The 72,089-nt window shown below is 38.2% G+C and overlaps 1 protein-coding gene across 1 annotated transcript; it reads left to right on the top strand.

Moving 5' to 3' along the window:
- The first annotated feature begins 36,160 nt into the window (after positions 1-36,160).
- On the top strand, positions 36,161-62,919 carry PI15 (peptidase inhibitor 15). Its single transcript, XM_009689465.2, has 6 exons — positions 36,161-36,377; positions 36,934-37,271; positions 54,933-55,051; positions 55,337-55,469; positions 55,626-55,741; positions 58,858-62,919. Exons 2-6 carry the CDS (start codon positions 36,999-37,001, stop codon positions 58,991-58,993), a joined length of 777 nt encoding a protein of 258 aa, XP_009687760.1. The 5' UTR covers positions 36,161-36,377; positions 36,934-36,998; the 3' UTR covers positions 58,994-62,919.
- The last annotated feature ends 9,170 nt before the right edge of the window (positions 62,920-72,089 follow it).

Below are 72,089 nucleotides of genomic sequence, written 5' to 3'. Positions count from 1 at the left end.
CAGCCAAAGGTGTGGGCACAAGGAACTGCCGTGGTCCTGCTGTATTTCTGGATGGAAGATGTCGTGACCTAGGTACTGTCTTTGGCTATCAGATGTGCTCACAGCATAGCTAACGGAGTGAGTTTCCTTCTCAGAAGCCTTAGGTAGAGTTTAGAAGTGGTTTAAGTTCATCCATCTTCAGCTGTCTATCATGTAGGCATCAGCCTGTGAGGTAGTTGTCTTAGTTTCCATTATAGTGACTGGAGAACAGATAATGGGATCTAAAGAACAACTCCTCTGACTAACAGTAGGCATCCAATTCAGAATGAGAGGAATTGCTGTCTCGACTCCATTTACAGTATTTAGAAGTAGACATTGATTGATGATTAGGAAGCCTAATATTGGCTCTCATTCAGATGTAGACAGCTATAGGTACCTAAAGCAAGATGAGATGAAACCCCCACCCGAGATGTTTTACTTGTGAATCTTTGCATCAAACCAGAACCTGCCTGGATGTCAATGTCTACCTCCTTAATTTAAGGTAGAGATATAAGGACAACTTATATCCAAGATAAGAAGTGACAGGTGCCACTCCCAAACTTCCAATGGAAGCTCTGCCCCTAATGGCCATAACATGTCCCGCTTGTTCTGGAAATCCCACCCCTTCTCCAGTTACTCGGTCTGGGGACTCCAAGTCTTTTTGCCCCTGGGGATCACCATTTTGTAAAAGGTCACTTTGCTCTCACCTTCCTCCTTTGAGTCAGGCTCCTTCTGCTTCATTGTGGACACCATGAAGGTCAACCGTGAGCCCTCCGGAAAACCCCTGCCCTACTGTATTATCTTCCTGGTTTATCCTCTAGGCATTCCTAGAGAGAAGTGGGGTAAGAGAAGTGGGGTAAGAGTGAGCTTCCAGCCCAGGACCAAGACCCCTGAGGCATGGGGACCCACTCCTCCCTCAGCTGCCCCAGGTAAGCCCTTTCCTCCCTTACCCTGGGGCTCTCCAAGCCTCAGACAAAGGCTGTTGGTCTCCATATCTCCCTCACAGGTAGGTCAGGTGAGCGGAGGGAGTTGATGGCCCTTGAGCTCAGCAGGGCTAAAGTGATGTCCAGGTGCCCAGCCCTCTGCAGAGCAGTGGCACCCCCTCCCTCCCTTGGAGGCGCTGCCTCCAAACTACTGCCTGCACAAGCCCTGCAGCCCATTTTATACCTGTCTAGGCCAGCTGTGTCACAGACTGTCACTGTGACACAACGCTGCTGCCAGGGTGTCACAGACGACCACTGTGACACACCACCACTGCCAAGGTCTGTGTGAGGGCAGCATCGAAAGCCTTGGTGTCCACTGTGGCATGGCCACCACATCCCACGGCTGGTGCCAGAAGCTAACGTGGAACCCACTCCTTGCTGCCCATTAAGCAGGGCTGCTGCCCCTGAGACTTGCTCTAGCACAGCAGGTGAACAGGTCCCGTTGCTCCTGCCCGTGGGAGCAAGCCCTGGCTCCCCCTTGTGCAGGGAAAGCCCCTGCTGGGGGCTGCTGGCTCTGCAGCCCCTCACCCCCAGCCCTGTTCCCTTGCCTCCAACTCCTCCTTGCTGGCAGGGGCCAGGGCAGGGGTTGCTGGACTTACAGAGCCTGTGACTGGGCATTTGTGAGGGCTGGAACATGTTGATGCGCAGAGCTGGACCCCGATATCTGAAAGCAGGCTCTGCTCTGCCACCTCAGGGTTTCCCCTGACCTGTAGCTGCTAGGCCAGAGTGGTGCAGGCCTCACAGAAATGCTGTGCTGTGCCTTTCTCCTGTGCCTGGATGGCTCAGATACCCCACGAACTTTCAAATGACACTGGGTGTTCATCCGTAGATGTCTGAAAGTGCTCTATTCGGAGTAATTGAAGTGCTTAGAGTTAGGTGTCTAGTGGCATCTTAGATATTCTAGGGTATCCTGCCTGATCTCAAGATGCCACTTGACAGGTCTCATTGATCCTGTGTCATATATGCCAACTCTGTGTGGCTGTCTCAGGCATGCTAGGACATCTAAAAAGGCTCTACTTGTATACGTTTAGGCATTTTAGTTTTTTTCCTACATTTAGACATCTAAATTCAGTTGTATACAACCTGGTACTAAGAGATACTATGAGGCATTCAGCTCTGTGCTCTAGTGGTTCCTAGGCTTAGGTGGCTACATTAGAACATATTAGGTGCCAAAAAGGCATTGAGTCTGCATCTTATCCAGTACCCCTACAGCCCAAATGAATGATGTGTTAACCTAGGTTTAGGATTGATTTTTGCTATCAAAGAACAAACTAAACCTTGGTTAATTAGAGCAAAACACTTCAAACTAAACATGCACAATAGAAGGAAGTACATCCAGTTGACAGCCATTCAGTCTTGGAGTTTATCTTTCTCAAATGTTAAATAACAGCAGAAATGGAGCCTTTTATTTTTTTTTTCAGAAGCATCTGTGTTCAGTTTTTTCATATTTCTATGAAGGAAAAGGGGGAAAAAAGTATTATTGTTCCCGACAATCTTTTTGATTTTCACATAGCTTTGTGTGGAGTACTGTGTCTTCAATACTTAGCAATCTATTTCTTGTTTATTGATTTTCCTCTTGCCGCTGGATCCCTAAATGCTTCTACACTAGAATTAATTAGATTTTTTTTTTGTATTTGCATATATATGTATTGATCCACCCCAATGGCATACAGCTGATGATATAGGTGGAAATCATTTTTATTTATAGTAAACTCTTTTCTTGAGAATATCCGAATTTGATATCGAATTCTTGAGAACATTTGACCTGAATATTTGTTCTGAAACTACAGTAGTTAATCCAAGCATCTAGTATAACACCATTGTTACAGCAGCCGTGTGGCCATCCTAGACAGAAAGGCTGACTTTCAAGGCTAATCAAAATTGGTTCCGTTCAAGTTAGCCAAGGGTAAGACACAACTGTAACATAAACACTCTTTTGGCACTAAAGACCTGATGTATAACTATCAGAATGTTTTCAAATGAATTAAAAAAAACAAAAAACTTTACATTTCCTGTCTGGGAAACTTTCTAGTTACACCTTGAATCTGACACAAATTCAAATTTTCGGTTTCAGAATTTGTAAACTCTTGTACTTTCCAGCCCTGAAAATCAGAACAGAGAACACATGAGGTATGTGGTTTCATTTGGCAATGCCTTTTGGGAATTCTGCAGGTTTCTTTCCTTCTACAACTTCCATTCATGTACCATTTCAAGTCTGATAGAGGGTAGCCAAATCAGAAGCTCCTAGCAAATTTTATTAGAACGTATTTTCTCTTTAAGTACTTTTAAAAAACTTAAAATATTTCAAGTATTCTTGCATAATAAATGTTTTATTTTAGATTGGGTACCCCTTACTGATTTAGAGACCAACTATCTAGCACCGAGAGCTGAATAGTGAATGAATAGCTGGTCTGAATTCATTGTTCCTAGAGATTGGGCTGAAAAGAAATCTTGCCACATACTTTTTTTTGTTTTCCCCTTGTGCTCTTTTCTTAATTTTTTCTGAGCTGAGATGCTATTGTGGAACTTCTCTCCTTTCACACAACACCATGAAAAATGGAGATGCAGAAAGATGAAATTACTGGTAGGAGTATTACAATATCTGGAAAAGAAAAAAAACCCCAAATCCTCTGCTCTGAGTTAGTTTTATTAAGAAATCCATGTAAAGAACTGCCTGAAGAAAAAAAAAGGACTTTTTTAAACAATAAAACAGGAAAGGAGTATTAATTCTTCAAAACTAAGAAGACTCAGATAGTCCTAAATGCAAGTCTCACAGTTCTTTACATAAAACCACAGCCCTCTTTTTCTTCCTGTCCTCGTCTCACCATTTGTATCTGGAATTGGTCACATTAGGTGAGTCATAGTTCTTAACCTCTTCTACTTTAACTTGGTATGGTTCCAGGTCTCTGGTTAGTAAGATCAATGCGTACTTCTAGTGAAAATGAGGGACAGCGTCATCAGCCTGAAATCTGCTTCAAAACCTTCTTCAAATGATTTTGTGAGTTTAGGGCCACTCTAAGAGTCCTTAGTTAATTAAAAAGCATCAACTGTTTTGATCAAGATCTTTCTTTTGATTAGTGAACATTTTACCATATTTATCTCTGGATACAGAGGACTAAAAGGGATTCAGATCATCATAATGTTGATAATGAAGCTGTCATCAAACGAACTGCTTGGAGAACAGTCAAATTATAGACTCATAGAATGACAGAAACATTTGTAGGAAGTGATCTAGCCCAAACCTCTGCTTGAAACAGGACTGTTGCCGACATTAGACCAGAGCTGCCATATCCTTTGTGTCTAGAAAACCTCCAATAATAAGTCCTCCATAACCTCCCTGAGCAACCTGTTCCATTGCTGCACTACCCCCGGTGAATATTTTTCCTGGACATTTTGGATATTGGACATTGGACATTGGACATTTTCCAAATGTCCAACCTGAACCTTCTAAGGTGCAGTTTGTGGCCGCTGTGTCTTGCTCTAGCTGGCCATAATGAGGATAATTTGGTTTCTTCGTCTCTGTAACTGCACTTCAAGTAGTTGTCAGCTGTTATTAGATCAGCCTGTAGCCTTCTTTTCTCTAGACTAAACAAGCCCAGCTCTCAGCCTCTCAGGATCGCAGGCTCCAGGTTGCCGATGAATAAGTTGAATGATATGGGACCTTATATCACCTGCCAGGCTCTGTGCTTGTTGCTGGCCAGTTGGATGTTGAGGCATTGCTCCAGTGAATTTTCAGTCCACACAACAATATGCTCTTCTGTCCTACACCTCCTTAGCTTCTGGATGAGATTGGTGTGGGAGGTAATGTTAAAAGCCTTACTAGAGGCCTTGCTCTCCAGTGCATCTGTAATCTACTCATTTCCTTTTCAGGAGGACAGGCAAAACCTAAGGATATATTTTATCTTGAGGGAACTGAAGAAATTGATTTGTTGCACTTTAGGCGATGAACATGAATTCTCCTGAAAATGTTTACATTTTATTTTAAAGAAAATTATGTGCTTTCACTACTGCAGTCCATTCCTTTGCTTTTCCACTGCTATCTCCTTCAACTTTATATATGTTGCACTGGATAAAACCATATGCCAATATCTGGTGATGAATATGCAATAATGTTCCTTTTTCAGTACTGGATAGAAGTTTTCACATTAATTGCAGTTAAAATGACTAACAACCAAATAGTAACTTCAGCACTGTGAAAACTGAAAAATAATAAGCTCTCCAGCTTTATGTAGAACTATGTTAGCAGATAGCCTGCTTATTTCCCAGAAGTTTCTAGGCTGAAAAAAAGTAAGACCAATTAATGGTTTTCAGCTCCACTCCCTCTCCTCTTTTTCACATGCAGTAACATTTGATTTCTCTCAACAAGATACATCTGTCTTTTTAATCACTAGTAGCTCCACCCTTTAGTTCCACTAAGACAGTCTGACTAATTTTGTAATTTCCTTGTTGCTTCCTAGTTAGCATAATAAATCCCTGCTCTTATCACTTGCCTTTTAGCTGCAAAAAACAGGTTTAATACCTCAGGCTGAATGAGAGAATAAAGTCCTGGATTCTGAATTACTCTGAGCCCTTTTATTTTGCTGTGTGAGAATGACTTTTGTAACATTAAGCTGTGATTCTCTAATCTTCTGGAGTTATTAAGAAGGAGCTGGAAAAATACTCAGTATTTTGGGCTTTTAAAAAAGTTTCTCACATGTGCTTCTAAAAGCAAATTTTGAAGAGTTATGTAGTCCAAGTGGGGGAGATGTAAGTGCTTAACAGACTACCTCTATAGCAGACAATAAAATGAGCCAAAGTCCATTCTCTGGTGCAAAAGACAAGCAGCACCGCACAGCTTCCATCCATGTGCCTAACCTCTTTTCCCTGAAAAGAGGGTGGCCTCATCTGTGCTGCAGTTGGCAGCAGTCCTGGGTTTGTGCTGCCTGCTAAATCATGTCTGTGCTTTGTCTGCTTGAGATCTACTTGACACAAGCCAAACTGTGCCAGGGAGTATACAAACAGCTAAACTGTGTGGATGGATGTTGGTCAGTAATCAAGTCTGTGCCCTAGTCTTCTTTAATATATTAGTATAGATGTAATCAGACCGACTTTACAGCTGCAGGATATTAATGATTAGACAGATACTGTTACTAAGACTGATGGTCAGTGCATTTATGTAATCTGGAAATAGGCACCAGATATTCATGTGGGGAAAAAGCTCTGTTACTTAGATTACAAGCGTGGGATAGATTGTTATGAATTCCAGATAAAAAAAAAAATCTTGAAGCCAGTCATGGAAAATTAAATTAATCATCGATCAGCACTAATAAATAATGAAAGTAAAGTCATAGGGCTCAGTCCTACAAAGTGTAAACATTTTTGGGAGGAATAAGCACCTGCCAGGATCTGGCCTTACTCTTTGCTGAACTCTGGTTTTATGAGTTTAATAAACTTTGTAGGATTAAATACATGACGACAAAACAGAAGTAAAAGATGTATCAGTTTCATTAGTGCTTTCAATTTGTTTCAGCCAACACTTTTCCTATTATTTATTTATTTATTTCTCTGCATGATTAATGAAGTCCTGTGGCTGAAACAATTCAATGTTATTTGCAGTCATGGGAAAACGTAAGCTCTCACTCGTTTAATCACATTCCTGCCCAGGTTTCTGGTTGTGAGACTGCAAGCTCAATATCATAGTCAATGGAACACCATGCATGAAAGGTACTTCCGAAAGACGTAGCATGAAAACACTGTATCTTGTGGCACACTGAACAAGAAGTGAGGGAAGTTCAACTGCTATAATCTAAAGTGAGAATTAGAACACATACCACGAAGGTATATCAATACCTAACATAAAATCACCATTCCCTAAAGATATGATCCATAATTCAGATTTTTTAACAGAAGGATCTTCCATATAAGAAAAGAGGAAAAGTATGTTAATACTTGATACAAATCCATATCAAACAATCCACTTTTAAAATATATAATTTTGGGGAGAGCAATTATACTCACTCCAGTGATTAGATATGGTTTGTAGAGGAAGTGATAACCTACCACTAAAATAAGAACAGGACACAAGAGAATCCAGACCTTAAGGCTCCATCAATCACATATAGCTTGTTTAGTTATGGTTATTTACTGCAATACCCCAATGTCATTTACAGAATTGTAGATTTAGAAGCCAATTGCACTGCTATAATGTATTTTAGGTGAGAATGTAACTCAATTAGAGACAGCTGAATTCTACTCCAGTCTTTGATATGTTTAAGATGTAGCACCAAAGAAGGCATGGTTCTGAAAACAAACTGACAAATGCATACATGAAGTCTAGATTCAAAAGAAGTGTTTTTAGCATTCTGGTTATAAAAGACGAAAAAATGCAGTCCTCTTGGATATAGTTGCTCCCTGATTCCCTAAAACAGTTGGGAACAGAATTGGACCCTAATTATTCAAAATTGAATATCATCATATCTTCTGGTAGATTCTTCCCATCAGTTTATTGTTATTTCAATCTTATTTAAATCAAGTGCTATGTAATAAACTCCATCAAATATGAAAACCAAAACCAACCAAACAAAAAACCTCCAAGACCTCCAGACACTGGGGATGACATTTATCATTTTGAATGAGTTATACTAAAGAACATTTAATACAATCTGTACCATGATATTGTTCATTGTCTTTTTTCTAAGTACTTCATTTCTACGTGGATATTTATTTCTTACAGGGAAAGTGTAAATAATTAATGCTGATTCAATCTTTGAGATTGCTAGGTAAAGGGTGACTAAGAACTGTGAAACGTTATGGTTATTACAGCTCATTTTATTTTTCTCTACAAGCTCAGTGCAGCAGACATTTAAAAACATAAACAGAAAGCTTTGTTGCATGTAGTTCTACCCTAGGAAAGATCCAGCTCAAATTCCCTCTACTACAGCCTTGGGGTGAAAGTCCAAGTCATTTGTTGTTTTGTCTGAATATGACTGTCTGTCTCTAGTTAGCTACCACAGATGCTGCCAGCAAATTCTGCATAAAGTAGGAAGCAGCAGAAGAAAAAGATCTGTAGAACTAGTATGGAAGAGCCTAAGAAGAATAGGTACCCCATAAGAGGTAATATAGTTGGTAAGAAAACCAGCCAGTCAATTTTTAATATGAATCTTTTAACTTCATGCCAGTTAGAAAGGCTGGGGGCAACAGAAACGAACTATTCTCAAATCAAGACAACTAGCTAGGTCTACACCCTTTTTTGTACTACTGCAATGGCAATAGTAAAGTTCAATGCAGGGGATAATGACAAAAAGCTAAATGCAGTAGTCTGCAGCATCTTAATGGTAAACTACATGATTATTACAGTTGTGGTCACAACCAATGTGAATAATATAGCATTTATTAAATTAATATCAATTTATAATAATTACTGGCAACCACTTTGCACAAGTGACTTTACCCTTGCTATTAACAGGATATTCAAACAGTCAAGCTCTTATGCAAGAGTGGGAGATTAAAAGAAATGCAGATGAGGCCTTAGCAGGTTCACTTCAACTGTGGTTATGCTAAGTTTCTCTGGGTAACACTTACCTAGCTGTGTAATGCTCTTAGCTTCAATGATTCTTAACATTAAAGTCTTAAAGTATGATAACATAAGAGATTTATACAATACTGCATTTTTGCAGAACTTTGTATAAATTGGTAGCTAAGATGTGGCAGAACTTGGCTATGGGTTTTGAAATATCACTTTTAGGTTTAAGACACACCCAAATGTAGACTTATAGTTTGATCCTTTGAGGAGTAGTGAAAGGTTTAGCTTTGGTCTGATGGCTTTGCATAATTTTTACCACCTTCTCAGCTGAATAATTATCACAAAAATCAACAAGAGTCTGGATAGCTTGTGTCAAAAAAGACAGATTGGAAGGAAACAGTTATGGAATTTCTCATCCTCTCATTTGTACTTTTTTCATTATTTCTGGCTTATGAATATAGGCTTTGTACACTTCTTGCTACTAAGAGGACAGGTTGTAGAAATCTTTAACATCGTGCTTATTTATATAAGGTTTCTTTCGCTGCCAGATGATTATCAATCATTTACAGGGAATATTACTTCATCTTAATTTATTTTGAAGCTTTTTTTCACATGCATAGTAAGAATTACTAAGACAGAAGCGTAAATGGTTATAAGACTTTTTAAAGTCTTCAGCAAAACTATGAAGGCTACAGGAAAGCTTTTTTCTCTCTTTATTTTGGCAGAAAAGGAGCTAGGCTTAGTTTAGTGTAAGTTGCTCTCACTCAACAGCTCAACGCTTTGGGGTCAGAAGTTTGCAGATTTTGTGTATGGTATCCTGATAATAGTTTTTAATACTTGCATATTTAATTTCTTTATAAAATAAGCAAGAACTATGGAATCGTGGAGCCTATAAATTGCGTTTGCAGCAGATGGCTAATCCAGAAGCTTTTGTGAGTAGAGAGGGGAGCGTCACAAAAATACCTTAGATGTGGAATTAATCTAGCAGTGATTTTAGAAGCAGACAGAATTTCTATTAGTCTAAACAGGAAAAAAGACCAGTTAGAGCCTTATCGTAAAACTAATGTAAATGTATTGATTAAGAAAAATTCTTATAAAATCAATGAATGTTCTTCATAATTCTCTTCTATTCTGTATAGAAATCTTTTTAAAAAGACAGCTTCTCATCGGCACTAAAAAACTTCCCCTTCATAGTGTGCTTTCAGTCAGTCCAGATTAGTCATATCCAGTTTTGGAAAGATTCCATCTTCTATTCTCTCTACTGGCTTTCTGTTGCTACTGAATACACCACTACGCTCAAAGTCTGGAGTTGAAACCTGATAGTAAAAACACTCCATAGATGAGGCAAGGAATCCCATTTCTGCCTAAGATTTTGGCTTTCCAAGACAACAGCCACCCTCAAAACCAGAAACGAACAGTCAACCGCTGTACTGAAATTAGGCAATATAGGAGTAATGATGGGATTTCCAGAAGCATCTTCATGATTTAAGAGCAAAGTCTTTGCAGTTCAGCAGAAATGACCCAAAGTTACTTGTTCATTCAGTAAATCCTACCTAAAACAAAAACTGATTGCATTTAAGATAAAATACTTCTTCAGTGGGTTCAAACATGAGGGTGGGACTCAGGAAAGAAAAAAATCAGAGATTTTCACTCATAAACTCACATGACAACCAGACGACAGGCTGAAATAGATAACAAATTATTTTATGAGTCTATAACTGATAATCAAAGTTTCTACCACTAATTTTGCTAGGCATAAACAAGCCAAATTATTTTATTCTCCTTTCTCAGGATAAGCTTTTTATTCCATCCACTTTTTGCCTTGCTTCTGAATTTAATTCATTTTTTGTGGATGTAGATGACTAAAATTGTTTGTGTCATTCCATAAAAGACCACTGTACATATCATTAGTGTTTTCCTGCTGTCTGTTGAGTACTTATTTCATATATCTTTCTCATAGCCATGTCTGAATGGAGTTCCTCCTTTCCACTCTTTTCAATAACTTATTGCTAGAAGTGTTGTTATTAATCCTGAAATGCTCTCACTTTGGACTATTGAATTTCATCTTCTTTTCACTTTCTCCTGTCCTCAAAGCCATCCAATTTGAGATCAGGAATAGCAATGCATTACCACACGCTTTTTTTTTTTTTTCTGTTAAGAGCATGAATGAAGCAGTCTTGTCCCAAAAGCATTCTTTGAGAAAGTCTGTACACATTCTTCATGATCTAATATAGATACTTTAAATACTATTAAATGTTTTCAGTATGTATTTTCAGTAACTATTTACAACCCTCAGTAATACGCATGTTGTCTTCCCTTTAACCACGTCCTTACCTTCTCCAGTGGTTCAGCAATTTCATTTTAGCTCACTATTTCCCATAGGACTTTATATTATCTGCCTTATGAGAACATAGGTATGTTTCAACACCACATTTGATTCATTCAGTACATCACTTACATCAGCAAAGGAAGACAGTAGGATGGCTTGTCAAAATATAACTTTCATAAGCTCAGATTTAGTTCTTGACTCCATTATTTTATTTCATTTTGCTTTCCTCTAAATGACGTATCTAATTCATTACATAATACTAAGATCCGACTGATCTGTAGTTGCCTGGATAACTTCCTTTCTCCTATCTTTCATATAGCTGCAACATCTCCTATTTGACAATCTTATGCTTCCATACATAAACCTATTCTATTCCTAATCCTCCCGCTAATTATCTCAGAATTTTGGAATGAATAATCATTCAATTATCTAATCTTGACTCCATTAAGATGTTTGAATTCTGTGTCAGGTTCTATTTTAATAATTTTTGCATCTTAATTTCTGCTATTCAGCTTACCTTTCCCTTTTCAAATTGAAATCACAGAATCACAGAATCACAGAATCGTTTAGGTTGGAAGGGACCTCTGGAGATCATCTAGTCCAACCTCCCTGTTCAAGCAGGGTCCCCTAGAGCATATTGCCCAGGATCACATCCAGATGGCTTTTGAATATCTCCAGCGAAGGAGACTCCACTACCTCTCTGGGCAACCTGTTCCAATGCTCTGTCACCCTCACAGGGAAGAAGTTTTTTCTCAGGTTCAGATGGAACTTCCTGTGGTTCAGTTTCTGCCCATTGCCTCTTGTCCTGTTGCTGGGCACCACGGAGAAGAGGCTGGCCTCATCCTCTTGACACTCCCCCTTCAGATACTTGTACACGTTGATGAGATCGCCTCTCAATCTTCTCTTCTCCAGGCTGAACAGGCCCAGCTCTTGCAGTCTTTCTTCATAGGAGAGATGCTCCAGCCCTCTAATCATCTTGGTAGCCCTCCGCTGGACTCTCTCCAGGAGTGCCATGTCTCTCTTGTCCTGGGGAGCCCAGAACTGGACACAGTACTCCAGGTGAAGCCTCACCAGGGCTGAGGAGAGGGGCAGGATCACCTCCCTCCACCTGCTGGCAACACTCTGCCTAATGCACCCCAGGAGACCATTGGCCTTCTTGGCCACAAGGGCACACTGCTGGCTCATGTTTAACTTGTTGTCCACCAGCACTCCCAGGTCCTTCTCGGCAGAGCTACTTTCCAACAGGTCAACCCCCAGCCTGTACTGGTGCATGGGATTATTCCTGCCTAGGTGCAGGACCTTGCACTTGCCTTTGTTGAACTTCATGAGGTTCCTCTCAGCCCAGCTCTCCAGCCTGTCCAGGTCCCTCTGAATGGCAGCACAGTGCATCTTCTGGTGTGTCAGCCACTCCTCCCAGTTTAGTATCATCAGCAAACTTGCTGAGGGTGCACTCTGTCCCTTCCTCCAGGTCATTGATGAATACATTGAACAAGACTGGACCCAGGACTGACCCCTGGGGGACACCACTAGCTACAGGCCTCCAACTTGACTCTGCGCCACTGACCACAACCCTCTGAGCTCGGCCATCCAGCCAGTTCTCAAGCCACCTCACCGTCCACTCGTCTAGCCCACACTTCCTGAGCTTACCTACAAGGATGTGATGGGAGACAGTGTCAAAAGCCTTGCTGAAGTCCAGGGAGACAACATCCACTGCTCTGCCCTCATCTACCCAGCCAGTCATTCCATCATAGAAGGCTATCAGATTGGTCAAGCATGATTTCCCCTTGGTGAATCCATGCTGACTACTCCTGATCACCTTCTTGTCCTCCACATGCTTAGTGATGACCTCCAGGAGGAGCTGTTCCATCACCTTTCCAGGGCTGGAGGTGAGGCTGACAGGCCTGGAGTTTCCTGGCTCCTCCTTCTTGCCCTTTTTGAAGACTGGCGTGACATTGGCTTTCTTCCAGTCCTCAGGCACCTCTCCTGATCTCCAGGACCTTTCCAAGATGATGGAGAGTGGCCTAGCGATAACATCCGCCAGCTCCCTCAGCACTCGTGGGTGCATCCCATTGGGGCCCACGGATTTATGGGTGTCAAGTTTGGACAAAAGATCTCTAACCTGAGAAATCTTTGTCCTTATTTAAAGCTGAGGCAAATTATTCATTTAGTATGGAGGCCATACCTAGACTATCTTTAATCTCTACCCCGGACCACGTTTTTTTAATTTATTTTGTTTTTATTTATTTTCCTGACGTGCCTTTCTTTCCTGTTTGTTTTAATATCCTTTAAAGGACTAACTCAGCTTGACTTTTGGCTATTCTCATTTTATCCCTAGACTTCTTGACCTCTAAGAGGTGATTTCTTGGCTGATCAGTTCTTTTTTTCCATTCCTTGCAGCTCTTTGCTTACTCCTAATACTCTTTTTGTTTATTCATCCAGTTAGATCTGAAGCCCTTCCTCGTACTTTTTTTTTTTAATGGAAGTGTGTTCTAGATAGTTTTTGAATCTCTGCTTAAAGGCCTTCCTTTGTATACAAGTCTTGAGTTCAGTCCAGATGATTTCATTAACTAGAATTTCCCTTTGTTTATCGGGTTTCTGCCATTGAAATAGAGACTCTCTGAGATTTTTTGTTCATCATTTAATTTAATTTAAACCGAATAATTTAATGAACCCTCCTTACCTAATCAACTCTCTATAGCGTCTTCAGGCTAGGTCAGCAACATGATTCTTAGTTGTTTCAGTGTCTATGTGTAAACTATTGCATTTTTAAGGTCTCATCATTATTAATATCTATATCTATCTGGAAGCCTCTCACATTCATACAGCACATAAAGCCATTTCTTCGTAATAATATTGTAGTGATTCCTCTCCATATCCACACTTAGTGTTGTCTTCTAAAATTCTGTTAGGATGACGTTAGTAAAACTCCTTCTCCTATTCTTTTTTTTTTTCTTTTTGCAATCCATCATATCAGTAATTCCCAGTGATGGGTCACCTCTTTCATCTTTGTTCTTATCTTTTCTGAACAACTTAGTATATGTATGTATAACTGATATGTTTCTGTTAGTCCCATAATATCTACTTTTCAGTTGCATCCTATAATTCTGCTCCCTTTATTTTGTTTCCAAAGTTGTATATCTTTAATAAAACTTTGTGTATAGATTTCATAAATCTCTCAATACATCCACCCTCATCTTAAATTAAAGATCTTTTTGTTGTCACAATTTCTACCTAAAAAAGGCTCTATCCGTATATCCTTGGAAATTTCCTTTTCCTTCCTCCAGCTTTTCTTTCTTTTTTTCCCTTGTTCCCTTCTGCTAAGCACCTTTCTGGTCTACTCTATCCATTCTTACTTATTTCATGATCCATATTTCATGCCCCACAGTCCGTTTCTCCAAATCCGTCATTCCTTTTCTCAAACATATGGAAATGATTCTGCCTTAGCTGTGGACCTGAACCAAGTACAACCACCTAAAGCTGCTTAATTCTCTTTACTGTCTCTTTGAAAAAAAATTCTAGTTGTCAGGCATCAATGTGGCAACTTATGTCATTTTGGCAGGTTTTCTGATTTTTGTCATGCTGATGTCCTTGTTGTAGGTCCTGGCATTAGTACCACTGATGGTACTTAACTGGGTACCAAAGCAAAGATGCCGCTTGGCTTTGGACCTCCTCCAAGGTGTTAGAGCAGGCAAGTGTATATAAAACTTAGAGGCCAATACAGCCCACAGAGCTACTCATCTGACTTTCCAGAGCTAGAAGGCAGGATGAGCTGTTTTTTCCTGGTGACTTTGTCCTTTCAAGGCAGTAACTGAACAGTCAAAACATTCAAAACCTTGCCTGTGCATGTTCTGTCAGAAGACATATGCTGACAGGCCTGGAAGTACTTGATCCTTATGCTAGTTCACTGCAATGGTTCACCCAAAAAGGAAAAACAAGCAGATGATAGAGTGTGCATATATGCATATACATAATCCTTAGCTATAGAAGTTGTCTAGTTTTAACATAACAAGGATCAAAACCTGCAAGTACAGCCTCATGAGCAGTCTATGCACTACTAGTAAGAACTCTCAAGTCACGTTTTGTGCCACATTTGCAGGTGTCTTCCAAAAGAAACCATTTAGTTCTCTGTCCCAAGAAACAGCGTGTAACATGTGGCCCTGAGTCACAGGAGTTGCCTCAAACAATCCTTGTTTGTTTAGGGAGGATTCCTTCTTGAAAAATATTTCTTCCACAAAGGGGGGTGATGTGTATTTTTATAAACTTAAACCAAAAGATGTGTTCTGAAAATACATTTTCAGGAAAAATAGTTTATTTTGGATTGATATGGGATTCATGTTTTTTGGCTATTAACAAAGTGATCTAGTATTTCTGAGTCTTTGGGCATCCAACTGTTGTTGTTTTTTTTCCATTGCTAGAGAACATATTAAGACAAGACCATTAAGAAAAGGCTTTCAAGTGATCTGAATGTGGTTAAAAGAAAGTCACTTCCATGCCTTTATTCCCTCTCCCAACTCCAATTTCTTTGCCCTCTTCAAACCAGCACCCTGGGTCTATGTACTTGCCAATCCGATAAGCCCTGGCTTCGTCTTCCCTTGCTCAGCCCCCTATGGCGCACTTTTCCAGTCCTAAGCTAAAAGTTGGTCAATGGCCAGCTTAGTGCAGGCCCTGGAGAGCAGGAAGAGTCACTGACACATGGACCAGCAAGTGTAAGCAATTTAGCACATTTGAGACCTCATATAAGAGTAATGAAAGTTGCTGCTGCTGCAGCACATACCTAGTACTTTGAAATGGTGTGTGTTTCCTTTGTGGTATCTGTACCACAGCTTGATAATCTGTGATCTGAAAGGGCAGCTATGGTAACCAGTTTGGACACAGTAATACCATTTTCACTATGAGGAAATAAGAATGTGGTTGGAATAGCAAATAAATACATACAGAAGACAAAATATTTGGTCTTATATTAAAAGAGAATTGATTTAGTTCCAAAGTATTTCCTGAAAAGTAAATTCAGCTTTGTTATAGCAGCCATATTTCTATAATCTATTTTTATCCTTGTAGACACAGGAGAAACAGGCAAAACTGTCTAACATTCCCTGCTCTGTTGACTCAGCCTGAGCATTTTGGAAATACTTTATAGAGTAATGCAAAGGGTGATGATACTTGATTTCATGCAATGTTTATTTTGACCAAGAAATCAGAGATCTAAATTCTGGCTGCAGAAAGCTGTTGTTGTTCGGTAATCGAGACCTGAACAGTCTCACATGTGGAGGGCACTACATGTCTGCTGTTTAGGTACTAACTTACCTGTTCTCTGGTTCCCTTTCCTGCAAAGTGGAAACAGATTTACCTGATGGACTATTGCATGATTTACTAAATAAAGCTTTTTTAAATTGTCACATAAAAAGACTCATGGATTTGTGAAACAGTTTGTTTTACAGAGCAGCAGTAAGTAGCTACTGAATTCTATCTATCTGTTACATTACTGCACTGACTACTTATACAATTTACCAGTCATTAAACCATGGATAGGTCAGCAGTAAGTTGAACATTGAAGCCAGGATTTCTTAAAACGCATCTTGAGTTGAATTTATATAGGCTTTTATTTGACTTTTCAAATAAAATCTAAGTGTAGCTACTCAAAAAAAAGTACAACCAACCTGCTTCCTTATATACTAATAATTTCAAAATATAAAACCTGACACTCACACGACTTCATTAAATAGAGTGTTCAGTTAGCTGCCTATTGTTCCTGGGACTGATAATATTTAGAAACGGCATGTTCTCATCCCTAGATTCTATTTCCTATGCTTTGCAACCACAGATGAACGAAATGGCAGTAGGTGCTGATTAAACAGACTTTGTTTCATCAAAATAAGAAGTCATGTGTGTGAACTCAAAGAAATGAGAAAGCTTCTCCCTTTCCCAGTATTGTCGCATGCTTTCATAAGCACAACGTTGGGAGATATAATAAAATAAACAGATTGTTTTTTAAACAGATGTTCTTGTACTGGTCTGCCTGGGAACAGCTGATATATGAGGGAATAGTCTAAGACCCAGTACAAAAATAATATTTAAGTTGGAACAAGCACTCTTGTGATTTACACCTAACATTGCTCTCACTCTGACAGACAGCCAAATGTTAGAGAGAAAATATCTAATGTGTGTTCTCATTTTGAAGCAGTACAGAAAATTTGTAGAAAGAAAAGCAAGAAAGATGAAAGATCCCTTACAGAGTCTGCTCTAAGATGCTGTTCAATGAGTTGTAATAGGCTTGTTGACTACAGCTTGTACAAACAGCTAATCTACAAACGTTTAAAGCGATATACATATATATACTTAATAACTAGTCTGGCTTTAAGACTAGGAGTTTCAAAAGTGTCTAAGGCAGCTAAATATTAATTTATTAAGTTCCTTTTGAGTTTGACTTCTTAGCTACCATGCAAATAACCTGATCCAACAGGGCCCCTGATTGCTGAGAACACGGAGCACTTTGCTGGATCGGATTTTATATCAGCTTCTAAATCTCTCCTATACCGTGCTAACAGCTAAAGTTGCATGCCAATGAGAGATCCCCTTCTTTGCTAAAAGCACCACTTAATGAGAAGAATGAGAAGCTACAAGATGGAAAATCAGTGTGGGGAACGTCCCGTGCAGTGGTGAATTAGAGATGGGGAACATTACACTGTGTGCATTAGAAAAGTTTTTCTCACAGAGGACAAAAGTGCAGGTGATTACATTTAAGGATTTTAGAGGCGAGGTTGGATGGATGCTGCTGCTGGGCGTCTGTTAAACAGGTGGAAGAAAATGTGCCCTGGCCAAAGTCATGCTAAACGGAGAGAGATAACAATTCCCCACTGGCTCCAGCCCTTATTGCTACAGGACTGCCAGTCAGCAGCATGCAGAAGCCCTTATTCTGGGCAGCAAACACGATGCCCTTGTTGGTCATGCGCTATGTACTAAAAGTGATAAAAGATTTGGCAGAATATTCAGGCTGACCCATGGCACAGAGGAGTACGGAAGAGTTAAGTTTCTCAGAAAAGCAAGGTCAGTAAGGGGTAGTCTATAAAATCCCATCTTACATTTGGTCATTAAAATGCTGATAAATAAGTGAAAGATTAACCATGCAAGTACCTACTGTTTTTATTTCATTTCAGAAGACCCTGCCATGCAGCACATGTGCTCTGTCTGTGCTGTTGAGCTCCAACTGTGGTGTGAAGGGTGATAGCATAAAGGCCTAGAACTGAAAAAGAAAGAAATGGCCCACTTCAAAGCAAATGAGACAATGTCATAGTTTTATTTTATGAAGTCAGGCTTTTCTTAGAGCTCTGCAAAGAAGTTTCACAGAGGTTGACTTAAAGCGGAAACAAAGGAGATCAGGTCCAGTGGCAGTTCCTATGTTCACTCTGTAGTTGCTGCGTCTCGGTGGACCACACTGTTTGGTGATGGCTACACTAGAATCTAAGAGAGAGAGTGGTTCTGGAGTCTCTAGTGTAGAGTATGATGAAAATGCCTGAACCCCTGCCAACATGGATCCAAACCAAGCATGCATAAGCCTGGGTTACCCTAGAGCTGATCTTACTACCAAACTTCCAAGTACAAATCAAAATGTTACAAATTCCTTTTTCCTTACTTTTTCAAAAAAATGAATGGACTTTTTAGAATAGAGAGGGAAAAATTCTAAGTGAATAGAAAATGTTGCATGGTCCCTTAGACATCTGGAAATCAGTCAGACCTTGAGACAATCTTGGACTGGATAGCTGATTCCTTTATCTTCTTTATCCACAAGTCTAGTTCATGTAAATACAGATCAAAACCCGAATTCTACCTTTGAAGACCCAGAAATATATTCCAAATATTTTCAATTGCCTTTTGTGTTTGGCAGAAGATGCCAAACTTGGATGAAATTATCTTTCCAGCTTGTGCTAGGCTGCAGCTTGCAACAGAACTGTTCTTTTTTTAAAAAAAAAATATATTTCTTTCTTTTTAAAGCAAGGATTTGTCAGGAACATTGGTGATTAAAATGGTAAAACACTTGGACCTGTTTTGCTTCCTACTTTTCTACTGCTTAGTCTATAATTCCATAAGATTGCCACCAGATGGCCAAAATATTCAAGTGCTTTCTAGATACAATTCTCCAAAGTGCTCTCAAGAGTGAGAGGCAGGGTAGAAGTTGCCATATGAGCTCTGTTTCATAGGATTTCTTATGACCTAGGGTATGGTACAAGTCTTTTTTCATGCTTCTAGCACTTAGGATTTAAATAATGATACAGTCTAAAAACAGTGAGGTCAAAAATGTCAACAAAGAACTGTATATCTTTAATATGGACATAATCTTTCCACAAAATGTCCTAGATAAAAAGAAAAATCAAATTCTGCTGCTGACCTCTACTCATTCATACTTTTTTGCCTGACTTAACTTGATATTCCAAGTGCTATCATCTCAGGTCAATTAATTTTATGTTATTTAGCATGCTAGGTGCCAAAGAGTTATTAAGAAACAGCAATAATTCAGAACGTAATCTGATGTACCAAAAAACCTATGCCTAAGTTCTTATGCAAAGAAAATGTAAGGAGATTAAGGTATAGTTATTAAATACAGAGAAACAGTGTTTAAAGCTACATTTTGTTTGTATATGCAATTAACGTATCCTGTCCAGCACTGACTAAAAGAAGCCATCAGGTAAGAGTCCAATGAAAACTGGTCTTGAAGGAGGCTCTTTTGGATTAATCTACAGTAACAAGAATGAGGAAAAGAAAAATAGCAGGAATTTGCCAGTGCAAAGGAGACTGCAAAAGCAAAAAAAAATGCCAAGCAGGATTCTGTTCTGTTCATTTTCTCAGAGAGTCTTCATCGGGAGTTGTGATGAGGAGTGTGAGTATTTGTCATGGCTCACGCTAGGGTCCTCGTTCCTCAGTCATACAGGTCAGAGACTTGAACATAGGGTGCTGCATGTTGCTTCCAGACCACCTGCCTGGTGTTCTTATGGAAACAGAGGTGCCAAGCACAAGGAGGGCTATGGGGCTTCTGAGTCTTGCCCTTACCTGGGACCTGGTGAGAACCTGGCTGCTGATGAAAGGCCCAGTAGATGTAGTTTGAATTACCTTCTGGAGAAAAATCTCTCTTTCATTACTGAATACATTGGGAGTCTCAGGAAAGTGAGGAAATGGGAGAATTTTAAAAGGTTCCCTCTAAAATCAGTGGTAATAAATTAGCTCCCTATTCTGAAGAGCTCCTCTCTCTATTCATTGACTGACATGAATCTCCTTCTGTATAGGTATAAAAAATAAGCACTGAAATTAGTTGATATAACTACCCTACATTGGCATGATATGTGATATTCTTTCTCATTCATCCTTCCCTCATGCTATTTAGGGTATTATTTTTTCTATGTGTACTGGAAGAGGCAAGGTCAACAATATGCCTTGTTTTCCTATTAGAACTGAGTGAGGTTTGTAAAAGATAGTGATGGTGAGGGTGGTTCTGGGGTGATTTCACTCCATGTTTTTGGATCAGTTCCCAGGAAAGCTTTCCTTCCAGTGCAGATGACAAATAGCAAACAAATAATAGTGTTTCACTTAAAATATTATCTTTCTTTGAGTTTAAAAATGGTGCCTTACTCACAGGTCTGATTCCTGTGTTTGCAATTTGAATCATTTCCGCTTGGTTTATTGACAAAAATAGCATTTTGCTACATTTTATTCTACTTTCTCCAGAGCCAGGGTAATATGAAAGATGGAGTTGCACATTCAGTTCTATCTTTTCCTTCCCAAATTTGAGATCTTGAGAACCCTCTTTTGTATCAGTACCCTAAGCATCACTTTGGGCATTTTTGAAAGCAAGTCTAATGCTAAGCTGTAGGTTTCCTACAGACAAACAAAATGCAGTGGTACACAAGTGCCTCTGGTCATTTGATTTCACCTAACGAAAACTCATTACAAGTGATGATGCTGGAAGAAAGCCAGCACTAAATGAAGAGTCTAGGCTGAGTATAGTGCCAGTTAGAAACAATACTTCTGCTTAGGAAAGTAGTGTACTTGCTCCTGAAATCATAGATATTTAATAAGCATCAAATCTCATAATGTCTTTTGCAGTAAAGCTATACCTTAAAAGTTGGGGTTGGTAGCGTTTTAAGTATAATATTTCCTGCTATGCTGTATAAACGCAACCTTTAACATGTAACATTATCATGTAACATTTCTGATACATAGAAGTAATTCATTACAAATATGACCTCTTTCCTAATGCTATATATTTCTTTCCTGAGTTTAAAAGAGAAACCATTAGATCCTGCATAAGTAGATTTTCCTCTAAAGAGAAATATTAAGAAATGAACACTACTAACATTATTCCCAGAATTTGTGGACCTCGTCTTAGTTGTTGTTCGAAAGGTTTCACAAAGTCTGAATTGTCCTTACAGTTTCAGGATGTGATAATGCCAGAACTTCACTGAAAATCAGTGAAAGCAGCAAACTTTGGTGAAAACCACATTTGAAATGAAAACGCATGTTACAGAAAGATTCCCAGAAAGAGGACCCAAGTTCATTCAAAGGATTCATGTACTGTTTGGTAATTATGATCTAAGTTTTAAGTGTCTGACAGAATAATTTTAAAGGATGTATTACCTAAAGGTCAGAGATTTTGGAATGATGCTTTTTCTTAGCTCCTACTATTAATCACCTATTACCTACACGCTCTGAGTAGTAGAATAGTGAAAAAATTCATTTGAAGTGTGAATTCTCAAAGTGGCAGAAGCATCCCATAGTTTCTGCTGTACAAAGCTGATATTACTTCATTAGAACTTCGCAATTTTGTACAGAGCTTGCTTAAGGAAATAAACAACTAAATAAATGGATGAGCTGAAAAAGCACAGATGTTGACTGGAAATGCTTCTTCCATAGTAATGGCCTGATTTTAAGTAGGTCATTTAAAATAAGGAACTTAGCATTTGAAAAGAAAAGTGAATGTCATTTATGCCACAGTGATATCCAGTTTTGGAAATCTTCACTTCAGGTTTCACTTTTGCCACTTGATTTCTTCTTATGGGTGGAGTAAAGTCAGGACAACCTCCTTCCAGTTGTCACTGAGTAATGTTAATGTAGTACTATTGTTTCCAAAAGATGCCCACAATTTAAGCTGAGGTAATATACATCTGAACATGGCCCTGAGTGCTGGTATCAGTTTGGGATAACCGCTTTTTTCAGATTTTAGTGAAAATAAGAAATTTAGCACGTGTCAAGCTCATTACAGAGTGTGTTTGAACTGTCTAAGAAGACCTGTTTCTCACTTGCCCTTTCTAACCTAAGTGTGATAGCACCAGCACTGAACTAATTAAGGTAAATTTAATGAGCTTAGTGAAAGACTTAAGTTTCATCCTGTTCAAAGACATGATAAAAACATGAAAGAACAGAAGAAAACATTTTCAGTGCAAAATTTAGTGTGATATAAATTATATTTATCTCTTCTTCAGCTTGCTAATATCCCCTTAGTATTTTAAGTTGCCTATTTAGAAACATTTCAGGACGCTATGACAAGTGGTATTTCCAGTTAAACTTAGTAAGAGACTGGTGCTTTTCCTTAAGCCAGTTCATGCGTCATACCGCTTTCATTTGTCCAGCTGCTAATATAAATGATGATCTGTTGAAGCGCATCTCTCTTGGCAAAATGTAAGGCTGGCAAGGATTTCTGGACAGTTATGTGCATTTACTTTATGGACAAGTACGCCATTCTATGCACCAGCACTTACTGCATTGTGTTAGATGGTCTTAGAAGTTAAGGGTGACTCGTTTGAGAGATTTACCTAACAAATCTTCTGTTGCAGGACTCTAACATGATTCTGCAGTGATTGTTGCTTCCATTTTGTCAAAACTGATAAATATCTTTAAAAATTGCCACTCTGAAATTTTGAGAGAGAGAAACAAAGGTAATTTGAGAGTGAATAAGGGAACGAATAGTCTTCCTTCTCCTCTGCCCTTTACCTTATCTATATATACCATAAATATCTGGAATGAAATTATGCCAAAATCCTCTGACTTCAGTGTGTCCAAGGTTATGTCATTACTACACAGATTTCTCTGTGCTTAAAGCAACATGCTGCTATCATTTGTTTCACTGAGTGAGTAACTAATTTCAGGAGAATGATTTGTGAGTAGCGCTAGGGGACAGCAGTCGTATATTATGTGGAAAATCATTTGAAACTGATAATTTACCTTGGCTGAGGATCTGCTCCACAATGCAGGAGGACAGTAAGATCTGATCCTGGCTGATAAAGATTCAGGCCTATACCAGGAAAACACTGTTTTTATGTGGGTTTGAATACCATGTTTCCACTCTCTGTTTTTAACCTTTGAATTAACTAATCTATGAGAATTGGATCCTTGCCAAGTCTTGGAAGCTAATATGTTACAGAATATACTGGAGTAGTGTGTGCATGTACAGATTATTTGCTTAATGAAGAAAACTAAACCTGCAAAGAGAAAAGATAGGAACCCAGATTTCCCTAGTTGCCAGTCCATCATGCTCGCAACTTATACTGCAGCATATTTATTTGTATAGCCTTTTAGAATCATGCTGAAAATTTAGAAATGCTTTTTAAATATGATCATCATTTCAAATTATGCTGTGAAGTGGAAAAGGTTACGAAAAATGCCCATAAAAATCTCGTTTTCTATGTCATTGCACTTATTGCACTGCAGTTCACTAATGGGTACAGTAGTGTTTATAAACACAGCAGTAAGAGCTTAATCATTCCTATCAGCAGTGATTTCATCCATCCTCAGACCTTCTTAGATGGATCGTCTTTGAGCTGAACCACCATAACCTACCAGTGCTGTGCCTATTCATTACTAAACAAGAGCATCTAAAAAGGGGTTGCTCAGCACCTTGTAACCATAGACTTTAAAATAGCTAAAGGAATCTGCTTGATCACCTTATATGTGCTACCATTACGCTTTTTCACTGCCAGAGCAGGTGCGTAGGCATGAAAAAAGCTTCAAAGTAAGATTAAGGAGTACATGAAATGGTGATTTAGCTAGTGGCGTTCATCCTTACAACTCAGTAACGAATCACTGACCTAGCACCATTTTGGACTGATTTTCCTAAAAAAATTGAAACCGGGGGCTTGACTGAGTACAGTCATTAAAAATCACACCGAGCTTTGCAGAAGAGTAGGGGTATTTTCCTGCGTGTCTTGGCTGCATTCTAATTTGGATGCTTATATTCAGCCTTCTTATGTTTCCCCTGCTGATTGACAGGAAATGTTGTAATTTTTCATCTTTTGTTTTTTTCTGTTGTGTTCTGTTGGAAGTATTTTGTGCTGACAGGGGCACAGCTGGCTTTGACACAAAGAGACAAAAATCATTTCAAGACAATGGTGGTGCAGTGTCTTTGTCAGATTTGAAGCTGAAGTTAGCGATCTAATGAAAATAAAATGCTCATCTTCCTATTTGTATCTGGAATTTGCACATGCAAGTGACTGCTAGCCAACAGCTGGTTTTCTAGCACATCTAAGTGCTATGATTTGTACTGGTACTTGAGTTAGGAGTTTTAGGTCTAACTAATTTTCAGTGCAACTCAGGTGATTTAGACACTTTTAATTGCCAATTAATTGAGTTGCAAACAAAATTGTAGACAAAATAATTTCTCTGAAGGACTAAAATATTTGTAACATACCCATTGGGATGACTCTGTAATACTGAAGAAGAGGCTTTATCCTTGTTCCTCTGAAAACTTTCCCTCATTCCTGTTGGTCAGAACTTTTTTGCACTGTTAGGTTAAGGCAACACAGTTGAGCTTGCAATATATCTTGTATTACGGAAAATCACTCTGAATTGACATACAGCATGGCGCTTGCTTAAATAAAGCCTCTGTCTTTTTTCTAGCATATTGACACAGATTGTGGTCCATCAGCTTTATATATTTTACAGAATTGGTTGAGTTGTTCCATGCAAGTTGTAAAACATGTTTAAATTGGAGTTTTCTGATCTGATACTCTTCCCAAAGACTTCTGTTGAAATAAAGCTTGTAGTTTTAACATATGTTGGGATAGATCATATCATCCTAACTTCACTGTTCCTTTATAGTCTTAAACATCTCTTGAGGGTGAAAGTAGATGAGAAGCCAATAACTTTGCATTATAGGTACAAATTATAACTTCAGCTAGCCATGGCGCGGTGTTAGAACACACTGAGATCGTAAATGGTCCCTGTGGCTTTAGCTTTCTTCAGGAGCACAAGAGGAGCAAGAGCTGTCTCAACAGGTCACAGATCACTGATTCTTTAACTTCTGCACCAGTAACTATCCGTTATTTTTGGAAGAGTTCAGGAAATAGTTGCTCTAACTTTTTTCTCATCAGGGAAAAGATGTTCTGTAAGATGCAGCAAATGCGTAAGAGTCACTTGTTAAAGCATTATGGCTGGTGTAATCAAGGAGGCTCAAGGAGTAGCCCAAGGTACAAATGAAAGCTGTTATTATATGGTGACTGAACTACTATAGGGATTTAATATGACAAGAAATGTCTGTTTTTTTGGCATTACTTAGATGCTAGACTATGTGTGGCTTTCATGTCTCTTTATACCACTGTTTACTTTAACACGTGCAGTGTTGGCTATTAAAAGCCTGGAGTTTCACAGTGCCTGATTTCAGGGGCCAAAAATCCCAACAGGAGGATGACTGAGACAACAATGGCAGCATTTCAGTGCTGAGAAAAGCTATTCCTGCATATAACTTGTAAAACACTTTATAGTTTTCCTAGATTAGGGTCATTATGCAGTATAAAATAGTTATTAGCAAATTAATTAAAAGAATACACACAGTGACCATGCAAACACAAAGACAAAATAAAACCCTAGTATAATTAGTGGAACTTAATTGATTTCATATGGGCAGTGGAGGTGGGCCTCTCCTATAGCTGAACTTATTTATGTGACTGCTTAAAATGATTCTGTGAAATCAGTCTGATTAGCACAATATCAAAATGTTTGACTTTATTTTACTAAATTAAAGGATTTTAACATCAGAATTGATTAGATTTATGAACTTGAACTTTGATCAAAAAAAGAATGCCATTTTCTTACCAAAAGATCAGCATTGTTGTATGCAGCTGGAAAAAAACTTTTAGAGGAGCATCAAAGAATAATATTGTGCTCTGTCTCATGTTAATACAGAATGTGGAATTCCAATTTGCATTTGCATCACTTGGCAAACCCGCTGTAAAAACAAACTCAACACCACCATTCCCCTTTTTTAAAATATTTTGTCTAGTTGTATTACCAGAGATCTTTGTTAGAGATCCTTGCTTGAGGTCAAAGAGGCCATTGTATTGCCTGTATTCATAAAAGTGTAAATAATCTAACAGGCCACAGAAGATTGACATGTGTTTAAGGTGTCTCCTTTAGTCTTCGCCAGTTTTTCCGAAATTGAATGCAGATGTGTTTACAGGAAAGCTACTGATGACAGGAGAGATCTCAAAATGAAGCAGCAAAAGAGTTACATTTCCAGTTATAATATTTTTAATTCAGATGATATAAATAATTGACATGCATTTTTTTCCAAATCTTCTAGCCCCAAGGAATAAGTGCTACAAAATCAGTCTTAACAAATGAACAGTAAAAAATATACCTCTGCTCAAGTTCAATGTAGATTCTGAATTAGGAACAGGCTTAATAAAACCACTGTCATATTTCAGTTCAGCAGTAGGAAGTGCCTTTTACCCGTCCTGTCTGCCTCACAATGTATGGTTTCCCCAGTGTCCTTCCAGGTTTTGGCTCGCTGACAACTGAAAAGTGTCATTTACCTCTTCTTCCCTAATGAATGTTTATATCAAGGTCCTGCAAACCTTCTAAGAATCAGCTGTCCCACATACCTTGCCTAAGATGAAAGCACTCTTAGCTCAGCTGCAATATTACACATTGCATGTTCTTTTCACCTTTCTGTTGAAAGTAAGGGCTTTTATATAGTGCTTAGGAAAACACTTTGTGTACCACATTTGGTCATGGGGCTGTATGTTTCAGTTTATATAGAAAATATAAACCAAATGAGAAAAGTGGATTTACCAAGCAGCCAAAGTGATTGGGATTTCTGCACCAAAAATGTCAATATTCAGGAATGAAGTAAAGTAAAGCAAAAATTCCAGGGGTAACTCAATACCAAACATATGTCTGATGCTACTGGGCTTCTCTGTCTATTCATGTCATAAAGTTTGGACTTGTTTCTGAGCTTGCTTTTCTGAGCAGAAGACCAGATGTAACCAGAAACAAGGAAAAGATAATGAGACCTATGTTTCTTCTGATGTAAAAGTGATATCTTGCTGAAAGCTGTATTTTTCTCTTCACAGTTACTGCTGAACCATAGGGAAGCAGATGCAAAGCCGGGGAAAAAACTTAGAGCACAAGCTGCAGATGTCTATATTTCAGACATCTACAAAGGAGGATGCCCTATCTGAAACGCCTGTGATTGCGGGGGTATTTTGGCCTTAGGTATGTCTTATCGTTATGTGAGAATGACTAAAGTAAATGGGACTGATGTTTTAAGTTTATCATAATTTAATGTAGAACGTAGAATGGTTTTTACTATAATTTAACTTATAGACATAGTTAAACTATATCGTATTGGTAACAAATCATTTTACTCTGTCTAAAGTATAGCACTGAAACAGACTCTTCAAAAAGTTTTGGGAACTAACACATGAAATCATATTAGAAATCAGAGTAACTTGAACTAAGTCCAAAGAGAGTTAACATGTTCTTCCTAAAATGGGAAGAAGCCTGTTGCAGATAGACTGTTCTTTCCCCTGAGTTCTAGCGTCATATATCATAGGGTTGAGATGAAGTTCAAAGTCAGGCAAAGTCAATATCTCTGACCTTCCCTTAGCAAAACAAACACTAATGGTGAGTGTCAGTAACAGCTCAATAGCAATGAATGTTTTTCTTAAAGGATAGAGTAGAGTTAGGGACCCTGCTCTCCCTTCTTTTCTGAGGGTGAGCCTGTTCCATTGCTGGAAGACTGCAAAAGCAGCTCAGAAATTGAAGGATGTCAGTGTAATATTGTGGTGAGATATAAAAGATGAAAGAAAGAAGGATCTAGATGCCATCAGTCTTGTAGCTGCTGAACATGAAAGTCAGTTCTTGTCTTATGCTTATACAAAGTGAAGGAAGAGAATCTTCGGAGAAGCTATAATTAGACACTGATGCTTAGCCTACCTTTTCTTTACTATGTGCTTAAACGTTACTTTGTTGTGAAACCTCTTCCTAATTTATACAAAAGTTTAGAAATATTGATTTTTTTTTAAATTTATTTTATGGCTTTTGTCCATTTGGCTTTTCATTTGCTACTTTCATTCAGTTTTACTTTAACTGCAGTTTTCTCTCTGCCTTCATAACTTTTTATTGTGATCTCTTTCAGTTAGACCTAAAACAATTTTGAGCTTTCTCATTTTGAGATTTTTTTTGCCCTCACATTTAGTTAGTAGGAATTATCTTCCTCAAAAATGGTTAAATTTTACCTGTGTCGCAGGGTCTGATTTTTTTTTTTTTCAAACTCTTATTTTAATTTCATATATGGCAGTGATCTGCGTCTCAGGGTCTCACTTATAACGAATAAAGGTTTCAGCTCATAATCTAAGTTTTATTCTAGTCTCAGGAGGTAACTACCTCCATATTAAACCTTGGCTGTTGCAGAAGAGATGCTGGTTGCTGCATTCAGCTGCCTCCAGTATTGCAAATGTTATCTTCATGTTTAGAGCATTTCTAATCTTATTTCTTTATAGGTGCTTTTTTTGATGCCAAGGCACATCACTGGTTTGTGTTCATTTTTTCTACCGAGACTCCCAGGTCCTTTCTGGCACAACTGCTCCCTGCTAGTATCCTTGTAGGCCCAACTTGTATAATTGCCAGGGATCCTTCCTAGATGCAGGATTTGGTCTTTGTCCTTGTTGAGTCTTTGTAGCCTGTTCCTCCAGCCTCTCCATTATTCTTCTAGTATTCTCCATCTTCTCCATTTACCACTCAGTCAAGGCAGTCTCAAAGGTGCTTCTTCTGTGTAGCTGGGGTGCAGGCTGTCGTATCTGCAGGGTCTCTGTGAAGATCCCATTAATCTTTTTTTCATCTTCCCTGACGCCGTGCAGTCCGCACACTTCTTCCCACAGCTCCTGAATGTGATGACCCTGGTCCTCAACTAGCACATGGCTCATGAAGGCAAAGAAATGGACTCCCCACCCAGCAAGAGGCGGCAGCCACTGCCAGTAGCCTGGGACCTGGATGACCACTTCCTCTCTCTAGACCTCTGCCCTAGTCAAAGCCCCTGCTGCGTCAGGCACAGCCTCTCCAGAAGATGCTGGGGACCATGCTCTGTGGTTGTTATCAGTCCTGCACTGTCTTCAGTTACCAGCCCCCTTCCACACACCCTTCTGCATAGATTGCTGCTTCTGGGACCTGCACTCTGGGCCTGGCAGCTATGTAGGTCTCTTCTTATAAGTGGCTAAAAGGCTGCCTGACACCTCCTAACCAAGAGGCAGCTGTAGATATAGATGTAAGCACCTATTGATCAAGAATAGTTGACAGAAAGCCTTAGAAATTGCTAGAGCTGATGGAAGAAAAAGCTTTGAAAAGCTATCCCTCTCCTAGAAGCATCTGGCACCCTTAAGTTTCTAGAAGAGTTCCCAGAAGTGCCCAAAGATCCCAGAAGTAGTTCCCAGAAGACCTCGAAGAACAGCCTGGAAACTACTCTGCTCATTAGCTGCAATCTGGCATATTTAAGTTGTTTTTATTTAAGTTAGAGTCACGTTCCCTCAGCAATTTCATTCGCTACTTTAGGTCTCTGATTCTTGTTACAATTTAGTCTTGAATTAGGGATTCCATAAAACCTCAAAATTGCATGTTTAACTCAACAGTCTCAAATCGGTTGCAATGTTTCAAAAGTTTCATCCTCTCTTAGAGTTTTCATAGGAAATTGATATCTTTCAAAAGGCTCACCCTTTCTCTAGGAGATCTGTTTTCCTAAAATAACAGTAGCGCAGTCTGATAACTGCCTTACATCATTTCACTTTTCTGGACTAATAAATGCTTCTCATGTCTCTGACACAGCAGTATCAAAAAAGAAACCCCTAAACCTTTTTGCTTACTCATTTTATATTTTTAAGTTGATCTGTTCATCCTTATGAAGAGACAAAATTCTTGCTCAAGTTTTCTGTGGCATTTCTGCGGAATTTTTACTGCATTGAAATGTATAGCTTATTAGCTATTAGCAATTTAATAACTCACCACTTCATCTTTCTTATTTTGAGAAGCTGTTTCTTCCTCCATTTCTGGTACCATGACAGTTCTTAGATAATGAACTGTGGGAAGCTTGCATCAGAATATCATCTTTATAATGCTGAGAAAGCTAGCAAACTTAAAATCAAAGAGGTTATGAAGGAGAGAAAGAGAGAGAGAACAATCTTAGTAGACCTCTACCACAACAAAAAATTAGTAAAAATCACAGTACTCCAATAATCCTATATTTTGCCCTAGGCTTAAAAGGTTGCCTGCTTAGTACAATTAGATGAGACAGAAAAAAGGCATAAGGACAGGCAGAGTCACAGATTTAGACTTGTGCCTGAAGTTGCAAAGCAATGAACTACACTGCCGAGAGTCACAGAGCAAGTCAGTAACAGATCCAGAAAGTGATGTTATATTTTCTACTTCCAGTACAGTGACCTGGTCACTAGATCATATTGCCTTCAAAGTAAATATTTAGACACTTTTTCAGGTTTAAATATGGTTTCCTTAAGCTAAACTAATTTCGGGGTATTTTCAGGTCAAACATCATTTTGCAGGTTCTTTTACTCACAGAAGTTGCACATGCAGAAAGACGAATCCTTTAAAGGTCAGGAAAAATACTAAAGAACATACACACCCATTCTGCAAAGCCGAGGCCAAGTTGCTGTACATCTTTTCATAAAAAAAAAGAAATATTAAGAGTGTTGAGTAATGAAATAGCACTAGCATCAGAACCTCATTTGCAGTTGACAGACGTAGTACATCTATCCAAATATTCCTTTTCACTTCAGTGTTCTTTACAGTGCTAAAAAGGATTTGTCAGACCAGCAGAAATGAAACATAAACCTATGTGCTTGGTATGATAAATGGTGCTTTTGTTGGTATTGCTATACACTGGATTTTTCAACAGCATCTTCAATTATAAAGATACTTAAAGGACCATATAAAGGGACTACATTACCAAAGGGCTGTGAGAGAACACAGAAAAAAGGCTTATGTTTGGTCATGATAAGTCCTCAAGACAAGCACTGTAGACACTACATTAATAGTTTGGGAGGTTTTGTTTTATAATTTATCTATCCAAAGAAGTTAAGCACAGATGCATTCATTTGTTTTCATTATGCTGGTTATGATAAGACTCCTAAAAGAACATCATAGCAATGCCCAGAGTAGTGAAATGTGACACAATAACCAAAAGCACATCTGGAAAATGTATGCTTAATATGACAAGTACACTTAGCTGAGTAAATTCTTAACTCTTTGTCTTCTCTTTTCTATGGCAATGGCTCCTGCTGATGTGTTTGTTAGAAGAATTCTGATTTTATCAGTGCCTCAATGTGTGCTAACTACCTCATTTCTAAGAAATGTTATATTGTGCCTAGCACTGCACTTCTGCATCCGCTCTGCTCAGCAGAAATTTTTTGGCAAAGCAGAATTCTTGCTACATGTAATTAACATTTCTTCCCATAATAAATAATTGTTTCGTATTTCTACTAATCCTTTCTAGGCCGTTGATGTATTTACAGTAACCATAGGCAAACTGAACAAATCTTTCATGATCCTTCCATATGTCAACTTTGTTATTGCTGCCACCCACCCAACCCTCTGCCACAGGCTCCACAGTATATTAAGGCTTGAACGTAATGGACGTTAGATATTAAAACTGTTTGGAAATTCAAATTGGTGCATATTATTTGGTGCATAAATGTGGCAGTTAGGCTGACTGGAAAAATATGTAATGCTGTGAATATGGTTGTCCATATTGTGCTCATATCTTCTTTGGATAAAGCTTTGATTTCTGGATGGAATTTTGACCTATTACACATTGATATAATGGACAGGATTTAGTTCAAGAGGAAGATAGCAAAAGTAGTGACTACATATAAGGCGTCTTAAGGCACGTGTGTTTAAGGCATCTGTGTAGTCAAGGGAGGTATGGTCAATACAGTCAGAGAGGCTGAAAGACTTTTTCAGGTAACCAGCCACTAAGGGTGGGTGTCTGCTGCTATTTGAGATGTCCTGATCTGGCCACCTACTGTACTCCAGAAGGTCACATATCTCCTTTGAGTTTTGTGTCACATCTGCCATACAGATATCTCAGATAACCAGGGCATCTGAAATGAAGCTAGAAGTCTATGTTTGGGAACAGAAAGTAGTCAGCCTTGGTGAGCAGAATCACTTCCTAGGTTACCTTGACCCTCAACTGTCATTAATTTCTCAGGAGCTTAGATAGCTCTCTGGATACATATAATTAAGTGCTATAATCTTAAACTGAAAACTACACCTATTGACATGACTGGCTGGTGATTTCAGACTGAGGGATTCATATCTCTGTTTTACAGGGCTGTATTTGATAACATTTCTGTCACCACAGTGCCACAGGGAGGTAGCTATTACCAAAGCATTCTTGAGTGAAGACCTTGAATTTCCTACTCTCCCCTCACCCTGTGATAAGAAGGCCATTCCTTTTCGTTGCTGGAATAGAGTATGAAACTCTTCTGCTTTCTCAGGATGATTCAGAGGCAGAAGTAGATCTGGAGTCTAGGACCTGGCAGAGCTCAACTCAAGTTACTGCTCTCCAAATAATTCCTGGGTGACTGTAGATATGTTACTTATCTTCCGAATGCTTCATTGGCTCTGTATGATGGATACCAGCGTGATGAATTATCAGCAATAAAAGGCAGAGATTTGGAGACTGATCTGGAAGCAGAGATGAGACTTTTTGCTCTTTACTATTGATGGAGATATGCAACAGGAAAAAGGTACACTGTTTTTCATTGTTAATGAATGAATTATCTGGCATTAAAATTATTACATCAAAAGTATCTGGTATCCCAGGCAGGCATTTGAAATAGTAGTTAGGAATAAATAAGTTATAATAAATGTTTCAAGCTTAGCTATCTAATGTTAGGAATCAACATAACATTACAATGGTGTAAATGTGTATGATGATGGTTCAGCTTCTATACACTGTCATTCTTTGATTTATTTACTAAAATAAACAGTAAAGTTCTACTACTTTGTTGAGCAATGCATGGAGCACCCTTTCACTGAGTAACAGACTTGTAGCAATCAAATTGGAACTTATCTTCTTAATCAAATCTATACACTGCAGAAGAACCATGAGCACTGAGTGTCATCAATTCTGTTGTGCAATGAAGGATAAAGATGGTGAATTTCATAAACTTCTATCCTATTCTCTTTGACATGTGCATCTGTACAGCCTATCTCCCTGGTAAAATCTAGCTCTTATGCTAATATAGCATATTGTCATTTCTGCTTTTTTGATACATGTGAACGCTGTCTCAGTGAAAAGGTAGATATGTTCCAGTCAGCCCTTTAAATCTATTTCATTTCCTAGAACTGAAAGAGTCTTTCAGAAGGTAAATTGAGGTTTGTTTTTTCTTTGTTTCTTCTAAATTCTTTCTCAGTCTTGGTTGTATAACTTTTTTCATTGGTAACATTTGCCATCCTTAAGTTCAGGAAGATTTCCCCATCTTCTTTCAGGCTGCTCACTAACCATGTTGTGGCCATCTCTGCTGACACATTCTGTTCTTAATTAGGTTTACAGATATTTTGACTCATTCCATGGTCTCACTAATGCTTCTTTCAGGCCTGTAATGATATTTTGTCACTGGTCTGAGTGTGGTTCTCTCTTTAACTTTCCTAAGAGTGTTGAAGAGTCTAGAAATATTTTTTTTCGTATATTGCAGATGGTTCCAGTCATTTTTCATTTTTCTCCTTATATGCTTGCAAACATAATTGATGATTTTTCCTTCATTCTTCCTTATTTTATCCACTCCTTTCCTTGGTGTGGACTTTAACAAGGGCTTTACTTAGTGTGGCTTCTCTGGCCCTTCTTGGTAATTTTGACTGTATTTCGAGTCATTGACTCATTTCCTTCAGAACAAAACTGAATGCACACGAGTATGGTTGTCTAAGGTCCCTTAGTTACCATTGCTCCTTCATTATTTGCCACTTCTTCTTGTTTCAGAACTTATTACTACAACGGGAGCGGGTCAAGGCACTCTCACGCCCTATAAGGCACTCTCACGCCCTAAGACCTTGCATATTTGCAATATGCTTTTTGCTACTGTACTCACTAGGATTGATTGCTCATAATCTTTTTTTTCTACATTTAGATGAGTAGTTACACTGACTGCCTGTTGGACATGTAAACAAATAATTAGGCAATAACTACAAGTAACGGAAATAAAAGAAATCTCATCAGTTGGCTTGCTCTTAGGGAAGTACAGCTCAATTTTACAGCTGTGAACATTATGGCTATTTTACAGCATTTACTCATATATCCTGATTGTTCTGTGGCTAACAGCGTAGAGTCCTGTGTCATAACAGCCTTTAAGTACTGGCACAGGATGACTCTGAGGAAATAATGATAGCAATCTAAAATGTGACTAACTAGTAAAATTTGCCCTTTGAACTTGCTGAGATGTTAAATTGGACTCTTCCCTTTGATAAGTTATTGCTGCTCAGATGAAATCAAGGACCTGTGGCAATTCAAAGGAGCTGAGAATTCTTCCCATTGTATTCAAACAATGGGAGGACAGTTCTTAACATTAACATAAACAAATACGTGCTTCATTTCAGAAGAAAGAAAATTGGATGAAATGAATCATCCAACATAAACTCCTGCAAAGACAAATGATATTTTAAAATTTCTTGCATAAACATGTAAAAGAATACCTGTAGCAACAGTATAGGCACCAGTTTTGGACAAACTGGGTATATATATATGTAGCAACAAAACTAGCGATGACACTTCATACTTTTTAACGCCTTTCGTCACAAAGTACATTACCAAACACTTAATTATTTGAGCCTTAGAACATGTCTAAAAGACTGTTATACCATTGTACAGATTGTACACAAAGATTAAATGGCTTGGGTTAGGCCACACAGCGAGTGAGTAGCAGAGCCAAAAGGAGAGCGTGAGTATTGGCTTTAAGCCCCTTGCTCTAACTACTGGACTTCTCTTCCTTGATACTTAATTCCCATATTGCTTCTCTAATAGAACTACTGAAACTATTGAGCACTTGATATAGTGTGAAATCAGACCGGTCCTGTTTCTCTCTCCTGTCTCCTTTACAGCATCACAAAATACTTTTATTGCATTTTTAGGGGCCTGATCTTATGAATTGCCTCAGGTTGCCTAGCTCTGGTGGGGGAGCAGCCTGACATCGTGTTGCTCCCATCCCCTGTCCCCACTATAGAACTGCTGGCTGCTGTTGCTGCTTTGCTCTGCTAGCTTTCTTTATGGCTTCAGTGTTATGCCCTTAGCTCTGTTGTGTGAGTGGCTGGAGTAATCTGTGCCTAAATAATTCCAGCTATATGCTAGTTAACGTGAAACAGATGTTTCCCAGGCACTGGCAAAAGCCTTCATTCCTGCTGTTCCTGTAGTTTACACAAGCAGATGTTCAGGTAACTGACATATTTGCTAGTCACAACCTTCCTTTGACTTTTGTGCTGCAACTTTTGTGTATATGTGCTCATGTGCATGTGAACAAGTGAGGGAGGAAGAGGGAGGAAGTCAGAGAGTGGGTAGCAGACCATTGAGGAGAGAGAATAGCAGTACTCTGTGCATCTGCTGCTCTCAGCAATGAATGAAGTGAACGCTGCTCTTCTGCGCTGCCTCTAGGGTATCCTGTAACTGCCAGATACAGCTCAGTGGGAAATCACTCTCTTAACTAATTCCCGCAGGCTGCTATGAGCGCTCACTTGCTACACTGCCCTATGTTATCGACAGCGTTGCATAGGTTCCCTTTCCTGTGACTTGAATGACTGTTTTTTAAACTCTCTGTATTTCATGCCGCTCCCTGTGTGTCCAAAAAGCAATATAAAATAGCATTAGCAAAGCCAACCTGACGTTCATGAAATGAGGAAAAACAAACAAGAAGAATAAGGTAAAAAGTCCTGAAAGAGTGTCCTGCATGTTGCCTCTTTGTACTATAGAAACTGAGGGTGTGACCGAACATTCAAACCACCTACACTGCAGAGATGCCACCCAATCGCAGTTCTGCTTTGCAGAACTCCTCCCCTCTCATTTTGGCTAGGCAGAGTCCTTCAGAGAAACTGCCTGTTCTGGATCGTACAGACTGTAACATATAAAAGCTGTTAGCAGCTCCTGTGGCCAGAAGCTTCAAAACCAGCAGAGAGTTGTTCTTTGGGGGTTTGTGATAAGAGACACTCCTTCACAAAGGTTCATATCACCACATAGGAGAGCGCTATACATACTGGGAGAACAATAGACTCTATTCTTTTTTGGTATTATCCAGAGGTAAGCCATTCAGCTCAATAAGCTTGCTTTGCATGCAGTTTTATCAATGCTCATCACATTTTGCTGAACTTAAGGTCTGAATATTACTTCTAAGATGTCTTACTTTTATGCTTTATATGTTTTTTGCCTTCTAGTTTATCTGTGTGGCATTATCAAAGCAATCCATGTGTATAGGAATGGCATAACCTGGGATGTATTTTTCATTTTCAGCACACAACATTCTGTGAAGTTTCTAGCAGTCTCCCCATTTACAATATACCGTGTAGTTTATTGAGTTATCTTGTGTGATGGTGCTGTCACTCTTTCAGCAATACTAGCTTTTATCATGGCATTCATGGTACAATGATACTTCATTTGATATGTTTGCGTAAGAGCATGCTATCATTTAATCGTAATATAGAGAGTGAAAATTGCTCAGTAACACGTGTTCTGACTGGACTGTTTTTAAGAGTGAGCTGATAGACAGAAATCATTTGCCTGATTGCAGTTTGCCAGTTCACTCACTCTTGCTACTCAGATGTACAGAATCACACCTCTGACATCTTCTTTTCTACAGATCTGTTCTCTACTGTCCCGACTTAAAGCAGAACACCTCTGTGGCCTTTCTCCTTTGGCCCCAAAATGACAGCAATCTCTGCAATCAGTTGTGCTTTCTTATTTTCCATTCTCTGTGAAACAAGTGCAATAGCATTACCCAACTCCACTGACCTACTCCTGTCAAACAGTAATTTCACTGACATTGAGACGGCTTTGGCAGCTCATCTGGACTCTGCAAAAATTCCCAAACCCAGGCGGAAGCGATACATTTCACAGAATGACATGATTGCCATTCTTGATTATCATAACCAAGTTAGAGGCAAAGTCTTCCCACCTGCTTCCAACATGGAATACATGGTAAGTGAACTTGTTTACTTCAGAGAAGGGTAATATTTTAGAACTGCTGGAATACATAACAAAGTATAAATCAGTGATTTCATTTTCTTAAGTTGAACAAACTGTGGATTTGGGGATTTCAGTTAAGTGCACAAATCATTTTTAGCTATGGCTTCGTATTAAAATGTTCTTTCATTTTTTAAACAGAATTAACTTAAGCAAGCAAAAGCTAAATGCTAGACTCTCAACTTTTTATTCGCTCTGTTGAATTTTTATTTCCATGAGTAGTCCCAATGAGCTGCTGGGGCCCAGGTAAATGAAGTTGAGAGCTAACTACTTGTTGACGTGAGGAAGGGTATGTGATTATGATATGTGCTAATTAAAAAGGTGCTAATCATTAGTAGTCTCACTGCAAAACTGTTACAGAGTATGCTGACAGTCATTGCCTTGATGTACCCAGAACTAAAGAACCTTGCTAAATTCTTTCACACATAGGATTTTCAGAGAGAATCTGGTAAAACTGTGTTTAGAAGGAAGTTTGTCAAATGGATGGTTTGCCTCATATTCAAATGTTTATGTTTACTGCATATTGTTTGTGTGCACCTAATGATTTTAATTCCTGGTCAGATAGAAGACTTATTTTGAGTATTTCTTCTCCATATGGGATTTCAGTCTGCTTAACATGCTAAGTTTGTGGTCAGTACCTTTTCCCCTTATTGGCAAATGCTTTTTATGTGAATTATCTGTTCCTGCAGGTATGATAAATGTTATTCGCTCAGTGTGATTTCATACTTGGCACTAAAATAATAGCTAAGCCAGTGTGTTTGCTATTTTATGTTCCAACTTTGAATGCATGCATACTGTGGAGCTCTAATGTTAAAAATAGGTTGGCTAAGCAAAAATTTTTGTACCTTCTAAGTAAGGCATTCACAATCTTTTAAAAGCACAGACAAGTTGTGTTAGCAGCATAATATCTGCTTAAAGTCACAGAGCATCTCAGATAACAACAGATAGTTAACAGTTAACATAAAAAGGGGATAATAGTAATAACAACTCCTCCTCTTTAGCAGCTAAACACCAGCAGTTTGGACATCTTTCTGTCACAGGTGTTACCTTAATCTGGATCTGATCATACAATCTGCTTAGCACATCCCAGCAGCACCTCAAAGAGCTGAGTTTGCTCACAGCTTTGCAGGATGAAGGCCTATAGCCATACTGTAATCTGAGTCTGAAGTTTGGTTAAGTGGAAAGGTCAGAGACAGAAAAAACAGGGAGGTCAGAAGTCAAGCTCAGTCATCATTTTCAGTGCTGAGCTCTGTCCTGACGTTTCCTTTGATTCTGCATAAATAAACTTTGTTGTAATGTCTGAGGGAATGGCAGCCTACCATGCCCTTCCTTTGGCTTGCGTCTTTTAGAAATGTACTCCTGTAGTTTGCTTAAGTGAAGCCGACACCCTGTCATATTCCCTAGAGTTTTGTAAGTGCAATGCTCTTAGCCAGTTCAGTAAAAAGACTTTGAAAAGAAGAAAACCTTCCCTAATTAAATCTTTTTTTAATATACTCATATGCATAAACTTTCACAATTTCATCCACATTGGTTGGGTATTCTGCTGCAGCTTTGCTCTGCAGTGCTACTACCATGCAAGGTTTCATACAAAAATCAAGACTGGAGCCACACTCTTTACAGCTTGTGTGCTATTTTTTCCTTCCCATTCTCACTGTTACTTTTACCAGAACCAACACAGGATGTCCCTGTGTTCCTGACAGCATTAGCCCCATCAGTAATCACAATGATAAGGTCTACAGCTTTCTTTCAAGTTTGGCTTCCTGGCTCTAAAGTACTTTATTCTTACTGCAAAGTTTGGAGCACCACCTGAAGAGACTTCAGGAAATGATCCAGTTTACAACTTAAACTTGGATCTTCAAGTGGCAGTTAAGTCAGTAGCCACAAGCCTTGCTGCAGAATTTAGTCAGTCAGTGTTTCCTCGTGAAACTTTATGGAGCAAAGAAAACCCAGTAGGCAACATCACACATAGCTTTCTCTGCCATCTGGTTTGTAGTGATGGCATCCTCTCTTTAACTTTTCAGTTGTGTGACTACGGAAAGGTTTTGTTTTGAAGATGACATAGTGTTGGTAAACCACAGACTGGAGACCCCTGCTATAAGCAATGACCATTTGAACTTGGCTGGATGCTGAATCGATTCTTTTGTCTCTGTATAATTTCAGTGTCTGACACTGCATCTATTGTATCTTATGGGGACATAAGATCTCTGCTGTTATATGTAAAAGTTGATATGTCATTCAATATTCATTTCCATAAATAAGATAACAAGCATATTGTCATCACCAGAAGACAACGCACCCTGTGCTGAAAGAGTGTTACAGAACATGTGGCTCCTGTCTTGAAGATTGTCAAAAAATGCACTTGCAGTGACGATAGTGACCTTACCCATTCACCTAACAATGATTAGAAAGAATATCACAAGTTAGAGAAGCTGGAAATAGCTATTGATGCAGTAGATTTTGGAAACTGCTTGTGAGTATATTGAAATAGAGGACTAAGCAATTTGGAAACACAAGAAAAAGATATCTTACCTTCCTTTCTCTATCCACCATCAGGCTAAGTTATGTTTTGCTCTGTTTTCCTAATTCCACTATATTTTTCTCATAAATGACTGTATCTCGTTCTCACCTCTGTATATTTCCATTTTCTTTTTCTCTTTCAATGATAAGAGCTTAGAAATTAACAATGTGGTTTGGTTCTTTTGATTACAGTTCTCCACAACTGACCTTATTTTTCCTTTTCCTCTTGACATGTTCTTTTCCTTCCCTGGAAGCAGCCTGCTTCTTACACACTCAGTGCATTTATAGATATTTTGAATTCCTTGGACATTATTTTCTCTGCTCTGTGGAGACATCTATTGCCTTAAAGTTGTGTGCTCTAGGACTTCTGATGAGAGGTCCCAAACAATGGTTTTGAGTGGCAGAAGGTGTTCAGATGAGCACTGCAGTAACAGAACTGGAACGGTGTCTTACCTCAGTTCCAGAGAAGTGGACGCAGTGCTGTTCCAACCTTCTGTTACAAACAGTCCCTGATGCTAAGCAGATATCAAAAGCAATTATGTGAGGCATCGTTCTGTTGTGAATCCTTAGTGAAAGAAACAGGCCCATCTTATGCACAATGGGTCAATGAGACTTTGACTAATCTTTCTCTTAGGATGTTAGCACCCTATGAGTCACACTTCAAAGTAGTCCTCTTTTTGGTGCTGGTGCTGATATTGCTGATGCCTTCAATTTGAAGTTTGACTGAAAGGGCAAATCTAAAGTTACTGAGTATGGCAAGTGAAGGAAAAGGGAAGCGAGAACTTTCAGGCCTATATAGTATCAGTAATGACTTTTGCTTTTAGTAAAAGTCTTCTTATTATGTATCCTTTATGCCTTCGCAGCCTAAGACCATCATTCTCAAGTCTTTGCTCTTGCTCCAAAAGCTGATGCCATACACACAGAAAGAAAGAGGACACCATCCTTTTGATCTGGCAGAGGCTGGGTTAAAATCATCCACTTAGCTTTGCATACTTTTTCTTGCAGAAAGCACCAAGGTTCAATAAAATTCATGACTAAGAAAAAGTGAGGTGTAAAATTTCCTGCAGCTGTCTAGTGTGAAAGGTATGTAAATCTTCAAATCCAGAGGAAGTCTATAAACAAACAAATCCCTGTCTTTGAATGCTAATTCTATACTGTAGAAGCCTGTATTGCCTTTCTGGAACATCTCAGCTACTTGATAGTCCAGTAAAGACTTGCAGCATCCTGCTGGCTAAAATTTGGGTCTCTGAAAACATATCCTTCAGTACCCATTGGTAATATCTGTAGGATCCCAAAACATTCTTTAAAGAAATACCTTTTCTAGTGAGAAACAACTGTTATTTTTAGTTTCTCTACAAGCATCCTCACGTGAGGCTGATTTCTTAAAAGTCCATGTGCTCTTTTCCCATAACCCATGTTACTGTGTGCATGCAAAACCTAGTTTGTGTACACGTACAAGTGTTTACATACATGCATGCTGATCACAGTTTTGCATGTGCCAAGCAGAAGCAATGAATCTGATATAGCTGGACCTAAATAGGCATTGCACACAGTCCAGCATGGGATTCCCATAGGCAGACTAGGAAAATATGGTCTATATGGTAGCATTCTAAGGGGATTTTCATAACTTGTTAAAGAGCCATACTGAAAGAGGAGCTGTGAGTGTTTCACTGCCCACTTGCAGAGCTTATCATTTGGGGTTCTGCAAAGATGAACGCAGAGCCCAGTACTGAACAATATAGTCAATAGCAGACTGGCAGTAGCAAGTGTAAAGATGCGGCAGGATTACACGTCTTTTTTTTGTTCAGTGATTGCATAAATACACTTTTACATTTGCAACAATTTGACCCTTGGAATATGTCAATTTTTAGAACTCAAAGTAGTGAAATATTCCCAAACTAGCCTGAAATAGATTGGATACCCAAGAATTTTTCATGGCAACATAGCTTAAGATAGTTTACCATGAGCTGGTAGCAGAGGAGGTAGAAGGGAGTGGACACGTTGAGCCTATTCATCTGCACTAGTAAATCCTGCATGAGAGACTGTGATAAAACGAACAAAAGTAATGCCTGTAGCCCCATGAGCTTGGAAAAGTCATAGGGAAAATCTGTGCACTTTATAAAGCCTGAAAGCCACTTTGAGCTGCTTTGCTGAGGTGAGTTCAAAGATGACTTTGGAGGTAACAAGTCTGGAGAGGTTAATTCCTGTCCACAAAAACCTGAAAACAGCTTACCAAATCCATTCAGAGAAACAAGAAAATAACCCACTTAGTCCTCACAATGCTATTTGATGTGTTACAATTACAGTCCTAAATGTGAAAGTCTCGATAAAAGTTTCTGGCTGTCCACGTGATCTTAAAAATCTCTGTGAATGTGCGATAGGTGATAGGTAAGACAAATGGCAAAAAAGTGTTTTCTAGCAATTTCAAATTTTCCAGAGTCTTACTTAATACCTGAAAGCCTTTCATAGGGACATGGCAAAAATGGGTTAGTTTGTTTTGCTCTCCAGTTCAAGAATTTCTGATAAATAATAAGCTTCTCAAGTGGTTTGCATCCTTTTGCTGTTGTCATATATATATTTCTTGCAAAACTTTCTAAATCTTAGAGGACGTTTTGTTCCTTGAGTTGTTGCCTTCATCTGCATGTCCCACTGAAATCATGTATGTCTGTGAGTAAGGACTGCAGAACTAGTTCCTTCAAGATTTATGTCTAATGAGTTGGATAGGATCTCTTAATTCATATAGTTTATGAACGCCCTATTGCAGGACTTCCTTCTACATTAAATACATATGGTTTTCATCTTGTCTCCTTCTGAAAACATATAGTGATGCTGTCTCAGTCACATCTCTTGGCAAATATTTTACCTTAGGAATAGAAATGATTTCCAAATGTCTAGCCTAAATATTTCTCTCTAAAACTCAGATAATTGATCTTTATATGCACTGTTTAATGGCCGAATAGAATTTCTCTCCTTGTTTCATTTCACACATTACCCTTTACATATTTTCTGGCAGTTTTCTTGGCATTAATTAAGATATATGTATGTATATAATGTTTCCTTAATTCCAATATATATGTCTTCCAGTACTTCTGTATGTTGGGGCAAATTACAGTTATACTCCATTTGCAGCTCCTTTACTGTATCAGCAAAGAGCATCCTTAAGAGTCAAAGAAAATTAGGCCCATCATTTTAACTATACATGTTTAAAGACACAGGAGCCATAATGCAATGGAGGATTTACTCTAGAAGGTACTGGCAGCCTACAAGCCCACTGAATTGCAGTGTTCTCTTAATACATGGTGAAGGTTGAAATAATCAGAAGGTGAGCGCAGGTACAAAAATCATAATATGCTTTTCATCATGCCAGAGCACAAAGCAAATCTAAGTATAGCCCATCCAGTCTTCTGGGAAGACGAATATCGAGCAGCTCAGAGCTCCCTCAGTGTAATTTACCTATCTCAATTTGCCATAACTTTTAGTTTTTTAGTTTTCTACATTGGGGAAGTAAAGTGAGAACAAACGAGAAGGGGTTTAATGATAGGATGTGTTTACTGGCTCCAGTGTCTCCCTCCTACCCCTTGTGTCTATGTTTAGACAAGTGAGTCATGCCCTTTCTGTCTATTGCCATAGCCCACCAACCACCATGTTTGAAGATCATATGATAGTGAGTTCTGGAATATTATTCCTTTCAGAAAATTAGAAGGAAATAGAAAGAACTGAAGTGGGTTTACATGAGTACAGTTAGGAGTTTCCTTCTGCATGACAACATTGTGGAATTAAAGGAAGCAGTCATTTGACAGCATGCTCAGCCTTTGCCAATGGCAGATAAAAAACATGGTAGCTGATAGAGTAGCTGAAAGTAAGCCCAAATAGCTGGAGTTCAGATGATAAAGTTAACCAGTTCTCTTCTGCCTAACAGGTGAGTTTATCCAGTTAACTATTTCCCACTGCACTGCTGCCAATAGTGCAATATAGTACTAATCATTGGTCATTAGCGAGGTGCAGAATGCTGCCAATTTTTCTAAAAGAATTTCAGCTACACAAGGTTAGGAGCCACTGTTCAATCTCAGAAATGGATCTGGTGTTCAGCTAGGTTCAAATCAAAGTGGTTATGTCAAGTACGAAAGCCATAAGTTCAGAGTGATGGAAGACTGGTTTAAGAAATGAACAGAAAAGACCTTTCCTGGAGAGCAACCTTTGAAAAATCTGGAGAACTTCCCCAAAAGTGATATTGTCGGGAATGATTGTGTTAAACTTGCTTTGGTATTAGAGTTCCTCTCCCTTGTTTTAGGAATAAGTATTTTTAAACATCCATTTTGATGGTGTTTTAAAAGAGAATATTTACATTATTTAAATTTAGTATTAGCAGAAAGCCTTCTAGGAGTTTAAGCAAACAAAAAACAACCTAGTAAAGTCTCTGATAGAAAAGCCGCCTGCCTAGAGCCCTCGGAATTAGACATTCCTTTATTATTAAATGTAGCACCTCTTGAACTTCTTGGCTAAAAACAGAGACAGGGCATTTTTCACAAGAATTGTGATCCAAAGTACACAGTACTTAGTTTCATACATGAATGGAAATGATAGTAACCCTAAACCTCTCAACATTTTTGTCCTCTTTCCATATCTCAGAAGGAGAATAGGCTATCCAAGTCTATGGAAATACATATTCTAAAGACAGTAAAAGATGGAACCGCCCCAGAAGAATCACTTGTTTGCCTTTTGGACAAAGACTACTGTCATCACTGCAGGCACTTCCATGTGCAAATGCTTCCCTAAGCACTCTGCGATGGGGTCCAAGGTCTATTTTAATTCAAATGACATTACTGTCCTTTCATCTCCATCTGTTCAGGCATATCTACTAATTTGTATCAAGATAGGGCATCTTATATTGAGCCTTCTTATTCTGAGAATAAAGAATTGTTGTTATTCTTTATCCTGCAGAAAGAAGAAGCTGCAATGTGTTTTTGTTTGTGTCACGCTGCCATATCTTTCAGGTAGAGCTACTTAGAAAATAAGTATTTTCTTTGAAAATTTTTAAATTAAGAAATATTTTTCTTTTAATGAAAAAGTCAGTGATTAATAATAAAAATGTAAAGAATGTGGACTTCCTCCTAGAAGAGATACAAAACGCTACACGAGAAACACATTTTCCATTCACATTTTTTGTTTCTGGGAAAAGGCAATTTGCACTGATCATATTTAAAATGAAAGAGGTCAGCCACCTTCATCATCAGACTGATAACAAATTGTCAGGGTGACATGGAGCTGGACAAAGTTGGGTCCTTTTTGTTACCACTTCTGAGATAAGCTCTTGCCAACTAAAATATGCCTTGCAGTAGGTTAGGAAAGCACTGAATACTTTAAGATATGTAGCTCTGATATTTAACTTTTCCACAAGATAAACAAATAATAGCATATCATGGAAGCTTATTGTTATTAAATTTGACAGCCTACCAATTTTCTTTGTTTCTTATTGTTTAAAAGCTTGGTGCCAAAGATGAAAAGAAAAGCAGACAATCCTTGGAAGAAACAAATTGACTTATTAGCATCGGTCAAGCTTCAAATGGTAGGAGTTTAAATTTGGACAAAATAGATGCCCATAAATATAAAATGTAGACTAAAAATTAACTTGAATTTTTATAAGAAAATTTTTGACAATGAATTTTTTTTGGACATCTGTCTGGTGATATCCAGAGTATAAAGCAGACCTTCTAATGTTCAGCACTTCAGAGGTGCAGATCAGATGTTTGGAGGTTTGATTATATGAGAGTAAATTGACTGTAAAACATTGCTCAATTTTACTTTGAGTTGCAGTACAGTATCAGGCAAGCTGTTTGATATATTAAACCCATATTTATTTGCAAAGAAGTAGAGTACAGAAAAAGTTCTCATCAAGAATTTTTTCTCTAGAGGATAGACTTCGGGAATTTGCTGTGTGAATTTTCTAATTAGTACCTAATGCATTAAGGAAAGGATTTGCACATGCAGTAGGCATGGATCACAGTATGCACAGTAAGATTTCTAACAGGTGGCAGTTCAGAACAAAAAAAAAATTCTTAGAGAGAGAGAGAGAGAGAGAGAGAGACGGCCTAGAATCCAGATGATCTCACAGCCCAGATAAATATATAAAGTTTGCCAAATCTGTCTATAAATTCCAGTGAGCTCATATGTTTTCATCACACAGGATGTATTGAAAAAAGTGAAGGCAAGGAGATGAGGCTCTTTCAGTCACTCTGCTGAAAAAGCATGAGGGAAGAAGGGCTGGTGGTTGTTTTATTAAGCTTTGTGCCATATTTGGAGTTGAGGGGAGTGGTGGTGTCCTACTGAAATTCTATGAGCATTAAAAACCTATGGGTTCCGCTATACAAAAGACCAGGAGAGAAGCTATACAGGGGACTTCTGCCTATGTTGCATATTGCTGTGGGATTTCAGAGAAATGGCTAGTGCACGTGCAAGCAATAAGGCTGGTGCAAGGCTGCACGCTGAATGACCCCAAAGGACAAGACCTGCATACTGGGGGAGTAGCAGCCTACATTTGCTAATCCGCTCTGAGACTTACACTAGCAGCTGTGGAGTCCAGCTGCACAGATGGGCTGGACACTTAGGATTTCATCCCTCAGCCTCCCAAAGTTTTTCTCACAAGAAGCAATCTCTTGACTCCAGCCTTTTTTCATTCCTACTTGTTGGTGTTTTGGAAATAAGTGCTTCTGATCTCCAAACAAGCAAAACAAACAAGCAAAAGGACAGGGCTAATGGAGAATAAAATCAGGAATCTGAGGTTAAAAGGTTGAACTTTTGACTGATCACTGGTAAAAGAAGGTCCTGCTAGCCATCTTTCTGAGGGCCAAAGGAACCGTTGTGGTTTTATTTGTGCTGATGGTATCAAATAACAAACTGAAGACACTAATATGAGACCACAGTAAGCATATTAATGACAAATAAGATCACAAAACTGAAAAACAAATTGATATCTTCTATTATTACTCTTCCAAAATACCACTTGTTGCCATGCAACTATATTCAAGCTGCGTATCCCAAGATTTCATTTTCAATCTCATCATGCAATTATAGTCGTGCAAATCAGGTTTTGAAGAGCAGAGTGGTTGATTCAGCTTTCCTCAGCTGTTCAGTCTCAATTTGTGTTAAAACTTGTACTGGGTGCCTGACAGTCCAGCTGGGCGGTTGTTGACAGTCAGCTATGGGACTGATTACGTCACAGCTCTGTTGGCATCATGGGCAGCAGCAGGCACACGTGACAGCCTACACCTGATGGGCGCTCTGGGGTACTCTTAGGAGGGTTCTGAGCGACTGGGAGGTACGTATTTTGCTCTCTGGTTTATGCAGCACTTAAAGTACTGGATTTGCCACTGAGAAACATGTAGCATCTTGTCCTAGTCGATACCCTGTATTTTTAAAAAGCCCACAATGTTTTAGGTTGAACTGCTGAGGGCTGCTGCTAATATTTAATGTTCAGAGCAATGCTCTCCTGGGGTTTTCTTGTACCCTTGTGCAAGTGAGGGGAGCTTCGTTGCTACTGGCAGTCAAACTGCGCCAGGAAGGATTAAGGATTGTGATGGCAACAGAAGAATAGAAGCACACTTCTGTATTGCTTGCATGTTTTAATAACATCATTAGCATCATGTTGTTGTCTGCCCTAAACCCGTTAGGTTCCCAGTTTAAAAGCACATTTTTATGAGTTCCCCAGTTAGCTCATCTCATCTAGCTACAGAATCTGTTTGCAATCTCAGGGAAACAGCGCTCCTCTTTTTCATGTTTTTAAAATTTTCCTCATGACAATGAGGGCTGTAAACTTAAATGCTATTTCTGCTTAGTTTGGTTGTAGAACACAAGTTTTTGCTACCTATTGCCATTAATAACTGTTTCAGAATCTTTGCAGACAAGAAGAGAGCTCTTTGCTTTGATAATGACATTCCTCTCTTGCATAACAAGGCATGTACAGAGATATAACAATACTAAGTCAGATCAAGACGTCTTCCCTCATATTTTCTTTGTCCATGGAAATTCATGGTTCTGGACTGCGGGGAAGCTACCTGCTTACCCTATAAAGAAAACCAATTTATTTTTGGCTGTGAAAATCAGGAAATTAGGAAAAATGTAAATGAAAAATGTTTCAGTTTTCTCATAGAAAGTCTTCTTTTGCTAAATAATCTTCCCCTCTGAATAATTTTTCTTCTTTTTTCAAACACTGTAAGATGAAGAACTTAACTACCAAAGGGTAGGCTGATACTTTTATCTCATTCCCCAAATTTGGCAAGTGTAATGGATCTTGAGTCTAACTTCTTCCAAAGTCTGCACTTTAAGAGCAACTTAGACAGGAATGGAATTTCAGATAACAATGTCAGTCATTCTTCCTCAGCTGTGGCATCTCTAATGGGGCAATTTAAAAGTGATTTTAAATTCACCTTTTTATCTGTGAAAATGTTTTTAGTTTAAATGTGTGTTTTACTTGAGATGTGTTGCACTGCTTGAAATCAGTCCTTTTTTGTCTGCCCATAAGAAAGGTGTAATAAACGTTTTTAACTGCATGTACTTTTATCTTTACCTTCGGAGTAGTAAGTCATTAGAAAAAACAAAACCAAAAAATAGAACAATTGTAACATCATTCCGAAGGGAAATAAATACAGTAAAGTGTTGACAGATCTTACTGATGAGTCTGGAAAAAGCCAGCAGTTGCTTTCTGAGAAAAAAGAAAAAAACAACAAAAAAAAGGACATGTTTTGCAGAATTTAAGAGTCAGATCATAAATCTCAGGATAGGTATCAGCAACATGGAAAGTGAAAATTATGAATCTTCTTTCTTTTTTTTTTCTTTGACAATGTGTTGAAGAGATGTAATAGAAAAGGATCTCCATTTTGATGTATTTACTGAGTGACTGTGGATTTTTTCTTCTGGTACAAGATTACATAATGTTGAAATTCTGCTTATTTTCCAAATAGGGAGGAGATGTTCTTTTGAAGAAGAGGGAAACAAGTCGCTTGTACTCTAGTATATCTAAAATCAATTTAAGAATAAAGCTTGCAGGGGTGGAGATTATGTTTTTATTTTAAGAAAAGTGTCCATCAAAGGTCAATGTTCCAAGATATTCATCATTTTCTTTCTTGATTTAGTTAGCAATGCTTTGGGTGATCACACCAGAACTCATTAGCATCACTCAAAATATAAGGGAAAGCCTTGACAGAGAGTAAGGAAAACCTCTCTTTCTTCTCTTTTTAGCAAAATATTTAAAAAGTTCTCTCTATAACAATGGAAAACCTATGGGCATGTGATCAAGAAACTAAACTAACAGGCACACGTGGCTACTTTTCTGATACAGCTGTCCAGCGTATTTCATGAAATTATCATCTCTCATTAAATAGACTTGCGTAAATGTTTTATGTTTCTAGCTCTTCCAACTGTGGAAAAACCTATCAGGATATGACCTGATGGAATCATTTCTCCAGGTGTCGACAGTCCTTTGAACGGTCAAACTGCATTTTAAGAGAGATATGGACTGCTTCCTGTAGCTTGCTGGACTGCAAAGTCTGGCATCTCAAAATGGCAGCTTAAACCTCAGTGGTTTAATATTGGTTCCAAGCAGAAATGTTGCGGTGCTTCTATCATCTTACTGAGACAGCTAAATTTAAGAAAAAAATATAGTCATAAGCTCCACTGGTAGTCAGAGGTCCTGAATCAGACCTTGCACAAAAGGAAGACTTATTTTCCTAATCTGTATGTACTTGTTATACAGTGTAATTAATACTTATTATACAGTATAAGTAATATGAAACTGGACTGCAAGGACTCTAGCCTGTTGTATAAGGAAACTAAGAGGTGCTCCACCAAAAGACAAAGTCTTTAGGGAGGCTCTGACATTAATTATCGTACCTATAGGTAGTCACACTGAATATCTATAGTGAATACAAGACCTCCTTGCATTACTAAAGGTACAGAAGCAAAATGGCACATAGGCCCTTAATGTCATCAAAATCCTGAGGCCTGATGTTTGACTTAACACCAGCACTGTGCTTCAGACTCCAAGAGAGTTCCTGCTCTGTTTTGGTCAGTATCGTTTAACCATGACCTCATAAATCCATCATTCATGTATGTCTCAGCAAAGTTTTCATGTTCAAGCAGCGCTATTAGATGTTGCAGTAATGCATCTAAAACTGAATATGACACATTCTGCTTTTCAAGAAAAATTGAAATAATCAACAAAGCTTGATGTTTATTCTTGAAAAATTACCAGAGGGTACATGTACCCAGAGCAGCAATATGTTTGTAGTAATTCAGCCATCCTTTAGACTAAAGTTTACAGTAAGAACAAGTGATTCAGATTAAGAGGGCTCCATAAATTTCTTTCAGATATATTTGCTTAATGTGTTCTACTTACAGATAAAATAGTGAAGTTGCTGTCTGAGGTACCTTCGTATTTCAGCTTTCGTTCCTATTCTGCACCAGCATCTATCCCCAAAGACTTGTATTGCACAGGGTGGCAAGAGAAAGTCACTCCATTTAAATGGTTGATATTAGGAGTACAGTTCTGACCGTAATGAGAATGAGTGGAAGAACTTTATTTCTAAATTCAGATTATATTTTAATGGTTATGGAGAGCATTTTTCAAATTAAGGCATGGCTATCAGTGTAGGAAGAGAACAACCAGATATCATTTAGCAAGTGCTGTGGGAAGATCTTTGTAGAATTGTAGCTGATTCTCTTTTTCTTTTTTGTCATCATACTGATTCTTCAATTTCATCATCCTTTTAGTAACTAACAGCATAGTTGTTAGGACCTCATAGTATTAAAAGCTATTTCAACAAAGAGCAAATAAATTTACATATAAATTATCTAAGAATAACTGAGAGAGAGAAAATGGCTATAGCCAGGCAGAAGGCATGAGGGGACTGTGAAACAACATTAAAAGGCTTTGTGGGCTTCAAGAAATTCCATTCAGCATTAAAGAGATTTCTTTTTACACTCCATTGTTTATTATGCTTCATGGAAAATACAGACTTTATCTTCCTATTTGTTAAGAGAGCGAAGACAAAAAACCTTTGGGTAAAATTCTGGCCTCACTGGCAAAACTCCCACTGACTTCATTAAGGCTAAGATTTTATTCCTGACACTCAACCAGCATCATTATGTGAGCGCACAGAACACCCCAGAGCCAGGTGATAAAGCCTGTGCTCTCTGACTTTGAAACTCCCCATATGGAAACACTGACCTTTATCAATACTTGTTCTCTGTTTTCAGCCCACTTGACAATACTCACATTAAAGCTTTTCTTAAGTGTAGTTTAGCAGAGAACAGCGCCGACACCACAGTCATACAGCTTTCTAGGAAAATACTTTTTGACTGAGGAAACAAAAATAAATTGGCCCAAAGATGTGCACTTCAAGTTGCCAGTGGAACTGTGGTGAGAAACGCTTTAACTCTATCACAGCTCAGTTAGTCCTGGTTAAGGGGTGTGGAGGATTTCCACCACAGACCAAATCAGTGGTCTAGAGAGTTCAAGGGGATCCTTATTTTGAGTGGAATGAAGATGGCTGCTTCCCCAAACACTTATGACCTAGTAAACAAAGATATGTTATCCCCAGGGAGAGAATGAGCACTGTTTGGCAAGTGGGAGTTTGCATGATTAATACATGAGAATGAGTCATCTCCTCAGATGTTGACCCACTGCGAGTGCAAATTGTTTTCCTTCTTCCCTTTTACAGGCAGCTTTCATTAACATGCTTCATAGAAAGGCTGATAAGCTGTCATTACATAGTTCATTATTTTATCACTTTTTCCTTTTTTTTTACTCCCTTGCTAATTACCTTGAGTCTTTTAATCTCTCCTTGTACAGAAACTACCCCTCAGGCTTTCAAGTTTTTTCCGTTTCTTGCTTTAAGATTTTTTTCTATTTCTTTATGTCCTATTTCTTTATGTACAGCAACGAAGCCTTATGAATTCAAAAAGCCCTAAATCTCCTTGTTCTCTTCTTCTATGTACCCAATACAGGAGACTGAACTGAGATAAAAAAAATGAATACACGTGTGGGCCCATGGTCAGTCTTCTTTTGAAGGGGGTGAACTAACGGTATAATTTCTTATGACGGAGAAGATTTTAGGTCATTATGAGATAATCATTTTTCTGCTTCAGCCTATATTAATTACTTGCCTTGTCTTGTGGAGATCTAGTGCTCATCCTAGAGGAAATGAAACCATCACTTTTCTACTGGAAAGAACTCAGGGAACATCCTAGTGAAGCACTTCATCTTCTCCAAAGAAATACAAATGATTTACAAAGCAGCAGGGACTCTGTGCAAGGGTGTTTCACCAGCTTGCTGATGGAGGAGTGGAGGGAAAGAAGTTTCAGATATCCCCCTCCACAGCTTTTATTTCTAATTCAGTCATTTCTCTCTCTCTCTCTCTCTCTCTCTCTCTTTTTGTATTTGCCAAAAACTTTGTATGTCCAGAGAGTGGTCAAGAGTGAACAGATAATGGAAAGCATACCATATATGATACCATATATCACAGTAATGCTTACCTACCATACCCACAAATTTTTAACTGAGTTTGAAACAGCTCCCTGAGGCTTTCACAAGCAAATGCTACAGATGATGCCTGAGAACTAGAAAAATAACTTGAAGACAAATGAAAGTGGACAAACAATTCTTTTACTATCCAAGGCAGGGGGAGCGCCTAGATTACAGGTGGCATTAATGGTGAAAACCTAATCCAATCTTCACAGTGGTTTTAATCAACTGACATACTATTTTGCAAAGCAATTTAGCATGTGAAAACATGATGGGTCAAAATCAGGAGCTCGGTGCTATTTGTGCAAATACAAATGCATTCAGATTATTGTGGGACTGCTGCCAGGTCACTTGGGAGCAAGTATGCAGACCTCATGTTCAGCCTCCTGGCAGAAAGCATTCATGCCAGAAGCATGATTAATCCCAGCAAAGAAGGGTGTTTATGGGGTGTCGCAGTACTGGCTGAACTGCCCCTTATAGATGCACACTAGCCAGCTGTGTTTGGACCTATATGCTGGATACATGTACTTTTAAGTTCCCCTGGGTCTGGGCAGGCTCCAAACACAGTCAGTTTGTGGCTCTGGCCTCTCAGGCATGCTTCCCAGGTACACTTCTACATTTGTACCTACTGTTGTCCCCTCTTTAAGGCAACAAGCCCTGCTTTTGAGAATACTGAAATATCACAGAGTAAAAAGTTATTTGGATGTTGGTCACATTCTGCTAACTGGCTAAACAGCAGAGATACAGATCAAGAGAAATGTCTGTACACCATTCTCTTCCTCTTGGACCCTGGAGCATTTTCTGGATTTTGGACAGTGTCTTAACAGTTCCAGGTTGCTTCTCTTGTACCTTAGTACTGCTGCCTAGTCTTCTCTTCCTAAGTTATAGCCTTACCTCTAAATCCTACAAGAAACTCCCTTCTTTTTTTGAGAGCTGAAGTCAAAATATTCCCTGGCTCAAGGACCATATTCTCTCTTAGTATGCTTCTTCCTAACACTTCTCTCTTTTGTCCTTTTACTGATGATTTGCTTTTACTTCATTCTGTCACCTGTTCAGAACAGGTGTAAAATAAGTCTGTTCTGCTTTGAGCACTATCCCTCATATTTCTCCTAAGGTGATTCCACTTGAATGGAAGATCATTTGTGTTAAGGATTAGTCATGATCTCTGTTATATTTCTTCAGTTTCAATCTAGGATCTACCTCATCTGCTCCATATTAGCAAAAGCCTCGTTCAGTGATATAACAAGTTCATAAAGTTTAGTAAATTCCATACTTTTCACTTAGAGAAATTTTTCAAACAACCATAGAGAGTCAGGGACACGAATTATTGCCCTGTTCCATGATCTGCGGTCAGCCAGATTTGGAAACTTAAAACTATGAATTCACTGTTTTTAGAAATCTGTACTTGCTTATAATACAGAAAAAAATTGTGTCGTGAGCCACCTTATCCTTTTCAGTTTATTTCTGACTTTGCCTCTTATTTCATACCTCACAGGACTTACTCTTTATTTAGTAGCTACTCAAGATTTGTGAGATTTTCTTTGCATTTAAAGAGATGCAACAGGCTGGGTAAACAATTTTACCACATTCTGCTTCTGTCATTCTGCTTGCAATTTCTGAAAACACTCCACTTGGGGTATTCAAAATGTACATCTAATTCCAGGATCTAGAATCTACTTGAGCATCACTTGAACACTAAGATATATGAGGATTTATGCAGAATTGTAATATAACAGCAAGATATTCCTTACCTAAAGCTCCAGAATTGCAGTAGGTTCCACTGCTGATATCTTTACTATTGCTAAGACAACCCTATTTGCTGTGGAGAAAACAGTGGAGTTACAAACCAAGCATGTAAATGAGCAGGAAACATATGAAAAAGAAATACTGTTTAAGGTCGCTTGTCATGTTCCTACCATAGGGAATGACTTAGGTATTAGATCTGGTTAAAAGCTCTCCTTACAGAGCTGTTTTCTTTTTATTCCAATCAGGGAGAAGTGTTAGCTCCCATGCAAAAGAAAGTGATGCAACTCATACTGCATCTGAAAACCATTCGTAGTTTTTGCCTTGTGGAACCCTTTTTCTTGACCTTGTGGCCTCAAATATGAAAAGCTGCCAAAAGCTCTTTCTAGCCATAGATACTCCTGAGATCCCATTTCAAATATGTTGGGGTTTTGTGGGGTGTGTAATACCTGTGCTGAATTGTTCCACCGCGTGTGTGTCTCCTTCACTTTAACCTTCCATCTGAATCCCACCCAATGTTTTGCTCCTCTCCACACATGGATCTCATCAACACAGAAGGAAAATGGTAGGAGAACAGCAGGCCTTTCTAGCCAAGAATAGAGAGATCTGAATGCTTGGATTCTTCTGATGACGTAGGTGATTTAGGAAAGATGCAGTTAGGTCCTGCACATACTGGCCCATGATTTTGGGAATTCAAGAGGTCTCTTTCTAGGTTACAAATCTGATGTGCTATGTTAGTACACATAGGACTTAAAATAACTGTTTCTTATATTCTTGCACTGTTATGTGTGTTTGTTTTGTCTGTACTACTGTACTGTAAGGATTTTTTATTTTGTCAGGTTTGGGATGAAACTCTTGCCAAGTCTGCAGAGGCTTGGGCTGCTACATGCATTTGGGACCATGGACCTTCCTACTTACTGAGATTCTTGGGCCAAAACCTGTCTGTAAGAACTGGAAGGTAGGCAGATATCTTACAAAACAGTTATTTTATCCGTCTTTGAGGTCCAGATCTTAGGCTGATGCAAGCTTCTTCCAGTATTCTAGCAATAATTGATATGCATCTACAATGTATAAAGATTTTCATTTCGCTTAAGAGTATTATTTCTTCTTATTATTAACCCTAGTGATGTCTAGAGAAATGTGGTTTTATGTGACTTGCGTCATAGGGATTAGCAGCAGAAAGTTCCAAAATTTCTAGATCTGAGAAGGCATATTTTCCTTTCTGTCTTTTAAACAAATCCAGGTATCGATCCATTCTCCAGCTGGTAAAGCCATGGTACGATGAAGTAAAGGATTATGCTTTCCCTTATCCTCAGGACTGCAACCCCAGATGCCCCCTGCGATGCTATGGACCCATGTGCACACATTACACACAGGTTCTATAAATTCCGTTCTATTCAATGTCTACTATCCAAAGCTGAACTTTTCTGTGATGTGTTTATAACTTTCTCTCATATAAATGTGTATATATATGTGTATATGTATATATTTCTTTTCAATTTGGACTTCACCAATAACAAATATTTATTCAGATGGTTTGGGCCACTTCCAATCGTATAGGCTGCGCAATCCACACATGCCACAATATGAACGTCTGGGGATCTGTTTGGCGACGAGCTGTTTACTTGGTATGCAACTATGCCCCAAAGTGAGTTATTCTCTTTTAATATTGTTTATTTTTATATTTTACGCATGTTTGGGTCCTCTCATAGAACTGCTTACTCCTTTTTCTGCTGCTGGACCTATATTTACGCTTTTTTCTGTGGGCTGCTCATTCATCCTAACATTACACCTGAACATTTAACAAATGCATAACTTGGGTATACTTCGGAAGAAAAAGGAATAACTTGAGATGTATGGAACAAAAACTTGTCTTCTTTTATCGTTATTATTATTTTTACTGTAATTCTCGTCCTTTGTGCTAGACTCCACTGTACTTTCAATTCTTCATTTCCTTACTCTGTTACAGATTCTCATGGTGAGTTAAACTTCCTCATGTACATTATCATTTTGTAGATCAGGCCTTAGGGAACATCTTTATTGTGCATCTTGATTCTCTGTGAACTCACACTGTTGCCCAGAGGATAGCTTTTCTAATAACTATATTGCATAAGGGCAGCCCTAACATAGGCTTCCTGTAAAGTCCATCTATCTAAGCTCAGCATCTACAAATCTCATCTCATCTTGCGATGTTAGGGTCCTTCAAAGCATTGCACATTAATGGCCCTGTTTCATGTGGCCTTGCAGAGATCTGTGTTAAGTTGAACTGAAGAACTGAAGTTTCTCCCAGTGTTTCCTAGGCATCATTTCAAGCTCACGTATAGCTGCAGAATGAATCAGTAAAGTATGGATAGTATGGAGCTTGGTTTGAGATTTAGTTTGGACTAGTGTTTCAAAAATAGCACGGACAGCGTAAAAGGCTGCTGGTTTCTCTGGCTGTATAATATTAGGCAAAGCTATAGTTCTGCATAGGAAACTACATATAATTATTTGAACATGTTTTCCATAAACTCTCGGTGGCATAGGTCCATCTGTGGTAAAGAAAATGCAAGAGAGTGAATTTGAGTCATGTCATTATTCTAGCTGCTCCATGTGTATGAGAATTTTTAAAGGTTTTGCAACTTAAAAATAGACAGGATCTGATAAAAAAACAGACTTTAAAAATTTTATTTTCGTTTGGAAATCACAAGGATTTCTATGTTCTTTTCTCTTTAACATCTACTAGAAAAGAAAAGTAAGAAAAGAATGTGAGGGGTATCAGGCAGCAAAAACTGTATCTGACTTTTAGCTCCACAATCAGGACAAGGGAGAAACAAAGTTTATAAGATAAATACTATTTTTTATGTATCTCTATTTGTAAAAAAAAAAAACTATGAAAAAATTACAAACATCCTAGGATACTTCTCTCATTGTATTCAGAAATAGCAAGGGAATGGTGTCATATATTAGGCGTTACTGAAAATAGATTAACAATCTACTAGTTAACAGTAAACAGCGTACTAGTAACATTTTATATTTTCTCTGCCTAAAAATCCTAGTATGCTTCTCTGGAGTTATAAGCTTCTCTAGAGGAGATTTTGGGTAGAACTTTGATCAATAGGTATGAATAAAGATTAAAGCTGAATAAGGGTTTTCACATAGATTTCTTGCACAGTCACAGAAGGGTACTGAGTGGACTTTCCTGGCTTAAGATCATATTCCAAAGAATCAATAAAGTTGGGTTAAGTATATGAAATTCAGGGCTCTTGGGCACACATCCAGACATGTCTTTGCCACTGAATAAAGGCTATGTCCCTCTGAGTAATCAGCATGCAGGAACACCAGAATACAAGAATATTGCATCCCCTGGGTTATTAAAAATGGAATTTGGTAAAGATGTGGGGATTAGATCTCCAATAATTTTAACTGATGCCGTGCTCTAATGCTGAAAAACAATTATATTTCTGAAATCAGGAAAAAAAACCATTAAGGAGGAGAGTTAAAAGGTCTACCAAGGCCCTGTATATGGTTAACTAACATGGACTCACACAAATCAGCCACATGTTGTATAGTGAATAAAGCAAAAATCAACTTTCAGCACACTCTTTCTGAATTTCCATATCTGTTATCAAACTAAATATATTTCGTGAGCACTCAGTCTGCTGTACCCATTTGGAAGAGAAGTAGGAACGAGGAAATTATTTGAGAGATTCCTACTTTCTTCCAAGGCACAACCCAGACCAAAGCTTTTGATCCAATGCTATTGGCTAGGAGGTGGGGGATGAGAAAATGTTTCATAAATAATTGCATTACTCACTGCCATACCACGTCACATGCAAACTAGAGGAAACTTCTCTGCTCAATGAGACATAACATTTAAATACAAATCTAATTTTAACTTACTTTCTGCCTGCATCATGAGTGATACACAAATCTCTAAAAGTCTGGGGGTTTATATCAGCATCTAAAAGTCTCAACGCTTTTTTCAGATGTTCCCAAATCTTCCAGAGTTACCTCATTTCATGTGAGCGCTCTCCAGACTTAAACCCTTTTTCCCCAGAGCACTATTAGAAACTGCACAGCTCCATTTAGCAGATGGGAGCCCATGCCCCTCCTCCTCCCATTAATACCTATGAGACCCCTGTAAACTCTCAAATACTATTCTTTTTAAGACAGTGCAGTTGTGAATAGTTTTCATCTTCCCTTTTTCCTTAACCAAAAATTCAGCCTCAGAGCTTTACAAGGTGGACCCAGGCCAGCACAACCTGATAATAAGATTTCACTCAGTTGGTCTTTCCACCTTCTAAACACAAGCTTTTAAGATAATTGGCAGGACAAAAATGTTTGAGGAAAACCTTGCATCAATGTTTATGTTGCTGATTTCTCATGAAAGAGAGCCTGCTGGTTGATTATTATGGCCCCGGAGCAGTGATTCAAAAATCATTTAACTACAGTAAAAGCAAGAGGATTGGAACTTTTACTTTACTACAGACCTACAGACCCATAAAGGATATGGAATGGACCACTGGCGTGGGATGGCATGGTCATTCCCATGCTGTTTGTTTGTTTGTTTTTTGAATCAGTAGATCCATATTTGTCAGTAATCAGCTACAGAAGTACATTCACACGTTTTGTGTAACTTGGCATTTATAGGACGTCACTCAAAACAGTAACTTTAATCACTCAAAACAGGTACCATGAGTGAATGAATAGATTTTTCTCCTCAAAAGAAAATAGATTTTTTTCTCAAATGACTAAGCATTCTTGTTTCTTTTTCGTTTTCAGGGGGAACTGGATTGGAGAAGCACCATATAAAGTAGGAGTCCCGTGTTCTGCTTGCCCTCCAAGTTATGGAGGCTCTTGTGCCGACAATCTTTGTTTCCCAGGAGTAACATCAAACTACTTATATTGGTTTAAATAAGTTAACATGTTTACATTTTTTTTTTTACCAAAATGGCTGAATAATAAGAAGCTTGTATATTGAATTTTGCACATATTATATATAGAGAGATATTGTAATAATACCCTGACGTTTTCTTTTTGTATGCTTTTGTATGATTAGCTTTCAAAGTATAGTATGAATTTGTTTTTAACACTTTGGAATTTATGACTCACATTAACCATTTTAGATGAACATAGTGTAAAGAAGAGAAAACTAATTTTCACCTTAGCAAGTGTAGCTTTCTGAAGATTAGGTTCTGTTAAGAGCACATTAACAGATACTGTCAGCTTATATCTAAAAAATGACTTCCCTTTTAAAAAGATAGGTCTAGAAAGAGAAAGGTCATTGTTTCAACACTGTGCTTTAAAATGGAGTGTAGCATGCAAAAGCAACAAATTGTCCTCACACTATCAATGGTTACTCCCGTTTACACATCTGCAATGTCAATGGGGCTCTGAGAAGAGGAAAACATACGTGCAAGAGAAACTGCAGGATGTTACCTACCTCATGCACAAGAGTAATTAATTTATGACATTTTTCAAGAGTTCAGCACACGGCTGCTGCTATCATCGATAATGCCTGTGTGCTGATGGGAAAAATAGAGAGAATAAAGAACCACACTGGTCAATATGCAGTGGCAGTTAACGCACATGCTGAAGTCTTATCTAGCTAGACAGCTACATCACTTTAAATATACTGGTATAATCAACACAGTCAAATGTTTGGTTCTTCTTCCTGTCCCCTTGCCTATCAGAACACAATCATATGATATCAAAGGTGCTTTGTAGCAGTACACTTACTTCTGTATAGGAAGGCAAAGAAATATATTGTTACCAGGCAACTTTAAGTCAATACATGACATCTGCACTAAGTGTTTTACCACCATATGTATACCAGTATATGTGCTGTCTCCCTGGCTGAAGCTCAGCCAGGTGAAACTTTCAAGGATAGTTCAGACCTAAAAGTAGATAAGACCATTTTCCAAATAAAACACTACAAATTCATCAGTCTTAATTAAAACTTAATACCAGCTTGTGACAAAAATTCCAAATTTCTAAAGCAATTTCCAGTATCCTTTAAAATATATTGTGCTATTTCCCTAAAATATTTGTATGAATTTATAAAAAGCAAATGTATTTATTCACACTCTTCCTGCCAAAAACTGAGTGTCTTATGGGTGCTTACTAGAACATTTATAAAGAGGGCCTACGCTTTAAGCTGGAACATTGTAAAAGTAGTTTTTTTGAAAAGCAGATCATAAAAAAGACGAAATCTAACAACTGCCACAACTACTATGTACAACTGTCATTGAAATAGCCTCGAGTTTTGGCTTTAGATTATTTGGCAGAATGTACTCCACATTAAATACACATGTTGACTCTGCTTGCACTGCTAAGTTTAGACCGCTGAAATTCGTGAACTTTGAAAAGCAATGTCGACTAGAACAAACACAACAATAGAGCATAGTTTCTCAAGTAGTACACATACATGTTTCTTAAAGTTACTAGCTCAGTGCTTACAAGGGTGTTTAAGGCAGTCTGTCACCAGAATATGAAGAATCATACTGTTGATTTAAAAAAAACCCAAAAAACAAAGTGGAAATTTTTCACATTAGTTCTTTTTTCTAAAAAGACCTTAATGAGTGGAATGGGCTCTACAGTGTACAAAATGTAGCAGCCCCTCTCCATCTGTCCATAAGCTGATCACTCAGAGAATGTCAGCAGTTGATCTGTAGCTCTTCTGGTTAGTGACACTCCCATATCTGACAGGACAATAATTAGAGAAGTATATTGTCTTAAAATGTGCCCATGCTCTAGAAGAACAACACTTGTGATATTCTGCTAACTTTTATCCTAACAAATACAATGTAAATGGCTTTCCGAACAGTTTGAAAAGGGCCAGTGCTCAGACATTGCTCACTCAGTGAAGTGCTTTGGCTGAGTAAAATCCAGTCCTGTTCTGGGAGTGAAACACAACCTCTTTGCATCATTTATGTACACATTTAAAGAGTTCAGTGAGACAAAACTGCTGAGTGGGACACCAGCCCTCAGCCAGAGTAGTTGTGGACAAAGACGCATGGGACAGACGTGTTTTTGTTCTGCATAACAGGTCTTTTTTAGAGGTAAAGACAGCACAGTTAGAACAGTGCACCTTTACAATTCCTTGTATTTACTGTATTTTCTTAAAAAAAAAAAACAAAAACAAACGTAGGAAGCAGAGCATAAGTAAGAGTTCAGGTTAAGCAGCTGTAGAACCTACACCAGTAGGTTTGATAAGTAACTATGCACTTTGGAACTTGCAACTTATATGCTATATGGTACACCTTCTGAACATGACTAGACATTGTAAATTAATTTATAATTCTGTAATTCAGCTGAAATTATTATAACGGGTATATATGTTGTTGTATCTGTTACTTTTTAAGTTTCTACAAATACCTTGATTTTGTGGAATGTTTTGTTTTCTGTGGGCATAGGAAACTTAGCTTTTAACAAACAGGCACGCAGGTTTTTCACAACATCCCATAATGGTGCTAGGGATTATCTGTTGTAATCGCAATGTAGTTGACAGCAGTAAAAATAATCTAGGTATAAACTATTTCATAAGAGCAGCTCCTGATAAAACCAACCACAAGCACTCAAGCGTTCAGCTGAATATTTTTCATTCAACAGAGAGGATTACAGCTAATCAGACATTTGATTACCACAAGAAATTTGCCCTTCCTCTTTTTTAACAAGTAGTTTACAGTACGCCTTTCTATATTATCTATCTGAATCCGTTTAATTTCTACGATCGTTTTTTCTTGGGTTGGATAATGACAATGCCCGCAAACATCTACTTTGACTGCCAGTATCAGTGCTGCTTGATTGGTTATATGACACAAAACACTGCAACAACAAAAGTACTGAAATGTGCTGAAGACTTCATATGTCTTTTGCCGTACATGTGCCCTGCTACACACTGAGGGAAATTCTTGGTGAGTTCAAGGTTACAATGAGGCAAATTGCTCCCAGTTGCTGTTCTGATAGTGTTAAAGATTTGAACCAATTCCTTCTGAGCAGAATAGCGTGCCTTTAAAGATAGCCTGGCTGTTGGAGAAATTAGCTCAGGCTTTCATTCTGTTCTAAATATAAAACTATAAAAGTTTACATGTGCTAAAATAAGGTTGAAATATTTGTGGTCAAAATATTATGAAAGGTATAAGAGGAAAAAGGAAGTAATTGATATCGTTAATCATTGAGTGCAGCTGTTTATACCATAATAACTGCTTGTGATTTTTTGGCTCATTTAAACTTCTAAGATGATGGGTAGCAATTGATGCCTTTTGGTGCTAACCTATATGTTCTGGTGCTGAAGTTATACGTTATTTTCGTGAAAGACGAGGTTTACTTCTGATATTACCATATACACTCCAGTGCTTGTGAGATTTTTTCCATTTAAGTATATAATTTACCACTAAGTCAGACTGGCTTACAAAGTCCTTTTTTATAGTTGTTTCAGGCTCTAATCAGAATTTTACGTGCATCAGAGAGGAAAATGTATTCCTACTCAAAACCAAAACAAACAGGAACCTCCTCTCATCACAACAGCCTGTGGAAAAAATTAAGGGCAGAGTAAGACCTCTGACAGTAATGATTTCAGACTGATGTTAAGCAGATTTTAGCAATCCCACGTTCTCCCCCCGGGGGTAATAAATGACTTCAGAAAACCTGAGCTTGACCTTGCACACTTAGTCTTAGGAAGCTGTATGTTCCCTTTCTCTGAGATCAGTTTGTTCCTCTCTGAAATCAAGATGAGTTGGATCAGGCCTCACTGAAAACTATTACAGGTTTGACATATCTTTCGTAGGAGTGAGAAAGTTGGATTCCACTAGAGCTGCATAGACAGCAAAATTAGACTTCATGTGGGGGTGTGTGTGTGGGGGGGGGTGTGTGTGGGTGTGGGTGGGTGGGTGGGTGTGGGGGTGTGTGTGGGTGTGGGGGTGTGTGTGTGTATAGTCTTCAAAGCTCAGGTTGCAAGCATGGGTGCCCTCTTGTGGTTGAGAATGCTAATATAGTTAAGCCTGATTTTCTATAAATCCAACAGGTTTTAGAATTTTTTAAAAACAAACACATACTAGTGTTCTGTTTACTTTCTTTAAAGTTATTGGCATTGCAGACTAGTCCTTTCCATTTCATTGAGTTATAAGGCCTATCACACACCTCCTCCATTTCTCAGTTTTGTGTACAGAACTCAATAACAATCGCATTTGCGGTTGCTATTACCTAACATACAAAGTTTTCGGAGTATGAGGTAAAACAGAGCTAGTCAGATGTCCAAAGAATTTTTAGAGGGAGTAAATTATATATAGATCTTAAAAAGCAGGGGATAGGAAGCCTAATTACTCAGATACTAAACCATAATAATGCCTAATAAAAAAAAGGTTTTTCAAAGACCAAATTACAATTGAAATTTGCCTATGACAGCTAAGTTTTCAAGACAAAACTGTTGCTTTCTTCTAGAATACAATGATCTCACAGAATCTGAGCACATGATGTTTTATAAAAACTGTGCATAATAAAAAATTGTTATGTTCTGATTGCTAGCTCATAATTGGTCTGATTATCTTAAAGTATATAAACCTTCGCATTTGGGTTCATAAGGGGAACATTAATTTTCTTTCAGTAGCAACCTGATATAACACAATCTTCTCAAAGTACTTTGTTTCAATAGAAAATAAATTTAAAAAGCAAGAAAAATTATCAACAACAAATATTCATCTACTTAATTGAAGATCAGAATTTTAATTTATCATCACTGATCATAATGTAAAGACTCTCTACTGGTTCACCTTCAGTACTGAGTCGGTCTTAGGATAAAATTATTTTCTGCTACAGGAGAGCTTTTGCTCACATCGTGAGGCTACGCATTTTTAAATCGCACAAGTTAATGGAACAGGCATATGGAACTGTTGATAGCTACTCACACTCTGCTGAGCTCTGCTTTGTGAAGTATTGCAGAGAAAAACAGACTGAAATGGTGCAATTCAATACTATCTTCTCGTCTTCTGCCAAAAGACAAAATTCAAAGTGAAAAAGATTTTATAATTCCTCTAGCTTTTGGCACTTTATCATTTGGCAATCAGGTGGCAAATTCTTTAAAAATCCCTCTTACTGTCAATCCATATAAATTATGTGTTGGGTTTTTTTTTTTGGCCAGCAGGAAAAGAGAGGGAATGTCCCTCAGGTTATATGTTTAGTTCATAAGAGTCAGTTCTTCAGATCATTGGGCTGTACATCATACTGCAAACTCATTAGATCTTCAATACATCATCATGTAAGTCAGGAAGTATCTTAGAAACAACAGTTCTAATGATAAACTTATTCCTTGAGAGTAAATGGTAATATTGGATTCTAATGACTCTGAGGAGTTAAACATCTTTGCTTCATGTAGGGTGCTCTTATGTAATTGAAAAGGTGCTTAAAGGCAGGCTTCACTTAAGAAGCAAACCATTTGCAGCTGCTTTTCTATTTTCATATGCAATAAGGAAATAAGATTTTTCTGAGGACTGAAAAATGTTGAGGATTGGAAAATGATGACATTTCTACTCTTTCTATCTGAACCCAAGCCAAAGCAATGTTAAGTATTTATGCAATGAAATGTCCTTTTCCCCTTTCATTATATATTTTCATGATTTTTTGCTTATTTTTTTGATAATTGTGTGGACGGAGTTGTTTCTGGTTTTTCAGAGAAGAAAGTTTGTTGTGTAACACGTCTTGCAGTGAACTTAGCAATATAACATTTCTTTCGTATTGTCATATGATGCTATACACGTTATACCTGAGATATAAATTTGTATCCCTGTTTCAACTTCTAATGTTATGAAATTATAAAGAAATGTACATCATTTTGATCTATTTTGTAACATGTATGCATTTAAATAAATAATTAAAATGATCGATATTTACACTTGATGTTCCTTTGAGAAAACTTTTGTTATTTTATTTGTTGATTTGCTTTATTTTTTTCTATCTTAATAGAAAAAGGCAAGTTTTCAGGGACCTAGTAAAGGGCATATCTAACTCCCAATTTAAATTCAGTTTTAATATATTTACATAACTGATTTTGCTTTAAACCTGAGATCCATCATATCCTTGAAATCTGTCTTTTTGTCTCTATGTTGACATATGCTAAGACGGCTTCCATCTTTTAATATCAAGAGCTTGAACTCTTCAACAGAATTAGTGGTCGGTGATGTGCCTCTGGCCAGGAAGACAAATCTGAAATGCCAATTTAGGTATCAAAAAGTAGCATTGTCTACTTGGCCAAGTTCTCTTCCACCTTAATTATTGTAGCGTAAAACAGTGGTATTTACATTATGCCTAACATAAAACTGTATGCTCTTAATGAGCATTTTAGAAACCCTTTGGAGAGTTCAGAAATTGTGCCTAAAAATCACTCAGCAGAGGCTATGCTGTGGTCAAAAAAAGAATAATTCTTCAGCACCTTAGCAATTATTCCACCTGACTTTTGAGGTGGAACCAAGGCTATAAAAACTATTGTTGAAAACAAAACATCAGAAATACATATTCAGAGGAAAGAAGGAAGCTATATCATGAGAACAAAGGAGAAAAGAGGGAGGAAGAGAAGGCAATATTACAATAATTTCTAAACATTTTCTCCTTGGATATAGGGGAAAAGTCTGAAGAGAAATTTAGAGATTCATCTGGGATGACACTATGTCACAGAAATTGGGGAATAATAGAAGGAAGAGCAGATTCTTTGAGAAAGCCAAAATGCATTTTCTCTAGTATGTTCTTTTTTGTTTACTGACATTGTGCATTCATCACACCTGCCTGTGGTGTAGAAGTGGACTGAAATTTGAGATTAATATTATGTGTATGTGTGAATAAACATAGACCAAGCTGTTGGCCCACTGTTGTTAATTGTAGCATGATTATGTCAAATGCAAGCAGATGGCCAGCAATATTCAGCGCTGTTGCTCAGCTCTGCTTGATCTGTTCCCAGCAGTATTTGAACTCCAATTGAAAGAATGGTAGTTTTGCTTAGCTGGTTACCTCTGGATGAACGCGATTTGGTTCCGTGTTCTCCTCTCCTGTCTTACTTCTTTCCTATCTTTTTCTTTGAACTGTGAACTATCTGCAGTTTTTGGAGAGATAACCCTAGGGCAAATTAATCCATTATATTTTTTCTCCATTTTCTCCCTATTGTCCTTTTCTCTGCGTCTTCCTTCCACTTTGGATTTCAGCATACAAACTAAGTAATAAGAGTAAGCTGTATCATGTTTAAATCATCTATAGTATATTCAGCCATCATCAGAATGACAGATATGCTTATGGCTAATAATGAGATATGCTTATGGCTAATAATGAAATGCAATTAAAAAAATGAGCACTATTAACATAAAATAAACTTACAAATACATATATCCAGAACAGTAACTAATTAGAGAGAGTTAGTTCTGAGACTGAATTTGAACTGACCACTGAACATTGCCATTGGTGCTCTGTCTGGTTCTCCCAGCTTTCTAAGCATGGTTTCAAGGCCTCCGTACCTTAATTCTCCATCTACAGAAACCAGAACATGGAGCAGCTGATATGTTTGTGACTTTCACCTGACTAAGAGCGCTAGATCTGGTCAAAGAGTGTGATCTCGAGTGTGGGAACTTAGAATCACTCTCTGAGTCCACAGTTCAAACTTAAGAGCTTGTGTTCTAGTTGCATCCCATTTTATTCAGATGGGAGAACAACACCACTGTTGTCAGGAGGCAGCAAATCCACTTATTGCAATTGTATAATGATCTAGGCTGCCTTTACATCACTGCGCTGTTGCCAGCCTGAGATCCTCTCATGTAAACTAGCAGGTTCAGTTCTCCTTCTCTTTCTTGAGAAAATGTTTCTTTCTTGAGAAATGCCAACACGGCATGTGTACATCTTGGTAACAACTTCGTATATCCTCAGGTATGCCAGAGTGGCATCTCTGCTGCTTACAACTTAGGAGAGAGGCAGAGAGCTTCATTCTCATGAAATCACATGGTGCCTGGAATTCCAGTCATAGCAATTTGTTTGGTTTGTCTTAGCTGCCCCTTTATAAATCTCCAAGTCCCCATTCATTGACTTTACCATCAGAAAGATCTTCTTTTTTGGTTCTGTTTGCTTTATTTCCAGTTATTAATACAAAAAATTGATGATTACTTGGTCAATCAGACTAATTTTTCCTGAGTCATCAATATGACACCTTTTGTTTCACCAGGCAACCATCTTAGTAATTGTTGCAGTCTTTATGTAAATGACAGGTCTTTAGAGCATCTTCCTGAAAATGTAATAGAAAAGAATATGAAGATTTCTCCTTAATTGATAATGGGGATTGAGAATACACTTTTGTAAGTCAATAGTCTTTACAACGTTTTTTTACTTGCTGTGAGACTTCATCCTGAGCTCTAGCTCCATCAGTTTGAATCCACGTTTTATCTGAGACAAATCAGGTTTATCTGAACGTTCTGTGAAATATAGCACTGGATTTGCTCCACTGTGTTTTTTTTTTTTTTTTCAAAAAAAAGCTTGAAGGTATGTCTGTAAGCCCAAGACTCTCTCAGGTCTTGCTCAATTTGCAGTCAACACGTCTATAGCTGCCGCCTTTGAGTGCTGTTTTGCAGTCTTCTGTAGACATTGGCAACAGTGAGTAATGGTTAATTTCAACCAACGCAGACCTTGCATAATGATAGGAGATTTTTCCACCTAGATCATATCTAAAGACCCCTCTGAAACTGAATGTATTGAAATTCATGTTTATTAGCAGCTTTGGCAGATGAGTCTACAGTTTTGACCATACATTTGTACTAGCACATAAAACATAACACAGAGAGGGCTACGCTAATATCCCTGTAGGAACTGACGTGTGTTTGTATTCAGTGGTATACTTCGAGTACCTCTAAACCTTTAATGTGTCTATACCCATTTAAGCACTGTAGAACCCTTGGCTCGCAGTTTTTGGTTGGATTCAATCTTGGCACAATTTTTTTTCCTGATCATTATTCTAAGAGTCTTTGTATCTCTTCCTTGTTTTCTGGATCGGTTGCCTTGATAAATGCTTCAGACTTACAGTAACCTCCCTGCAGATCTTGCAATGTTAAATTCTACCTACGTTTGCTGTTTCCATTACACAGAAGTGGCATTTTCCCTTTTTTTAACTTTTCTCAAAATTTCCTTTTCTTTCCACAGCTGAATGAGCTTCTTGTCATCTTCTTCAGTGCTCCCCATTAGAAAATGTCCTATCTGTTTAACATGCTCTATACTACCAAAATTTTCTGTTTTCCAGTGAAATACATAGATGCCAAACATAAAAACATAACTGAGATAGCAGTCTGCAAAAAAAGTGTCTTCCTAAGGGTGTGTTGAATGTGCACAGACATGTGGTCTATTTTCCTATGGACAATGACAGAACCCTGCAGATATATCAGACGTGGGAAAATATTTGGCATTAGCCATCTACTGAAGGATTTTTCCACCGTAGGTATTGGAAATTCCTTTTCCACAAATGTGTGTGATTATTTTGGGTCCATCCATAAGCAAAAGCAAGCATCCTGTTTTTCTACAATGACCAGTGAATGTATCTATTCTATCCATTTTTTTAACCTTAGTGTGGCCACTCAGGGCTGTGTATTAAAAGGCCATGCAACAGAGCTCTGAGGGCTGAGGGGAAGGGATGCTCCAAGAGTGGCTCACAGGTGGATTTCTTTGACAGTCCCAAGGTGCCTTTGTCCCTTACTGAAGAATGCTGCTGGTCTTTCCAGCTGGACTGCATGATGGTGTAGCAACATTTACATCTCCAGGCTCTATCTCACTTCCTCCCACAAACCATCACACCAAAATAGCCTTCCTGGTTGTATGACAAAGCTGCAGCAAAAGATCTAAATCTAAACACCTTTCAGACTATACTGCAACGCAAGAGTCAGGTGGGAAACACCTTTTCTATTGCTTTCTGATTCTTAGAGCTGTGACCCTCTCTAGTTCCTTTGGAGAAGCAGCTTATTGGTGAAGAGACTTATCATGGGTACATGGACTGTGGAACAACCTGGCTGTATGATGCCCTGCAGTGGAAGGCCTCTACTCCTTGAAAAGAGCCTCAAATTCCTCAACTGTTTTGGCTCTCTTTTCTCCAAAGAATGAACTTCTTTCATAAGACCAAGGGCCTGACATGCTTTTAATCCTTAAATACATGCCCTTTATCTAAGTTCAACTGCAGTTTCTATTATTTTCATTATTTATTCACCTAGGCATTTAATTCATCTATTATTATGTAGGAATCACCCTGAATTTTATCCATATACCTTGTTGTACTAATAGCTTCTCTTGCAAAGTTTTGAGGAGTATTTCAGGTAAAAATAAAGCTATTCTTGACTATATTTCCTTTTATTAGTGCCTTTTCATGTCAAAAAATTGATAGTTTAATTGCTGTCTACAAACATTAATACAGAGATTTTCACCTTTGCTGATTATTTTCAGGTTTTTTATTCTTACACACAAGGTATTTTCATTTCTTTTTGCCTTAAAGCCACTATTTTCTTCAAATTTTTCTTAGACACTTATGGTGGTTCACATAGCCTTTGGTACAAATGATTCCTCTCCCTCCCAACCAGTTTATCTACCCGACTTCAGTTATCATTTCTCTTTTTTGTCAACTTTACAGCGTATCCCTAATGCTCAGGGGATATTGATGTCATTGAATCATCTTCGTATTTGATAACTTTGTGACTGCTGCTTGCAAGACATCAACTTTTTTCTTTCTCCCTAAGTCTTACTGGCTGTGCGTAATAATAACAGCTTCATAGAGCCCTATGTAGTAGTATTTTCTGGGAAACTCTCCTGTTAAATGCTGCTATTTAGCTATATATACTGCTTTATAAACACATAGCTAAGGAAAGCAAGATGGAGTCAAACTGCAGCCTTTGCAGTCTATGAAAGTTTTGTTGTTTATTCCAGTGGAGCTAGAATTTCACCTATGCTAAGCTGAGGACTTCTGCTTTTCCAGTCCTTTCTAAGTAATATTACTTTACCTCAGTTAAAGAGAGAAGAAATTTTAAAGATACCTAAACTCCACTTCTATCCGCTTCTCCAAAAGGTATATAAGCAGATACCAGAGAAACAGGGGTTAGGAAATGAAGAAAATATATCAGAAGGAACAAAGTGCCTGCTGAATCAAACTAAGCAAATGGAAAATATAATTTTAACTTTGAGTTTTTGGAAGCTTCTTCTTTGGTACATGCTGTTTATTCAAGTTTTATGTAATGAAGACATCATAGTGTGGAGTTGGTTTTAGGTGTAAAAACACTTCTGTATTTCTGGTAGCTGGGTTTACAAAAGCAACAGAGTTATTAGAAGTATTTAAACTGAACAGTACAAAATAAGTAAAATATTAGATCTGGGTCAAAAACTTAACTCCATTAAGTCTCCTTATTTTCTGACAGATAGATGCTTTCTGTTTGTGTACTGACTACTTTTTACTCCTGACTGGTGGAATCAGAAATGAGTTCATCAAGACATCCTAAATTCCTGCTCTAAATTCCTACAATCGTATTGTATTTATGCTGCATATTTTCCACAAATACATATTAAGTTTTATCACTATTTCAAAATATTTGCCTCCATCTCAACTGATGCTATATCACCTGGTATCCTTGTCAATGTTAAAATAGTCTTTTTGAGTCCTGGCCAATGAGAAAGTACTTGTTCTTAAAATTGCAGCAGACAATTTACTATTTATTATAACATAAATGCTGGTTTTTTTTTCAAAATAATATAAATTAAATTAGTTTCAACTCTTAGTTTAAAATTATATTGCTATATCTTTTCAGAATTGCTCACAATTACGTTCATGAATATCATATTTCTCCTCTCTTTATGAGAGGTATTAACATGGCCACAGTGTCATACACCACAGTGGCAAAGCAGCTGGGTAGTAAAGGCAGGATCCAAAAAAAAAAATCACTTGAATATTTAAAGGGCTGCTTAGGCAGTATATAAGTGCCTAAATCCAGCAAAGTGATAAATAACCCTCTCTCCCTCCCAACAATTTCTGCATACGCTGCTGTATACGCAGTCTGTTCACCTCTTTCCAAAGATGAAAGGAAAGCTCAGTTTTGCCATCCCGAGCATGAAAGGCTGGAGCCTGGCATCTTCCGGCACAGGAAGAAACAGGGGGAACCTCTAGCAAACTGAGCTTGCTGCTTCACTGCCAGGGAAGGAGAAGGGAGAGTAAAATGCTGATAGGTAACACTGCTTCTGTAAAAATTTATGCAGATATTTTAGACAACTCAGAAGAGAAGTAGGTGTCTTAGAATTAGTTTCTTCTTCACCCTGAGGAGAGTCAAGCCCCATCTCACGCTCAGAGGTGCTTTGTCGTTAGCCCTGTTCAGAGGCAGGTAGGCAAGCAAGGAGAGGCCACAGTTGAGCAGCCAAGTACAAAAGAGTCATGCAACTACAAGACCAAAGAAAAAGGAAAGCAGTCTCCTACTGTGATTTGGACACTTCACTAGAAGAGTTATGAATGCCAGCCCCTACTGTTAGGACTATGGCTGCTGCAGACAATGATTTTAGCATGTAATATGTATTACATTGAGCACTTCTTTTTGCACATATAATGTAAAATATGACAATCCTGGGAACACAGACTAGGCCTCACAAACCGCTGAGTTTATTCTAACTAACAATAGATGTCTCATCTGTGAGGAGGGGTTTCACTTTCTGTCTCTTACACAGGCTAGGTGAACCCCCAAAAGAGCTAGGTAGGAGCTGGCTGTGAGGTGTTTTTTACCTTATTCAGTTATGCACAAAACTTCCAAAAGGAATTTTTGGAAATTAGCTGAAACACTTAACTTGATGAGTATACTTTCTTAAGCATTTTTAAATTCAGATGAATGAACTCCTCATCAGGGAAGCATGAGTCTTATATTTCATATTTTAATATTTCTGCTAGAATGGTAGGATCAAAAGAAAAAGTGGGCTTTCTCGTGCTAGGATATCTGAAGTTCAGATTTTGTCACTCTTATTCCAGTTGTGCAGCTGAAGTATTACTG

This window comes from Struthio camelus, chromosome 2 (assembly GCF_040807025.1).
Source record: "Struthio camelus isolate bStrCam1 chromosome 2, bStrCam1.hap1, whole genome shotgun sequence".
In the NCBI taxonomy this organism is placed as follows: domain Eukaryota; kingdom Metazoa; phylum Chordata; class Aves; order Struthioniformes; family Struthionidae; genus Struthio; species Struthio camelus.
Note: the sequence above shows the minus strand (reverse complement) of the source record. Positions and strands in the feature narration are given on the sequence as shown.

What these genes read in the sequence shown, in the direction of transcription:
- PI15 (XM_009689465.2), top strand. Translation starts at nt 36,999, where the DNA reads ATGACAGCAATCTCTGCAATCAGTTGTGCTTTCTTATTTTCCATTCTC. An exon ending in CTTCCAACATGGAATACATG is followed by an intron (nt 37,272 to 54,932) that starts GTAAGTGAACTT and finishes TTATTTTGTCAG; the next exon opens with GTTTGGGATGAAACTCTTGC. An exon ending in GTATGCAACTATGCCCCAAA is followed by an intron (nt 55,742 to 58,857) that starts GTGAGTTATTCT and finishes TTTCGTTTTCAG; the next exon opens with GGGGAACTGGATTGGAGAAG.